Source organism: Schistocerca nitens, chromosome 7 (genome assembly GCF_023898315.1).
Source record: "Schistocerca nitens isolate TAMUIC-IGC-003100 chromosome 7, iqSchNite1.1, whole genome shotgun sequence".
NCBI classification, from domain to species: Eukaryota; Metazoa; Arthropoda; class Insecta; order Orthoptera; family Acrididae; genus Schistocerca; species Schistocerca nitens.
The window spans coordinates 522,717,952-522,790,040 of record NC_064620.1 but is presented as its reverse complement, the minus strand read 5'-3'; the positions used below and the strand labels follow the sequence as shown (position 1 = coordinate 522,790,040).

General features: G+C 38.6%; 1 protein-coding gene across 1 annotated transcript; it reads left to right on the top strand.

Moving 5' to 3' along the window:
* The first annotated feature begins 13,839 nt into the window (after nt 1-13,839).
* On the top strand, nt 13,840-66,689 carry LOC126195823 (engulfment and cell motility protein 1). The gene is made up of 7 exons (XM_049934466.1): nt 13,840-14,776; nt 18,057-18,395; nt 25,839-26,084; nt 45,922-46,200; nt 50,701-50,876; nt 65,541-65,671; nt 65,758-66,689. Exons 1-7 carry the CDS (start codon nt 13,919-13,921, stop codon nt 65,919-65,921), a joined length of 2,193 nt encoding a protein of 730 aa, XP_049790423.1. The 5' UTR covers nt 13,840-13,918; the 3' UTR covers nt 65,922-66,689.
* The last annotated feature ends 5,400 nt before the right edge of the window (nt 66,690-72,089 follow it).

Below are 72,089 nucleotides of genomic sequence, written 5' to 3'. Positions count from 1 at the left end.
CGTAGCAGATCAATGATCTTGTTTTGTATATCGTGGGACGTGCAATTATACCCCGAACGCCCTAACCAATCTTTAAACTCAGGTATGTCATTCTTTCGGACTTCCAACAATTGAAAAAATTTGAGTTTACATCTTAGTGCCCTCTAAATGCTACTCCTTGTTGGCATAGAAATTGCACAGTAATAAAAATAGTCTCAAGAGTTAAACGGCCTTTCTTCGTATCATTATTTAACTGTTCATTCAATTGGGAGGCCACATTTTGGTTAGTGACAGAATTTAGTTTCAGAACACCTTCTTCATCTGTAAACGTATTTCCTTGAAGACGGAATTTTTCCAAAGCCTTTTTCCAGTTAGAAAACCCTACGGAAGTAAATACACCTCCTTTTTTTTTGAAGAAAATTGTAGTAGATTTTTAGTATCTGCAACTTTACAGGTTTTGCAAAAAATGTTTTCGGTAGATGCTTCATATTCTAGCCATGTATATTTGATCAACCAAGACTTCTGAAATGATCTTCACTTACTGGATCATCCAGGTTTTGGCTGTGAACGGTTCTCGCCTGAAGACGACGAAGTAATTGATGACACAATAATTGTTGGAGGTTGACTTGCAGTATCATCAACTTCCAAGCGCGCCTTTTTGGTAACAAATTTATGCATTGCAAACTTAATTCACAATACACTAAGATACTAAAGTAAATGAATAAAATATAGTCATATAAAACAGGCCACTATACACTGAAGTAGGAACACTAAACACGTCTGCAGCATGCATTGAACGAAACTATTCACACTGGATGACTGTGACAGCAGGGTGGGCTTTATACAGCCTCGGCATCAAGGCGACGCGAGGCGGAGGGTTCCAGGTGCTTCTGCCCCAGTCCTTTGATGTCGCCACGGCCACAGTGCTGGCTCGCCAGCGCCAGACTTTACACAAAGGTTTGCACACCGGGACAGATTCTAAGTGTGCCTGCAGCACCTTAACACTATCGTGATTCATAGCACTTGTTTTCAGTTAATCTGCTTACTAGTGTAATAATTATTTGTTTTAACTCGTTACTGAATGTATTTTGAAAGGTAACTATCGTCAAGCAAGGAAAATAAAAAATTTCAACATAATTTTTGTTATTTTACAAAGCATAATATAACTAATAATTTTCTTAAATTTTTTCTTGGGGGGGGGGAGGGGAGGGGACCCTCCGCCCCCCACCCCTAAACCAACGTTTGAGGGGGCTCGGGACCCCTCAGGCCCATGGAGTCGGCGCCTGTGTACTGCACCCTCGCGCAGCTCAGAGATACTAGCTTTACTTCTGTGATACAGCTTACAACAACGCTGCTCGCCCACAATCGATTCAGATACCAAAACTATACATGACACCTATCAACATTTCTGCTGCAAGACAGAGTGTACCGGACTTTATTGAGTAGCAGTAAACACCACACACTTAAACCACATTCATTTCATAGCAGTAGTTGTTACAGTTAGATGTTGGAGATTACTTAAACACTCGTACATCCCGAATGCTCATGTCCCAACGTCCACATGCAGCTCCTCAGGCCAGAGAGTTGCATAGCCCTAGTTGCCGCCATTGACGCACTTCTCAGCGATTGCGCCAGGTCTGCAGCCAGACCTGCACTGCCAGAGAGGACCACCCAGCCATGGAGCGTGTCCAGGATGACCGAAATGGTAGGAATTCGGATGTTGTCAATATGTCCAGCACCAACACTTGTCAGTGATCGATACTGAATCTTCTCAAATATCCACATAAAAAAAACCAAGAATACTAGTTCGTTATTCACCTGCCCAGAGGGCGACATGTTGAAGTCAACTGCATCTCCATTTCTCACCTGACCGAGTCTGGAGGCTTGCACCTTAAGCCGGAAATGCCTATTCATTCTGGCTACTGGCTACCTTCACCACACACCCTGACTCCATGAAGAGCTGTCCCAGAAAACCAGAGAGAATGACTTAAGTTCTTAATAATGGAATGTTAAGAAAGTTGGTGAAAAATGTGTGACTTTGTAGAAAATTGTAAATGGGTTTTTACGAGGTACAGCATCAGTTATTCTGATTTTAGTGAGAGGTAACATCAGACAAGAATCATCAGAATTGCAACGGTTGAATGCTGCATCCCTCATGCCAGTAACTGGAGAACCAGAGTCCCAAACTGCTTTTAACATGTGTTTGCCAACTTGAATGGTAATAACAGGATGATAAAAATGTTTCAGAGGCTGTTCTGTTTCATGTAACAGTGAATACCTGATGTCTTCTAAGCGGATCATATGCTCTGGAATGTGTGCAGAACACGATGTATCCTGCGTTGGTGCGGCGCTGGCATCATCTGACGCCTAGTCTGCTAGTCATCATTATGTAGTGTCTGAACCATTTGGTGCATTGGCGCATGCGACTTCAATGATTTGAACAGTGTGCTGGGGTTCTGAATGATTTTCATTACCTTGATGCGGATGAAAATGTGAGTCTGGTTCATTTAAGCATGAAGACTGGTTGATATTAAAGTGCCCTTTATTTCTGAAATTATGATTAAAATTTCTTTTTCCCTCCTTATTCCCATTGTGACTTTGAAAATGCTGGGCATATGTGGCATAACACACTACTTTGCTAAAATGATGTGTTATGTGATGTCTACCTCACTTACAAAAGATGATCACCACAGCTGAACGTACTGTTTTATTAGTTAACTAGTTTAAATTCGCCAACTGTTAGAAGATTTTGTTATTGTTTGTGCATGTAAGCTTGTGTAGATGGACATGAATATCAACAAAGTGGACTACGACTGCAGTTTACTATGCATTGCAGTACATGCTGGATTTGCAGTTATTCCGTGCTGTGGTATCCTAGCTTGAAGAAATGGGGTGCACTGTTGAATAAAGGGCAATGGTACTAACATTACAGAAGGCACAGGACAATTATCGGTCAATTCCTACAGAACTGTCTTTCCTTTCAGACAGAGTTAATGAAATATCAAATCCAATGTACAGGCACTAATTGTATATGAAGTGTTGCCTTATATAATAATATTGTGACAGAGACATAAAATAACTGCGTTCAGAAGAAGAACTTTCTATTATTTACTAGAAGGCGGAAAATTTATCAAAGCTTTACGTTTCCAGCACACTGCTACAACAGAAAGTCAAGTTAATGCGATCTACATGGTTAAATTAGCATTTATTCAAGATGCAGCACTTCATAATTTTATGATAACAACACTCGCAATCTGAACATATGCATTTCTCAAGCTAGGGAACATTTCACACTAAAGACACTTGAAATTCTGTTTTTTCCTGTATTGTTATTCTCACTGTTAGGACACTTATCTTTCAAATGTCCCAGCCTTTTGTATTTATAGCACATAAATTTTTCTTGCTGTGATGTTGGTGGCCCACACGATTTGACAATATAGGGTCAGCGTTATTTCGCAATGACTATACAGGAGTACCATTTCAGTGAAAAAATTTTTGATTACCTTGCCAACTCTTCACTATAAAAGCACTGCCACTCATAGATTCTTCATCCATATTGAAAAACTTGTTTTTAATTGCATCTGTTGTAATAGGAATTCCTAAATATTCAGAGGCCATAATCATTTGAGAGTATTTTTCCTGTAACCCTGCTAACAATAATGACTGAATCTCTTCATCACTAATTGCAAAACCAATTCTACATGCTGTAGGACAAAAAGTGTGAATCTGTGTATAAATATGTCTACTCCTACTATGCTTAAAACAATGCAGATATTGCTGGAAACAACTTTCTGGTGTCATCTTAGCTTTGTAAAAATTGTAGTCACAATGTGCCTCTTTCTAATATACCTAACTACTCTTAAGAGGACCAGTAGTAACCTACATTCAAAAATAGATGTAGACTGATGAAACACCTGAACATGAGACCCCAGGGCTCAATATGCAATGTGGACTGAAATAAAAATCACGATTTTTGATTGAAAGTGGTTAGTTTTTTATTTGGCAACAGTTCTGTATGGTTTTTGACCATCATCCACTACTGATTTACGTAGCTTGTCATTTAGTCACATTGTTTTGGGTGCAATGATACTAATGTTTTCAATAATTTTTCTTGCAAAACCAGAATCATTAAACGAAGATTTCAGTTTCTGCCACAAGTATACCATGGCTTTTGCTTCTCTTATACGCACATGTAAAGGTGGATCAATAATAAGAATTATATTCGCTTTTGTCTGGGAATCTTCTGTTTGAAATACTCGCGAGACGCATTTTTCCCATACTTCGTAAAAAAGCATATTATTGATTGGAAATGCAACAGTTCTGATGTCCTTTCAGTATTTTATGGGTTTCAAATAAGAACACATGAGCCCTGATCTCTTCACCATAGTTGTTTCCATAATGCTGAGAGTTGTGTTGCATGTGGATTCCGCCTGTGATGTACTAGTACTAAGAGAACTGGCAGATATATTACTTAACTCTTCATTAGACCACTTTATGTTAAAAGAAACTAGCACTTTCTTCTGCACTCAGTGTTACACAATAAACAGATATGACACACATCACACAAGATAAGGTCAAAAGGAAGACATGCATATACAAAAAAAAGAATCACTAAAGATCATGTCTCACAGAGATCATCATCATCATCATTACCAGTGTTCTGCCAAGAGGCAGGTTTTCGCATGATATTTCTCCAGTCTGTTTGGTCGTCTGCTGTCCTCTTCAGGTGTGCATAATTACCTCTTCCCCTTATGTCATCTGCCATCTTGTATCTCCTTCTTCCTCTCAGTCTTCTCCCACAAACCAGTCCTTCCAAAGCACCTGCTAGCAAGCACTCCCTTCTCAATGAATGTCCCAACGAGTTCTTTTTCCTTTCTCTTACAACCTTCAGCAGACGTCTTCTCTCACCAACCCTTTCCAATACTCTTTCATTACTCACTCTTTCCATCCAGCTGATTCTCTCCATTTTCCTCCACATCCACATCTCGAATGCTTCTAACCTTTTTTTCATCCTCTGGTCTCAGTGTCCATGTTTCTGCCCCATATTGTGCCACACTCCAGACAAAACATTTGCCAAGCCTTTTCCTTAGACCTTTAGCTAATTTGCCTCATAAGAGTCTCCTCTTTCTGTTGAATGCCTCCTTCGCTATGACAATTCGAGTTTTCACCTCCTGGTGACACCTCAAGTCTTCAGTTATTGTGTTTCCAAGATATTTAAATGCATTCACTTGGCTAATGGTAGATTGTCCTATTTTAACACTGGACAGTCTGCGTCTTGTACTGATGACCATACTCCTTGTTTTTGATGTGTTTATTTGCATCCCATATTCCACACAAGTTTCATTCATATCTTTCATCATGTTATTCACTGTCCCCTAACGTTTTGCCACTAATACCATGTCATCAGCAAATCTTATACATTCTATTCTCTTTCTACCAATACATATTCCCCTTATCCCATCTAAGCCTATCGCAATAATCTCTTCAAGGTATGCATTAAACAACAGTGGGGAAAGGCAACAACCTTGTCTAACACCTTATCCAATGCTACTTCCTTCTGACATTTCATTTCCAATCTTTATCCTTATTTTCTGGGGTACATATAGATGCTGTATCAGTCGTCTCTCTTTCCAATCAACTCCTTTCCTCTTCAAAATATCCATCAGCTTGTTCCACTGAACTCTGTCAAAAGCCTTTTCTAAATCTATAAAAACACCAAAGATTTTTCGACCTTTTTCCACATATCTTTCCCCTGCAGTTCTTAATAGGCCATTAGCATCTCTTGTTCCTTTTCCTCTTCTAAATCCGAACTGCTCCTCTGCACTCCCTCTGTGTAGCTTGCCACATAGCCTTCTATTCAACACTCTCAGCAAGACTTTAGCTGCATGATAAATTAGACTGAGAGTCCTATGCTCTTCACATTTTTTAGTGTTTCTCTTTTTCTCTGTTGGTATCACAACTGTTGCAAGGAAGTCCTCAGGTCATTCCCCTTTCTCATATATCTCATTACAGAGGTAGATTATTTATTTTCTTGCTTGTTTCCCAGAGTCTTCAACAGTTCTACTGGCTAATCATCAATTTCATATGTCTTCCTATTCTTCTTCTCCTTCAGCTCCTTTTCTGCTTCTGATTCCAAGATGGTGAATCCGTTTCCATCTTCCGGAACATATTGCTCCTCTTTAACCTTAATTTCTCTTTGAATTTCATCCCCCTTGCACCGACATTCAATATATTCTTGCCATCTGTTCAAAACCTCCTGTAGTTCTTCTGCCAGAGTACCATCTGCTCTTTCTATTTCCATGTTATTCCTCTTTCCTTTACGTTCAAAAACTATCTCACCAGCCAGTCTACACATCAGTTCATAGTTTCCCAATTTTCTCTATTTCGTGCCATTCCTGTTTCATTCATTTTTCCCTTGCTTCTTCATTTTCTCTTCTTAATTCATTATTCAGTTTCCTGTACCTCTTTTTGCCTTCTTCAGTTTCTACATTTTTCCACTTTCTCCATTCTTCCACTTTTTTCAACATGTTTTCTGTTATCCATTCTTTCCTGGTGCTTCGGGATACTCTAATTCCTAGTATTTCTTTGGCAGCGTACATGAGTCCTTCCCTCATTTTTATCCATTTGTCATTAACACTTTCATCAACACTATCTCTTTCCCATTTTTCCATAAATCTGTTCTCTAAATCTGAGGCCTTTCCTACGTCTTTGAGTCTTTCTATGTTTCGCCTTTCCTTTACTTTACCTCTCCAGACGTTTTTCAACTTCAGTTGTGTTTCTACCACTATCAGGTTGTGGTCTGAATTTATATCCGCTCCTGGATAAGCTTTAGTATTCTTCAAACAGTTCCTAAACCTTTTTGTATCAGGATGTAGTCCAGCTGATATCTTTCCCTATTCAAATTTGATATCCTTGTGTAACGTCTCCTTTTGTGGTGTTCAAATAATGTGTTACCCACTGGTAATGAATTTTCTTTAGAGAAACTAATTCATTTCTTATTCCTAATCCAAATTTTCCTACTGTATCTTCATCTCTTCCTCCACACACCACTGCATTCCGGTCCCCCATGATGATAAAGTAGGCATTTCTGTTTTCTTTCTTGATGAGTTGTATTTTCTCTTGATGTCCCCTGAGTAAAAGAGCTTATAATCTCCACTTTCTATCTCCCCCCCTCTCTCCACATCTCATTTCACACAAACTGAGGGCATCTAATCTGTTCCTTTTCACCTCCGGTTTTGCATTCTCTAGCTTTTCTGCTTGCAGTAGTGTCCATGTTCCAATCCTTATCTTTCCTTCCTTCACTGTCCATTTCTTCCTTTCAAATATGTCTACTCTCAATGTGTTACCCTCCTGGAGATCCGAATGAGGGGAAGTTTTAACTCCGGAATCTTTCACATGGAGAGATATACCAGGAACTGCTTGGGAATGAAATGTGGTAGTTTACCATTACTTTCCACAAAGGCAGTAGGATGCCAAACCTAAAATCAGCCGCTGACTATGAGTCAGACGCTGTCTGTAGCCGCCCCTCTGGGGTACATTCGCTATTTGTACTCTTTTGTACCCAAAGAGAAAAGGTGCCTCTACTGCCAGCCCCCCATACCGAAGACCATCTTTTCCACCTTCGCTCCCGTTGAGATCTTCACTGTATCCCTGGCAAGGGCTCTCACGAGGTACTATCACCAAGGCCAGGTGAACCAAGGTTTTTTTAACGAGATGTTACTCCTCCCCCTCCTCCTTTCTCAACTGGGCTTGGGATCAGATATGGCGGAGCTCACAGAGATCACAAACATTCATTTGAATGCAATTAAACAACTTCAGCACCGACGAATCAACATTTACCACAATGAATTGTCGTCCAAGATTAGTGTTTAGGCTGAAGACACCCGTTTCTACCTTAAATATATTCGAGAGTTATCCTGCAATGACACTGTTCTATGGCAGTTTGGGGCTGGAAGTGTTTCTGTGCACTTAGGATGCTTCACAGGATAGATGTTGAACTTGATACTACACATTACACACATATAATGGGTGATGCTATAATCCCATCAGTCTTTCAACTAAAGTGATTCATTTGTTTCCAGTAGGATTAATCTCCACTACACATTCGGTTATGGTGCACCAGTGGTTTGCAGAACAGAATGATATTTACCTTCTCTAGTGCCCCATACTGCACCAAACCTCAGATCCACTGAAAACATTATGAACATCTTGGTGGAGACAAAACCAACCATCCAAGAAAACTGCCCTGACCCCACATCAAGAACCTGTGATGACATTTAGAATGATGTCCTAGCTACCTGAAAGGAAAGGGAAAATAATAAGAGATTTATTACTTACATCATAATTCCCTCCCTTGCAAGATGTGGCTGATCACTGAAGCAGAAGGATTTCCAAAAGAGAATTAACTGGTAAAGAAATCAATTGCTGTGCTTCTTTGAAGGCCGAGAAAATCTTATTAATGACCCTGAATTGTCGATTCTGTTAATTTCGTGTTTCCTTTAGATTAAAGAAATTAACACTGAAGAACAAAAAATAGTTATCTTAAGTGGAATTAGATCCAAATCCTGCATCTTGGGGTTGCTTATCATTCTGTCGTCCACACCATCAAATTATAAATATCTGTATTGTGATATTCTGCTATTTCATACAACTGTTTCATCTTTGATTACACCTCACGTCTTAAAGTGCCATTCTCATGTGTAAAATCCTAGAAATGACACTGAACACATTTTCTTGTGTTTTTTAAGGAGATGCATGTGTCGAGTTGAGTGTCAGTAAGGAGTAACTCCCTCAGTTACACTCACAATTACAAGTGTCCTTTACGTTTATGAGCTGTGCAGTGCACTATGTAATGTGGTTGGTTCCTGGCAACATACTGGGCAATTCAAATTTCAGTTACTGCCACCTTTTATGCTGCCAAGAGTCTTTCATAATGTTGTTGACAACTGTTAAAGAAGTTTTTTATTAATAACATTGCAGTACGTAATACAAGGGCTGACTGAAAGGTAATGCCTCCACCTTCGTAACTCTTCAACAGTTGGCAGCACTGGTATGTGGCAGGTACTGGCTTGTTTCGTAGCCTCTTCTCTACAGCTCCAGTTGGCGGGAAGCCTTAGCATTGAACAATTGTGTTGTTATAGTGTAAAGTATGGAACCATGCGCAGACGGTCGGTCAATGCGATTCAAGCAACGTGCAGTCATTGAATTCTTGACAGCATAAGGTGTCACCCCACAGGAGATTCATCAGAGAATGAAAGCAGTTTACCGTGATTGTGTTGTTGTGTGTGTAATGTGTGTCGTTGGGCGAGTAAGTTAAGGATGTTGAGGCGGGAACATCTGACCTGCGTGACAAACAAAGAGTTGGACGTCCTGTGACAGCAACCACCGTCTTCCAGAAGCCAAATGTTGATTCAGGACGATCGTCATATCACTCAAAAAGAAACTGCAAGCACAATCGTCATTTCACAAGAACGTGTGGGTCACATTATTGCTTTGCAGCATGACAAGCCAAACCACACACTTCATGTGCCACCACAGCAGAACTTCAGAGACTGAATCTCACCACCGTACGACATCCTTCATACAGTCCAGATTTAGCATCGTCTGACTTCCATCTGTTCCCAATAATGAAAGACGATATGCGGGGACATCATTGTGCTTCTGATGAAGGCGTTGAGAGAACTGTGAGATTGTAGTTGCGGAAACAGAGTGTCGACTTCTTCCGTGATGGCTTCAGAAAACTTGCGCATCGTTGGCAGAAATTACGTGGAAATTACGTGGAAAAGTGAATATTGGTAATTAAAGATCACATTCTCAGGATTATTTCCAGATTTGATAAATTAAATAATTCCCATCCAAATCTAATTAACGAAGGTGGAGGCATTACTTTTCATTCAACCGTTGTATTTAATTTTCTACAAATATCTTTAATCTGTTAATTCCAGAAAGAACAATTATGCCCAAAAAAGTAAAATAACTTTAATTACACTTCATTAAAATTTACTTTGGTGCAGCAAGGTCTAAATACTGTTGCTATCGGAATATTTTTCCTCTTACCCAGTCACAGAAATTACTTTTCGTGTAGCAAAACAAAGTTTATATGAAGCAACTCTTCTGTTACATAGACTACATTTTATAAGTAGATTATCTAGTCAAAAGGATTAAATAAAATCTTTTCCTCTTATAATACAAAGCCATTAGTAAACCACCAGCATGCAGCCACATTTAAGTCTATTTAAATCTAAATTGTATTAAATACCTTCTAAAAATACTCATTCCTCATATTGACAGTATAGTATGCTAACAATCTACTAAACATACAACTGTATAACCCAAGAAGAAGGAGCTCCACCACCTAGACGATGTTTTAGCCTAATCACGTCTTGTGTGTTGAGGACGCTGGAGGAAATCTGACTTGAATGAGGTGAGATATTCCCGAAAATCCTCTGAGTTCCTTATTGCTGCACAGTCTATGTACATTTATTCCAACGATGCAAAATTGTACAGCATACTCTGTAAGATAATTTTCAGACGTTGTAGCAAGGAAAGGCAGTGGTATTCCGCTAGGTACCTTGCAATATGTACATCTGGGAGTGGTGATTGTTATGCATTATTTTCCACGAAACATAGCAGTACCTTAAGTAACAATGGCTTACAAGGTGAGAGCATGGTGGCCCTTTGTTTAAGTGTGGTATGATAGAACAAATCTAAGGAGAATTTTAGAATTTTATCGATTGCCATTGTTCTCTCACAAAAGATTAGCGAGAAACTGTGAAGGTGTTGCAAAGCAGTTAATTCATCCAGAATGTTGCATGATCATTCACCTACATAAATATCTGCATACAGCTTTTTGCTTTAATTTGAAATTATCATTTGTTTATCAAATCAAATGGCTCTGAGCACTATGGGACTTAACAGCTATGGTCATCAGTCCCCTAGAACTTAGAACTACTTAAACCTAACTAACCTAAGGACATCACATAACACCCAGTCATCACGAGGCAGAGAAAATCCCTGACCCCTCCGGGAATCGAACCCGGGACATTTGTTTATGATATGAAATTAATGTATATTTGTAAAAATACAGTATGTTAACATTTTCTTGAATAATAGCAGAGGCGTTGCAAGAAGTGAGGACACAAGCTCTGCCCACAATGAACACTGTCTTTCACACAAATGAGTGATAATGAGAATTTTTTTATATCAGTGAATTCAAAGAGAAAGCAGAGCTACTAGGATTACCAAATGTACCTATGTTTTGCGAAATGTACCTATGAGATTGCATTGACATGGGTCGAAAGTAGTCCCACCACATCGACTTGAGGAAAACTGGTGCCGCCGACCTGATGAACAACAAACAGCTGAAACAATAACACTCCCTGCCTAATTCTTGTCTTTACACAACACTTGATACTGTGTGCCTGCTGTCTTCTCATTATAGGCGCTGTTCCTCTGTGGTAGTGATGGTGATAGTGGTGTGGTGGTGGTGATGATGGAGGATCGGTCATGACCACCCATCCCTCCAAAAAAACAGAAGCACAGCATTAACTACCTACAAAATATTATATTAGAGCATTTTATACACTTCATTGTCATTGTTATGACACTAGACACCAAAGAAACTGGTACAGGCATACATATTCAAATAGAGAGATATGTAAACAGGCAGAAAACGGCGCTGCGGTCGGCAACGCCTGTATAAGACAACAAGTATCTAGTGCAGATGTTAGATAGGTTAGTGCTGCTACAATGGCAGGTTATAAAGATTTCAGTGAGTCTGAACGTGGTGTTATAGTCGGCACATGAGCGGTGGGACACAGCATCTCCAATGTAGCGATGAGGTGAGGATTTTCCTATACGCCATCTCACGAGTGTACCGTGAATATCAGGAATCCGGTAAAACATGAAATCTCTGACACAGCTGCGGCCAGAAAAAGATCCTGCAAGAATCGGATCAATGACGACTGAAGAGAATCGTTCAACGTGTCGGAAGTGCAACCCTTTCCCAAATTGCTGCAGATTTCAGTGCTGGGCATCAACAAGTGTTAGCATGTATGGGTATGCCGACAACCTCATGAATCCATGGACCCTGCAATTCAGCAGGTGACTGTTCAAGCTGGTGGAGGCTCTGTAATGGTATGGGGCATGTGGAGTTGGAGTGACGTGTGACCCGTGATACATCTAGATATTGCTCTGACAGGTGACAAGTACATAAGCATCCTGTCTGATCATCTGCATCTGTTCACGTTCATTGTGTACTCTGACGGACTGGACAATTCCAGCAGGACAATGTAACACCCCACACGTCCTGAATTGCTACAGAGTGGTTCCAAGAACACGTTCCAGAGTTTAAACACTTCTGCTGGCCACCAAACTCCCCAGACACGAACATTATTAAGCGTATCTGGGATGCCTCACTACGTGATGTTCAGAAGAGGTCTCCAACCCCCCCCCCTCTCCCTCTTATTTATGGACTGCCCAACAGGATTCCTGGTGCCAGTTACCTCCAGAACTACTTCAGACTTTAGTCGAGTCAATGCCACATTGTGTATGGCACTGCTGCTTGCTTGCAGGGTCCCTACATGATATTAGGCAGGTGTATCAGTTTCTTGGCTCTTCAGTGTATAATACTAGGCATCTGTGCCACATGACATGTGAGTAATTTCTTCCGTTGGGGGGGGGGGAGGGAGAAGTTGGAGAGAGAACAAAATTTTGACTCACGACAGCCCTGAATCGCAGCCTGGGATCCCTGCTTGCTTTTCAAAACATAAAATAATTGTAATCATCAATTTCCTTATATTTTTGTGATTGTTCATAGTATCATCATGATACCTCCTCAGCAGGTGATTTTAAAATTTCAGAAAAATAATTAAATCTCCTTAGTGGAACAGCATTTACATTATTTCTTTTAGTTTATACTATTTTATTGGATAACAATGAAGTTGCACGTGTTTTGAACATTCATCACTGATTTTCTGAACTGATTTGGTCGGTGGAGCTATTCCTGAGAGTGTATCACTTACATACAGTATTTTAAACAGTTTGCTTCTAGTTCTCAAAAGAAAAATGGGGTAACATTTGTGGTTCCATGGCTGCACGTGCTTTGCCATTTTAAAAGTAGGCGCTAAGGTGTGTGCTACGCTTGTCTCCCATATAGCTTGCTTACTCTCATTTCGCTTATTTAAAGTAATCCCCAGCGTGCCAGCAGAGTGTGGTACTGTCTTGTTGTATTAATTTTGCGAGAAAATCTTCAATATCGTAACAAATTTCTCAATATTTAACGCACAATGATAATTAGGTTGAACGCATAGTTACAACAGATGTTGACTTCTGTTAACTCTTGAGTCTACTTCTGCAATGGGATCTCACACGTGTTACAAAAAACGCAGTCACACACTGTCTTTCTATCGGGATATTTTTAAGCACAAATTAAATTAATTAGCACCGTACTTTTCCCTTTAATAGCAGTCAGCCGTTTTCTTATGCTCGTAAATTTGTTTAGTGCATTTAGATAACTGAGGGATCAAAATGAGGAAAAGTACACGAATTTTACAGCTACGTATATACAGTCATATTCCATTCGAGCATAGAGTTCCGCCTCTGCAGGCAGTCACATGATGCCGGTTTCTGGTCCGAAACGTCAACTCAACAAGATGTTTTACTGGCGCAAGACACCCTGGGTTCCATAGCTTTGTGCAGAATACCATGTGAAGTCCTGGTTAGGTGCAAATCATCTGACGAATCTGGTGGACTGTATTTAATAAATAAATTCATAAAAAATTATTGTATGTAAGATTTTGTTGTCACTGCACGGTACGACCATCTTTGGTTGCTACTTGCTAGTTGAGTCAGTGATGCATGAAGACGCTGTGACGGCAAGTGGTAATTGTGGGGTGCGGTGTTTTGCTCCCGTAGATTGTTTATGTGAGAAAGCACGTCAATGAATACTAAGGTTCTGAAAACCTCTGCCATCAAAGATGCGAACATTGTCAAGATTGCTGTGGAAATGGTACATCAGGTACCTCAGTTAATAGAGTTCAATCAGAAGCAGCCGCTTGCAGCAATAATACAGGAACTATGCAATGGGTGGGGACTTTCGGAGCCTGACCAGTATGCACTGCAGTTTTCTGAAAACAACAACCAGAACTATATAACGGAGAAAAATAGAAATGAGATTAAAAACGGATCAGTTCTGAGATTGACACATTCACCATCTACCACTGCTCAGGAGATATTGCAGAAACTGAACACAGGAACAAATGACGAAAAACTTGCAGCGTTACAGAGACTTGCTAAATTAAGTACAGATATGACATTTGCTTTGGAATTCATAAATAAACAAGGACTTGCGTTAATAATAAATATGATTGAGGGGGGAAAGTGTAAGATCAACATGTTAGCTTATTGCTTGGCGTCCTTTGTGGAACTAATGGACCACGGAATAGTTTCATGGGATATATTAGAAATACCATTCATAAATAAGGTTGCCAGTTACGTGAACAATCAGTCAGTCACACAAGATGCAAAGGTGATACAGGCTTCTTTGTCTATACTCGAGAATATAGTATTGAATAGTTCGGGAAAATATGGACAAGTAGAAAAAGAAGTCACTTTTCCGAACTTGATCATGCACCTGCAAAGTCCACATCCTGTGATTCAACAGAATGCCATTGCGCTCATTAACGCACTGTTTCTTAAAGCCGACCATGTTAAAAGAAAAGCTGTTGCTGCCACATTGTGTTCAAAGCAAGTCCGGAATGTTATATTAAGCAACGTCATACAAACTGTGTCAGGACAGGTAAGTTTAGAAAGTTAATAGTTGCATGGGAACAGTACATAACATTAAAATAAAACTGCTTGTAGGTAAACTCTCGGTGTTCTCAGATGTGTGAAGCTGGAAAATTGTGTATGGATATGTGAAGAGGTAAATTTTTGGAGTATTAGAATATATTTCTCAGAATGAAAACAAAAATTGTAGAATAAATCTCTCTCGCAATATCCTTTCATTCATATTACGGAGTCGTGACAGCCAGATTTGAATGCACCAATGACACTGATTCTATGACATTTAAATAATGTGGTATACAGCACTTCATTAAAGGTGTTTCTTGATGGGTGGAGTGAGGTTTAAAGCAGTCTGTTAACAAAGTCCCAGTCATTAATTAATACTACTGTGACTTCTAAAGAAAAACCACGAATACTTTGCCCTGCACTTTTTATGTAAGTCAACCGATTCACAGTATCATATGAACCACAGACTTATGGAACATTATAAAGTAGAAAATTTATCATCATGATGTTGAAACACGCAGATACAGTACATGCAAGGCCGAAATGCCATTTTCAACTTTTGTTATAGGTTGTAGGGTAGAAGAACAGTGGGAAATATGCTGCTCAAAGGTCATTACAACCAACCAACCAACGAAGAGGTGGATTACAAATTTTATGATTTTGGAAATTGTGTGTTTCTTCTGTAGGAGTCACGGAAAAAAGTGAGACAAAGTACTTGGGGTGACCGGGAGCTGAGTGTGTTGCAATAAGTACGGTAGATCTCTATCCAAAGGGCAGGAATTGTGGTTTAGAATGTTATAAATGCAAAGGTAAAGCTAACAAAAACCTACACAGGTTTCACAGGACATTGTTATGGTTTGGGCTGGTTTTCAATGCTACTAATGTGTGTTCAGCTGAGCTGCAGGCAGCGAGTCTAATGACTTGGCAGGTGTAGTAGTTCGTACTAGCATGTAATTGTTATTTTGACAGCCCTCTGCTTGATAGCGAATGACAGTGTCTTATGGAATGAACAAGATGTGACACTGAAATGAATATATTGTCAGCAGATTGTTGATGGTAAATTACATAGGGCATGCCACCTGTGGACTTGGGCTGGACAGGGCTTGTCATTGGTCCTGACAACATGAAAATTCTTTGAACACTTAATTTCTGGAAAAGAAAAAAAATTAAATTCTTCCACAGAGCCACAGCATGACTAATGAGTAAACTACTATGATTTTCTCTGGTGTTTTAAAGCTATTTATGTAGGTGATCTGATGGTCAGTGGTTGTGCGAAGTTATTAGTTCCAGTGCACTTTCAACAGGTAATTTTGTCTAAACACTATCTCATGTTGTGACAACTTCTGTCCATGGCTTTAATTTATTCTCAACTGAGATAAGTACAAAATACATATTGTATGTGATTTACTTTCCTTTTGGACAAACTCTGTTTTGTCCCAAAGCTGCTGCTGTTGAATTCAGGTTTAAACTGTCATACAATATGTGTTAATATGTTATCTTCCTGCAGTCGTGTGGAATTGGATTAGAGATACTTTATTAACACAGTATAGCACTGGCTAAAGTGCACATCGTCGGGAGCTCTTGCATTGCGTGCTGATGTTGGAAAGTTGTTGTTGTTGCTCGTAGCCAGTTGGGTGATAGTAGGCCTATATGGTAGCTAGTTAGAATCTCTAACTCAGAATCACATTGTTGTACTTCAGAAGTTATTCAGGCTGTGGCATTGTGTTGCAAATGTTTAGCCAGTTGATTGCTAAATAATACCTTCTGGCTTGAGCTGTCAGAAGAATTAGTCTGTTGTTGGGGTTCTCTGTCATAAGGTTATATGGACTGGATAGAGATTTCTGTATGCTGTAAGATTCCAATCTCGTATTCCTACTTGTTTTAAAAGGCAAGCCCTTTTTTTGTTGTTAGTACGTTTACAGTTAATGTAATTTTAGTTCATGTTGTGTCAAAAAAATGCAAACCATCTGACCAATTTATTTTTGTGATTGGTGACCCAGCAAAATTCATAGTTATGTTATTCTCATATATCACTTTTTATGAAAAACTCCAGTCTATTACCACCCTAACAAATGGATAAATACAATTTTGACTTTCTCACCAGAATTCGCCAATTTCTTAAACTTTGAGATTAAGGCATGTCACTGATACCAACTCCAACTCTTATTCTTCTAATTAAACCTGTAGCTCTTATCTGTGTGAGTGGTATAACACATTCATTCAGCTGCATCTGTCTTCTGTGATTGCCAACACGTGACTAGACCCCTACCCCTTTTTTAACTCAGAGATGTTATGTGTAACATCTGCTCCTAATTATGTATACATCTGTGCCCCACAAGCCACATTGCAGTTTGTGGCATGGTGCCTTTCCTGCTCCTTTTGCGAATATAATGTGTGGAAACAATGACTGTTGGTAAATTTATCTGTAAGTTTAGCTGTCTTAGATTTTCCTTTTTCGGTTATTTCATGAAATGGAATTTGAAGCTTTGTGGCACAGTGGTCAAGTACTCGACTGTGGATACATAGGTCTTGAGTTTGATCCCTGGTGAGTCTTTGGTTTTTTATTTGTAACTTATCATTTCTTTCACCTCAGGGAAGGTTTGTTAATGTGAAAAGTGCTTCATCATACTGATGTTTGCAGAGTCTCCATTAAACTGTAAGGCTCACTATAACTGGCTGGATAAGTGAGTTCAAAGGTTGGAGGCAACAGCTTACTACTTACAACAGGAGCATGCCTAGTAAAGAACAGTGGCACTCAAACCAATCTTCTGATTGATGTGAGCATTAACTTCTTTTTAGGATGATGTGATGTTTCTGAAATCATCTTGTGTCATAAACTCTTAGACATTTAATGGTAATCCTTTCTTTGGTGCAGAAAGTATCTCTTATGGTGACTTCCACTGAAGTCTGATGAGTATCTCCTTGATGTTCTCACATTTTCTAAATGAACCCGCGCTGAAACACACGGCTCTTCTTTGGTGCTTCTCTGTTTATGTTACCTGGTACAGTTTGTATATAGTCATGAAAAACAAAAGTAATTAAATATATGATTTATCAAATGTGTAGCCTGCACAAGAAAATTTTAAAAATATTGTCAAGGAAGATCAGTACAAAAGCCCCAAGCAACCTCCCCCCCCCCCCTCCCCCACATACACACACAAAACATTTCAAATTTGTTACTCTATCAAGAAGGAACATACATTTTTGCTAACACATACATATTGACATGCCTGTTGCTGTAAAGTCACAGGATCATTGAATAAATCACCTTTAAAATTCTGTTTCAGGTAGGAACAGAAATGGCACATCAGTTGTACGTTCTCCAAACATTAACTTTGGGCCTGCTGGAGCATCGTATGAACACTCGCATGGATTCTCAGGATCAGGATGCACATGACAAAATTAAAGAATTGCGTCGAATTGCATTTGATACAGATATTGGAAATTCTGGAGGTGGCGATTTGGCATCAAGGCGTCAACTTGGAGTTTTTGCAAAGGACTACAAGAAACTTGGCTTCAAGCATGACATTAATCCAGCTTTGGATTTTATGGAAACTCCTCCTGGAATGCTGGCATTGGATTGCATGGTTTATTTTGCTCGGAACCATACAGAGAGTTATACTAAGGTACAGTCAGCTACTGTACAATATTATGTTTTTTAGATCTATGTGAAAGTAATTTCTCTTTATTGTATGTATGGGTCATTGGAACCGACCGATTCCATCTGTCTGCTTTGTCCTGTGATGTAATGGTTTTGTTGTGTGTGGCGTCACTATGGCGCGGTGTTGGTGGATGTTTGTGTGTTGAGTTTAACATTGGGTTCATTTGAGTCTTGGTTATGACTGTGGTGATGTGGGTTTGTTTGTCTGGGTAATCAGTGTTGTAACACGGTTTGGAAGTGTTTGCTTTGTTTTCAATGAATTATTATGTTTTTTTCCTTTTGTTTATGTGTTTGGTGTTTTTGTTAGGTCTGATTAGTTTGGTGTACATTGTCGTGTGTGTGTGTGTGTGTGTGTGTGTGTTTTGCGGTAATTGTGATGTTTTGTGTGTTTTATATTTATGGCATTTTGGTTGTACTTTAATTGATGTTGTGAACATGGGGGTTTTTGGGTTTTCGAATTGTTGGGGTTTTTTGTTTCGTTGGTGTTTTGTGAGTTATGTAGATGTGAGAAGTTTATGGCTGTTATATAGGTCAAGGAAAATGTTCAATTCTGCTTTTCAAATTGGAGATGATGGTTTTTTTGGTATCGTGGACTTTGAGAGATATAGGTCAAGTCAAGTGTACAGTTACTGTTGGTTGTGTGGCTGTAGCATTTTGTTGTGAGTTGAGTTTTTTAAATAATATTTTCGGATGGTGTGGTGTTTTGTATTGTTATATATTTAGCTTCTCCTAAATCCTCTGTTTCCTGCACTTGTCCTATTAGTTTCCTTTTATTGTTGGATTGACAAGTTCTTGTGTCATTTTTGTTCTTGTTTGCATTTGTTGGCATGTATATGTAGTGACATCGTAACTATTTTGTATACACTAGATGTAGTTGTTTCCACCATATTGATGATGTCAGGGGTCAATCTAAGACGGTGGAATCAGTCACTTCCCTAATACCATGCTAGAGTTGCGTCACTATTACTGTCTTTCTTTCTGTACGATAGAATTTCATTCGTACCTGGTTTCTTGTGGTGTTTAGTCTTGACTGTCAGTTGGTTGCACGTAATTATTGAAAAACCTGGAATTTGATTCTTGTTACGTACATTATTTTTTGATTCAGACAACATATTTGCATTGTGAGTGTCTCCCTTAAGCTAGTGCACTACTTATAAATCTTCCCAAACCACAACTTGTGAATATTCTTCTTTTTGTGCTTGTTGGTCCTGCTACAATTGACTCACTTTCTGTGATTATATATTAGGAATTCTATTTTATCTATTGTAGATTTTAATTTTTGAGTGAGTTAAATCACCACCACCATTGTCCATTCTTTTCTCTCTAGCAAGCTTGATGCAGTTGTACATGAAGATCTCCCAGACAGTTCGATCCTTCTTCTCATGTGATATTATTACTATTTGAGTGTCTCTTGTCTTTGAAGATTTGTATGTCCCAGGTATCACAATGTCCTCCTCCAGATTTTTTCAAATATTGTTTGAGGATTTATGTAAAACCATTCTTTCCATATGACCGTGTCACTGCCGTCTTGAAATATATCAACTAGGCCCCTTTCTAAATGAAACTGCTGTTTTATTTCCTCATTTTTCTTCTAGTGTTTTTGATTCAAAACCAGAGTAATTTCATGTAACATGTCTGTAGACAATTTCTGGTGGGTAAAGTCAGTGTAGCTGTTTGCAAAACCATTCACATTTGGATCAAGTTATGGTTTGTGAAATGTGATGTTTATAGATAGCAAATTTGTGTTCTAAAATAACTGATAAATAGAGTGGTACAATTTGGAATTGTAACAAAAGTGAGCTCTGCAGTTGTCTCATAATTTGGTCACTCTCCCTTCTATCTAGGTAACTGGAAAAATATATTTTTAGAACTAGTCAGCATACAGTTCAGTGCTGTGTATTGTTTGTTTTCATATTTTGTAATCACTGTTGAAATTTAACATTACTGTGCTGTTTGGATGGTACAAACTTAAGTGTTCTGTGTGTTTTCTTCAACAAGTATTTAGATTTTTCAGTTTTAATGTTTGTAGATTACTTGTTTGAATTGTCATGTGTACACCTGATGGGCCTGGTGTCAGCTGGTGCTTTTTATATAGTAAGCACCAGCTGACACCATATATATATGAGTGAATAGGTTGGTTGGTTGGTTGGTTTGGGGAAGGAGACCAGACTGCGTGGTCATCGGTCTCATCGGATTAGGGAAGGATGGGGAAGGAAGTCGGCCGTGCCCTTTCGGAGGAACCATCCCGGCATTTGCCTGGACTGATTTAGGGAAATCACGGAAAACCTAAATCAGGATGGCCGGACGCGGGATTGAACCGTCGTCCTCCCGAATGCGAGTCCAGTGTCTAACCACTGCGCCACCTCGCTCAGTAGTGAATAGGTGAATGCATACTTTATAAGGCATATTTGAGACTTGTTTGGCAGCTGCATATATGGCAATGTGCGCATGACTGTCCATGGATGTAGTATGGAAAGCCATATTGTGTGTTTCACACACACGTGGCTTTAGTAGGTGCCATCAGAACAGTACATAGCAGCCATGGAACACAATGCACTCTCATAGCAGTGGACGGCTGCCGTACCAGTAGCATTATTAAATGAGGCATTGTGGGGGCTCAGTAAACATTAGTGTCTTCCCATCTTTCAGGCACGTTGCAGTCTGACAGGCAACAGTAGCTTGTACATCAGTTCCTACTTTCTGCTGTCACCTTTCTTTTTGTTTTTGTAACTTTTTCTCATAAACCTACACATGGCTTGGGAAATAGACATTAAGAAATTCATTTTGTTAGTGATCTAGAGGTAGTGTCTTTGATTAGCAATCAAAATGTCATACGTCCTGGGTTTAAACTCCACCATCATTTAAATTTGAATAATAAACGACATTGGTGGCCAAAGACTTCCTGCATAAGAAGTCACCCTCATTCTGCCAATGGCCTTGTTAGAGGGGCCAGAGGAGTGGACAGAGTTTCAGGGCACTCTCTCGTCTTTGGGGTGGGAAATTGCCCCTAAAAGGTGGAAGAATCAGGAATGATCAACAGCATGAGGATGAAGAAGGCAATGGAAACTGCTGCATTAAAGAGAAATAATGTGTATCCACATGATACCTGTAATTGAAAAGGGTTGTTGCGATCTCTCCATTGTCAAAAGATTCTGGAATAGTCCCCCATTTGGATCTCTGGGACAGGACTGCGAAGGGGGAGTTGACCATGAGAAAAAGATTGAATAATCAGCAAGATGGTAACATTCTACAAGATAAGATTCTAGGGGTCGAGGCATGGAATGTCAGAAGCTTGAACGTGCTAGGGAAGCTTGAAAATCTGAAAAGGGAAATGCAAATGCTCAGTCCAGATATATTGGGGGTCAGTGAAGTGAAATGGAAAGACGACAAGGATTTCTGGTCAGATGAGTATAGGATACTACAAACAGCAGCAGAAAATGGTATAAGAGGAGTAGGATTCATTGTGAATAGGTAGATAGAGCAGAGACTGTGAAAAGTTCAGTGATAGGGTGTTCTCATTGGAATCGACAGCAAACTGACACCAACAACAAGTATACATCCTTATGTTGCAAGCTAAACACAAAGATATAGATTAAGTATATGAGGATATTGAAAGGGTAATGCGATATGTAAAGGAAGATGAAAATCTGATAGGCATGGAGGACTGATATGTGAGTGTAGGGGAAGAGCAGGAGAAAGTGTTACAGGAGTGTGTAGGCTTGGTACTAGGAATGAGAGGGAAGAAAGACTAATTGAGTTCTGTAATAAATTTCAGCTAATAATCGTGAATACTCTGTTCAAGAAACAAAGAGGAGGAGACATCTACATCTACATCCATACTCCGCAAGCCACCTGACGGTGTGTGGCGGAGGGTACCCTGAGTACCTCTATCGGTTCTCCCTTCTATTCCAGTCTCGCATTGTTCGTGGAAAGAAGGATTGTCTGTATGCTTCTGTGTGGGCTCTAATCTCTGTGATTTTATCCTCATGGTCTCTTCGCGAGATATACGTAGGAGGGAGCAATATACTGCTGGACTCTTCGGTGAAGGTATGTTCTCGAAACTTTAACAAAAGCCTGTACCGAGTACTGAGCATCTCTCCTGCAGAGTCTTCCACTGGAGTTTATCTATCATCTCCGTAACGCTTTCGTGATTACTAAATGATCCTGTAACGAAGCGCGCTGCTCTCCGTTGGATCTTCTCTCTCTTCCTTTGTTTTCGGATTGCATTTCCTTAGGATTCTTCCAATGAATCTCAGTCTGGCATCTCCTTTACCGACGATCAACTTTATATGATCATTCCATTTTAAATCACTCCTAATGCATACTCCCAGATAATTTATGGAATTAACTGCTTCCAGTTGCTGACCTGCTATTTTGTAGCTAAATGATAAGGGATCTATCTTTCTATGTATTCGCAGCACATTACACTTGTCTACATTGAGATTCAATTGCCATTCCCTGCACCATGCGTCAATTCGCTGCAGATCCTCCTGTATTTCAGTACAATTTTCCATTGTTACAACCTCTCGATACACCACAGCATCATCTGCAAAAAGCCTCAGTGAACTTCCGATGTCATCCGCCAGGTAATTTATGTATATTGTGAACAGCAACACTTTGAAAAGGTCCGGATCTACAGGAAGATTGCAGTTATATTACATCATGGTTAGACAGAGATCCTGAAATAAGATACTGGATTGTAATGTGTACCCAGGAGCAGATATAGACTCAGATCACAATGCAGTAGTGATGAAGAGTAGGATGAGGTATAAGAGATTACCGAGGAAGAAACAGTACACAAAGAAGTGGGATGCAGATGTACTAATGTTCTCTTAGGTTATAGATACTGCAATAAAGAACTGCTCAGTAGGCAGTACGGTTGAAGAGGAATGGACATTGCTCTAAAGAGCAATCACAGAAGTTGGAAAGAAAAACATAGGTACAAGGAAGACAACATTGAAAAAACCATGGTTAATGGAAGAAATGCTTCAGGTGATTGATGAAAGAAGAAAGTACAAAAATGTTCAAGGAAATTCAGGAATACAGAAATACAAGATGCTGAGGAATGAAATAAATAGGAAGTGCAGGGAAGCTAAGACAAAATGACTGCATGAAAAATGTGAAGAAATCAAAAAGAAATGATTGTTGGAAGGACTGACTCAGAATATAGGAAAGTCAAAACAGCCTTCAGTGAAATTAAAAGCAAGGGTGGTAACATTAAGAGTGCAACAGGAACTCCATTGTTAAATGCAGAGGAGAGAGCAGATAGGTAGAAAGAGTACACTGAAGGTCTCTGTGAGGAGGAAGATTTGTCTGATGTAATTGAAGAAGAAGCAGGGGTCGATTTAGAAGAGATAAGGGAGATGGTATTAGAATTAGAATATAACAGAGCTTTGGAAGATTTAAGATCAAATAAGGTGGAAAGTATAGATAACATTCCATTAGAATGTCTAAAATCATTGGGGGAAGCGACGACTGTTCATGTTGTTGTTAGAACATATGAGTCTGGCTATATAACATGCGAATTTCGGAAAAATATCATCCACAAAATTCTGAAGACTGCAAAAGCAGACAAGTGTTGAATTATGGCACAATTGGCTTAGCAGCTGGTGCATCCATGTTGCCGAGAAGAATAACATACGGAAGAATAGAAAAGAAAATTGAGGATGTGTTAGATGACGATCAGTTTGGCTTTAGGAAAAGTAAAAGCACCAGAGAGGCAATTCTCACGCTGTGGTTTGTAACGGAAGGAAGACTAAAGAAAAATCAAGACTCTTCATAGGATTTGTTGACCTGGAAAAAGCATTTGACAATGTCAAATAAATGTTGCAAGATGTTTGAAATTCTGAGGAAAAATCTATACATCGAAGAAACAATGATGGATATAAAAGGAACGTTCAGGAGTGGAATTAGAATCCAAGGTGAAAGGATACCAATGATACAATTTGCTGACAACATTGCTGTCCTCAGTGAAAGTGAAGAACAATTATATGATCTGCCGAATGGAATGAACAGTCTAATGAGTGCAGAATATGGTTTGAGAGTAAATTGAAGAAAGACGAAAGTAATCAGAAGTAGCAGAAATGAGAACAGCGAGAAATTTAACATCTCACGAAGCAGATTAAGTTAAGGAATTTTACTACATAGGCAGAAAATAATCAATGACAGACGGAACAAGGAGAACATCAAAATCAGACTAGCACTAGCAAAAAGGGCATTTCTGGCCAAGAGAAGTCTACTGGTATTACACGTAGATCTTAATTTGAGGAAGAAATTTATGAGAATGTGAGTTTGGAGCACAACATTATATGATAGTGTAATACGGATTGTGGGGAAAAAAAAGGAACAGAAAAGGTTCGAAGCATTTGAGGTGCTGCGCTACAGACGAGTGTTGAAAATTAGGTGGACTGATAAGATAAGGAATGAGGAAGTTCTGTGCAGAATTGGAGCGGAGAGGAATATGTGAAAAACACTGACAAGACATCAGGGAATAACTTCCATGGTACTACAGAGTGCTGTAGAGGGTAAAAACTATAGAGGAAGACAGAGATTGGAATACATCTGTCAAATAATTGAGCAAATAATAAGTTACAAGTGATACTCTGAGATGAAGAGGTTGACACAGGAGAGGAATTCGGGACAGGGTTCATACAAAAAAGTTGTGGACTGTTGTATTCAAGGAATACAGCATATCGTTTCAAAACATGAACAAGAAAGAACTTGAATATGGTAAAGAAGTTGTTTAATCATTTACAGATGTTTTAGTGTACCATTTTCAAAAATGTATTTACAGTGAATGGAGTAATAACAATCTCAACAAAAATTATATGTTAGAAAACTGCCAGTTTACAGACAAAGCTGAAGTAAGAGTAATCCATCATTATGTTCCTTACATTATTTGCTGAAATTCCTCCACTAAAACCCGTGCTAGCATTTGTTCATGTTGGTTTTCTCTGGGACTGTGCTGAGAGGCTGGGAAGGTATAACATGATGGGCTTTATCATGCCATGCCATTCTGTGTGCAACAGCAGCCACGTAAATGTGAAACAGACATGGCAGCATGCCATTTAGATGTCTGCTTGATGTTGGTGGAATGGGTCTAAGAGTCTTAGATGTTCGCTTGGGTCACTGGTTTACAGCTAGGCTGTACATGTTTCAAAGGTGGTGGTGTTAAAGATTACTTTTCAAAATGATCTATAGAAGTAAGAAACAGATAATAGGGAAAACAATGAACTATAAATTGTGGCAATGTTATGTGCAAAGTTCTTTTTTTACAGACGTGTTACTCGGATAGCACAACATTGACTTTACATTTAATTTCATGTTACTGCTCTGCATTTCACTTGCAATTAAATGTTTCTGTATCAAGCATCTGAGATGTTTTGTGTTAATTTCTTACTCTCACCAGGTGGTTTTAGAGAACTCATGTCGAGCAGATGAACACGAGTGCCCATTTGGTCGTACAAGTGTGGAACTGTGCAAGTTGCTGTGTGAAGTTCTACGAATAGGAGAACCACCTAGTGAACAGGGGCAAAATTTTCATCCAATGTTCTTCACGCATGATCATCCCTTTGAAGAATTTTTCTGTGTTTGTATTGTGCTGTTAAACAAGACATGGAAAGAGATGCGTGCAACAACAGAAGATTTTGTTAAGGTACTAATGCTTCTCTGTTCTCCAGTTACTCTGTGTTTGTGCTGCCATTTTGTTTCCTAATTCAGTATGTTCAGAGAATTTTATAGTTCTTGTTTTATGAAATGATATTTATTGTGCAATATGCCTGATACTATGTTGGTCTGTTCAGTATAGTGCATATCTCTCTTTCTTGCTTTATATGTTGTCATAATGGTTATATACAGGCTGTAACGAAAGGTATGTCCAAACTTCCAGGAAACATTCCTCGCATATAGAGAAAGAAAGTATGATATGGGCATGGGTCTGAAAATGTTTTATCTCCATGTTAGAGCTCACTTTCTACCTCTTTTCATAACCAGATTAATAATTGGAAATGCACAAAAACAGAAAGTACCAGTGTTACACGAAGTGGTTCCTTATGTGACATGTTCAACATACTCTCTTGGTTACTGCATGAAACACCTTCCTAAATGGAATGTTCAAAATACCCTCTGTCTCTGTTAGCAGAGACACATGCATAAACCCACCATCAGATTGAATCTCTGATATGCTGATGTATCCCTGGGGGAATGTGTATTGTTTCACAGCTGTCCACACTGCAGGCGCAAAGACTGTACACCTTATTCCTGGGTTTCATACACAAGGGCTTTCAAATGCCCGCACAAATAAAATTCTATTTGGTTCTAGTAGACTAATCTCTAAGAAAGCATGAAAAGTTTCTCCGTTGAGCCTGGGTGGAACAACATGACGGCATAAAAGTCACCAATGCCAGCCCAAATGCTGGCAGAAAAGCTTTGTTGGTGATGTGATTCTCAGGGATACATTAGTGATTCAACGTGATGGCAGGTCGATGCATGCATCACTGCAAATGGAGGGCATTTTGAACATTACAATTAGGAAAGTTTTTCAGTCTGTAACCAAGAGAATATTTTGAACATTTCATGTAAGAAAACATTTCATGTAATGTCAGTACATTCTGTTTCTGTGTGTTTTGCATGGTTAATGTGATTATGAAGAAAAGTAGAAAATGAGGTCTGACATGTAAATAAAATATTTCCAGACCCATGTCCAAATAACAAATTTTCCCCTTCTATGTGTCAGGAATGTTTCCTGAAAGTTGGACATATCTTTTTGTTATACCCTTATAGGAAAACAAAATAAATGGCCTGGTTCCTGTAAATGTAATTAAAGTTTAATCTCTATTGTTGACTGTATCTTAGCAAGCTAAAGCATTCCAACTATTCAACATTTAGAACAGAGATGTTCACTTATCTTAAAGACAGCTGAAATCCCAGTAGAACTTGCAACAGCAAATAGATAATCATTTTGAAATAAAGCTTATTTGCATAGAAGGCACAACATTAGTAATACTTGTGAATGCCTGATGGCTTAATGCATGTCTCTTTCCTAATAACACCCTTTGTTTCCTGCCAGAGATATAAGATTTGAACCATTCTGCAGCATTTCCTGTTACACCATAATATTCGAATTTACTTAAGAGGATATTGTGATTTACACAGTCAAATGCTTGCAATTTTTTGTCTAATGAATTAAGTACATTTTCACTGTGCGTGTAGATAGCCTTCTCAATATCAGAACCCTTTAGAAATTTGAACTGCGACATTGACAGTATGTTATATGTGATAAGATGGTTATAAAGCCGACTGTACATACCTTTTCTAAAATTTTTGAGAATGCTGTCAAAAGTGAAATTGGACGGAAATTTGATGCTATTTCTTTATCTTCCTTCTTAAACAGTGGCTTAACTTCAGCATAATTCAACCATTCAGGAAATATTCCACTGACAAAAGACTGGTTAACTCAAAATCGCATTTTTAATTAACTTTGTTGATATTTCACCATAGCCACTAGAAAGTTTTTGATTTTAAAGATTTTATGATAGACATTACTTCTGCTGGGGTAGTGAGGGTCCAATTCACATTATGGAAGTTACTTGAAATGTCTGGTCTGAGGTATCCCATGGCAGCATCCACAGAACCTGACAACCCCCACCTTTTCAGTAACAGTTATAAAATGTTTGTTAAAAAGTTCTGCAACACTATACACATCTGTCACCACTGTATCATTTACTCTTAATGCTATTTGCCCCTCTTCATGTCTGGATCTACTGGTCTCCTCCTTCACTACATCCCATATTGTCTTTATTTTGTTATCTGATATGACTATCTTTTCCTGCAATATATTTGCTTTGATGTCCGTATTACAGTCTTTAATATTTTTCAGTATTTCTTGTAATGTACTATTGCATAAACATCAGAACTGTTTTGGATTGACAGATACAGTTTTCTTTTTGTTTTACAATATACCTCTATTCTTTGAGTAATCCATGGCTTCTTTGTAAACTTTGCTCTAACCTTGGTTAGTTTTGGGGGAAAACTGTGTTCAAATAAGATAAGCACTTTATTAGCAAAAGTGTTACATTTTTCATTCATGCCATGAGAACTGTAAACATCACTCCAGTGAACGTCTCTGAGGAGTGTCCTAAAATAATCAATGTTTGGCTTATTGATTACCCTCTTGAGCTCAGATTTAACAGATTTTATATCCTGTTCAGTATTAACATTTAACAGAAGGAACTGCATGTCATGGTCTGAGAGGCCATTGACTATTGCTTTTGTAATATAATTTTGTTCATTGGACTTTATAGAAGATATTATCAATGGCTCTTTCTGAGCACTTGGCTACCCTAGTGGGGAACTTTACAGTGGGAATTAAGTTGAATGATAGTGTTACTAACTCAAATAAGTTCTTATTGGGGAGAGTCTTTAAGGAAATCTACGTTGAAGTCACCAGCAACCACTATTTCTTTGTTTTTGGTTGTTAAATGGGCCAGTACACCTTCAGGATGGTTTATGAACAGATTAAAGTTACCTGAAGGTGCTCGATATACATTTAATATTATGAAGGATTTTTTATGAAATTCTGCTTCTTTTGCACATGCATCCATATGCTGTTTTAGGCAAAATTTATGAATGCCTATTTTCTTAAATTTATGACAGTTCCTGATGAATGTGGCAACTCTACCTTTCTCCATTTCTGCTCTACAAAAGTGAGATGCTAACCTAAATCCTGTAACACTTAACAGTTCTATACCAGTGGTCACATGATGTTCAGAGAGACTGATTATGTCAGCTGGATTTGAGGACTCAGATTCATCTGTGCAGATAATTAATTCATTAATTTTATTTCTCAGTCCTCGAATATTTTGATGCAATAAAGATAGCTGACATTTCACATTGACTGAGTTAAAATTGGGTAGAGTTGAAATTTCTGCTGATTGTTGAAAATTGTTAATCAACAGCTGTTTATGCTGATGTAATGAGCTAGAACTATGTTTTTTTGGGTTCTTCAATGTTTTGCATTCCTAAGCAAGCAAGAAATATTTTCCGTTATGTTTATGTTCTATGAAAAGGGAGTATATCAGCACAATAACAGATATCATCCAGTAGGTAATACAATGTACAGAAATAGTATCTTAACAGCTACTTCTCTCTGTTGATGTATACCCTGATGGTTTTTACACCTTACATTGTTCTTCTTCATAATATTACCTCAAGAATGTGATAGTTTGATGAATTGAGAAGTGTTATTATTAAACAAAGATGATCTGCTGCCCATTTTTTAGTCCCAAATTTAGATCGCAAAAGTCATTTACGAACACTTAGTTGATTACACTGAAACACAAAAAAGTGACACATAGATCATAAGAGTTACCAGTCTTGTGAATTATCTAAGACTACAATGGAAACAGTCGGATTTAATACCACTTGAATTGTGTTGGTGGAAGCGACTTGAGTTGAGCCTGGAATCAGTCACTTGATCGAATGATATCAGAGTCTGCCTAATTAGAATTTAGTAGTGGTAGGAAGACTGCTGGAAAGCAGTGCATTTATTTTCGAACAAAAGTGAGAGTGAGCCTGCAGCCCCTTGGCCTTAAATTGGCTGGCTAAGACACTGTTGTGACCTCCTAACTGGAGATGCTGTTTATTCACTGCTTGCAGCGATCCCTTTGAATGAGGTCATTCTAAATGGTGAGCATTCACTCAGGAAGTACAGCATTTATTTGCTGGTATGGGCTTGCCAATCCTGGCTGTCAAGAACAGGGGACTGGTGAGTGTTGCCAGTCATCTATTACTGGAAGCCCTAGTATGCTTCACTGAGCATTTCACAGAGAAACACTTGGAGGTCCTCACATATTTGAGACCTGGCATATTTTTGATTGCCTCAACATAGTCCCCTCTTTAATATGGACATCTTCTAGGTAGAAGATTGAATAAATTAACATTTAGAAAAATCACACAGACCCTACCAGACAGAGCCACAAAAACCTGATGTAAATTTCCTAAATGTTCCTTGTTTATATGATTTGTAATCATGAGGTCATCAGGATAATTGACACATTGGGAATATCTGCTATCAGTTGTTATAAAAACCTTTGGAAACTAGCAGATTCACTTGTGACCCCAGATGGCAATCTATTAATTTGATGATAAGGATTGACAGGTGTACTTAATATCAAGAGTTTCTTCAATTTTTTGGCTTATGCAAGCTGTAAATAGCCTGTGCCAGGCCAGTTGTTATAAATAACGGATCATTTGCTAATTTGTAAAAAAGTTCATCAACCTCTATTTGGTCACAGACAGTAAGTTAAAAGTTGACATACATGAGTGGAATGTCCCAGGCTTATATACACCCACTAAGGGAGAGGCCCATTGTCTAAAGGAAATAGACAAAAGAATTCACTGTTGTTCCAGCCTGTCTAATTTCAGTTTCACTTCATCCAGAAGGGCCAACGGAATATGGTGAGCTTCAAAAAATGTGGTCTGAAATTCATGGCTGTCATAGACCAGTCTCAAATAATGTCACAAATTGGGAACATAAAGTGTGGATTTCTTCACATAGCACTGAAAGCTAAATGATATTAACAGTGTGGTGCTGAATAGGAAAACCTTAAGCTGAATAAGTATTGTCAAGTAAAAAAATATTTTCTTCTTATGGTGATCACAATAAATGGCAATGTCCTTGTCACTTGTTTATACTTGTTAGAGAGCTCTGTTTGGTCTAACAACAGAATTTTATGACACCTGGAAGTCCAAAAATTTGAAATGCATACTGTCCAAAGGTGGAACACCAATACTTAAGTAATTAGATTGATTTATCACAGAGGAAGACTCTATATTGGCATTCCTGATTTCTTTGTGTAACAGCATTTGTTGTGGAACCACTGTACAATCCCTTCATGTAATGTTGTTGATCTGGATTGTGGGAAAACAATGGCTGGGTGCAAGTTGAACTTCCACTACGTGTCCCTTATGAAAACACTTTTAGCTTTTGGTATCATAATAATGGATGTAAACTGAAGTAGTCAGGCTAATTATGCATGAATTGTAAACATTACATCCTATACCTCTGAACAACATGAGGTGGAGTAGAACAGGGCTGGTTGGCTGCCACTGGGCGAGACATAAATGTTACCTTTTTTGTTTTTAACCTGCTTTTTTCTGCAATCACTGTTACACCAGTAATATTTTCTGCGTTAAAATTGAAAGGAAAGTTTTGTTGCACTTTGTCAGTTGTTCCTGCAGCTATTGTAGGTACTTTAAAGTCAGTGGAAAACATTTAGTGGTTGGTTAGGGAAATTTAAAAAGTACAACTGACATGCTTCACCTCTGATAACAACACATCAGACTGGTGTAAGGCCTGTTTGCATTCATCTGTATTCAGAGGCAAGATGAATGAGTGTCTGTTTTTAGATTAGATTAGATTTACTTTCATTTCAATTGATCCATAGTGATGAGGTCCTCCAGGATTTAGACCACCTCAGGAAAACAATAATACATGGCAAATATTTACAACTAAAATTAAACTTTCTGTGAATGATAGGCACAAGTACTTGTAAGGTTACATTTCCTACTAAATCCTTGAAGATTTACAGACCATGAATTGATGCTTCCTGTGTTTGGTTTAGGTTTACAATGTTGCAGAAATTCTAACCATGCTGTGACCACAAACATTTTAGTAGGAAACCAGTAAATGCCCAGTTCTTTAAAGAATCAAACTCTCTTGCATAAAACAGCTTCAAACATCTGATTACTTTACAGATGTGTTAGTATATTTGATGTCAAGCATCTAAGTAGAAAAATTTAAAAAAGGTTTGAAATTGTGCTTAAAGTTTGTTGAAAGTCACTAAGTGCGCTCATGAAACACTGAATGAATATAGTCTTCATGATTATCATTCCATATTAAGCAAATGCAAGTTTTTCACATATCTCAATGTTTATGATATTATATCTCCTGAACTGTGTGTTGTACAATGATATACTTTTGTTGGTACATCAAGTGATATACATAGATACTGTCTGCAAAGTATGTTGCAAATAGAGTGGGTAGTAAAGAAGTAATAAATTAAAAGTCATGTCAGATGCTGAAGTTTCCCTTTAAACACATTTAGTGGTGGTGGTTTTTTTTTTGGGGGGGGGGGGGTTTCCAGTGTGAAAAAGTTTCATAAATGTTTGAAATTATGTGTAAAGTTTGTTGAAAGTTGCTAAGTGCTCTCATTCTCAAGTACAGGATGAATAAAATTGGGTATTTGTGCACTGTCAGTTGTGCTTCCTCAAGACAAACACACAGTTTCTAGCTGTAACATTGTCTTGTTTGTTAAAGTTTTAACATAAGATTATACCTCTTAATGAGTAAATTATCACAGCATTTTAAATATGACCAGTAATTACATGAAGTATCGAAAATCAAATTTTTGTGCCTTCTGGAAACCATTAGATAAGCAACTTGCAAGTGGGACCAGGTTGTGGGACAGTTGCTTAACATAATAGATCATTCTGTCAACAAAGTATAAATGTCTGAAAGAGGTAACTCTGAGGATTCTACCAGCAGGTCGAATTTTTACACGAGATAATACAACTAGGGGTTGCTGGATAGCAAAAAAGCCCACTACCGCTGTCAGCACTGAATATCACTTGTTCGGAAATCTAATGCTATCTCAGTCCTCTTGTGCATTGTTAAAACTGGAGTAGCTGGGAGGAAATGTAGCTGCTGAGGAGCAAGCTGATCAAATGTTTTGGTATCTCATGTTGATGTACCTGCTGCTACCACAATTTCAGAAATTTGCATCCATCGTAGCTGTGCTATCCAATGGAAGTGGAACTTACTTTGGCACAAGTTTTACATTCCCAAAGTTAGACGATAAAAATCATGTGTTCACTCTTTGTTCAATACACTCATGACACACAGTTCATAAGATATACTGACATTGTTAATTTCCCATAACTACACTGAAAAATCTCAGAATTAACAACACTTGAACTGCAGTGGTAGAAATCACATGTGGGCGAGGCTGAAATTAGTCAGATGGTCAAATGGTATCACAGCTTGTCAGAGTAAGAGGGATGTTCATTAAGTAATACAACACGTTTTTCCCCTGAGAGTAGGTTGGTTTTTGTTCAGGATTCCACAGCACCATGTTATTTCTCACACTTTTGGCTACAAAACCATATTTTTCAACATTACATCCATTCAATGTGACAGCCTTATGCCACCTTACTGGGAGGGCCTGTATGCTTGTGTGGTACCACTCTACTGGTCGATGTCAGAACTAACGTCTTGCCGCGTCGATAACCTTCTGCTTTCCATGGAGTGCATTCTTCATTGGCCCAAACAGTTAGAAGTCAGAAATTGGGAGATGCACGCTGTAGAGTGAGGAACCCAGTGGGCACACTTCTTTGAGTACCCAACTGTGGACAAGTGTGTCAGTACTACCAACAGAGATGTCCAGTTATGTATTAATATGTTTGAGTGTGAGCCATTGATCACCTCAAATGAAAGTGTTGCACGTTCCAACATTGCAGGAGCCACAGCTGTCTTCTGGGTGGCACACTGGAGATCAGACAGGTTTACGCGACCTTACTGCGATGATGACAGATGCTTCGCCCAACAACTCGCTGTGCTTTTGTTCACTGCCAGGGCTCTGTAACATTCTGCAAACACCTATGAATATCTGCAGTACTCTGGCTTTCCACCAAAAGAAACTCAATGACAGCTCTCTGTTAGGAACGCTCCTCCATTACAGATACCATTTTGAAGGCTACGTACAGCGCAGCTACATATTTGAACTTCATGAAAGTAGAGAAGCTGGAGCAGGAATAATCCATGACATCCCACAAAAAATTCCACATTGTCCAACCAAAATTGGTGGAGAAAAAAAAGTGTTGTATCACTTATGAAACGTCTCCCATAGACCTTATAACGGTAGGCAGAATGTCACTATAATTACATCTCAATTACAGATACATGAAGAGTCCAAAGTCTAGTACGGAGTAATCAACCATAATTCAGTGCACTTTGAAAAGAAACACATTAGCTTTAGAATAGAAGTGTGAATGAGCCTACAGCCGCTGACCTTAAATCAGCTGGACACAGGCGTAAGAGATGGGGGGCAGCATTACAAATATTTCCTTATTAACTTCTGAACTAAAGAAAAAAACATATGATATTGTCAGCTCAGATTTACCCCATTATGACCAAATTTTGGGTTGTAGCATAAGTTCATAGTGTTTTTCCATAAGTTTAATAAATGTAATGGATACACACAACAGAGACTTCACTCGTCAGTAATATATACTCCTTCACTGTTTACAATGGTCTGCCAACACTGGGGTAACTTTTCGATTCCGTGATTGTAGAAATCACATGGTTTTGTGGCGAAGAACTCGTTGAGCCATGTTCAAAGTGCATTTTCATCCAGGAAGAAAGTTCCTTGAAGGTCATAAGATAGAGAACATAAAAGGTGAAAATCTGAGGGCGAAAATCAGATGAATAAGGTGGGTGCTGAATCACTTCCTAACCCAACTCCTGTATAGTGTTTTTTGTCAATGCAGCAGAATGTGAGCGGGCTTTATTGTGGAGTAGCATCAATTCACGCAGTCTTCCTGGTCTTTGTTCTTGGATTGCATCTCCAAGACATCTCAGTTGTTCACAATAAATGTCAGCAGTGATGTTACACCTCAGGGAAGCAATTCATAGTGTATCACACCGTCACTGTTCCGCCAGATGAATAACGTTATCTTTTGTGGATGTGTGCAGATATTTATACGGGCAGTTGCTGCTTTGTTTGGGCTCAACCATTCCCTTCTTTTCCTTATATTAGCATAAAGACACAATTTCTCGTCACCAGTAATGACACTGATAGGAATGGTCAGTGTTGTTCATGAGCCAATTGATCACGAGCAAGCAGAGATGCACATATGGCTGCTCAATGATTTTTGTGATTTTGGCTTAAAGCATGTGGTACACATACACTCAATTTTTGAATCTTTCCCATTGCATGTAAATGTCCCATATCAGTGGAATAATCACAGTTCATCACATTTGCCAGTTCTTCAGTACAGTGACATGGATCATTGTGTATTAATGCATTTTAACGATCTTCATCAAACTCCAAATGTCTTCCAGAATGTGGAGTCACTAATGTCAAAACGATCCTCCTTAAGATGAGAAAACCATTTTGTTGCGATGGTCTGTCCAGTGGCATTATCCTCATATGTGGCACTAATGCTTCCAGCTGTCTCCACTGCATTCAGCCCTGTATTGAACTCAAAGAGAAGAGTATATTGAATATGTTCTGATTTTTACTCTTTGTAATCCATTCTCTAGCATCCACAGCTCCACTCACTATTTCCAAATGACACTATATGAACTCAAATAACAATACTAAACTACAAATAAAAATTAACAGTTGACAAATAAAACCACACCAACTGAAATACCACCATCCAATATTAAAACACTACAAACTTATGCATCATTTTAATACTTGTCTTAATATTTGCAGGATATTTAAATAAAAAGGAGGATATGTACTTTATCTTCGTTCAGAAACTCTTTAGTTCATCTCTACTCTCATCCTCCTTATGTGATCAGAACTCTCTTATCTCTTTTGCCCATCATTTTTAGGGTTCCATGGCTCGATTTGTAAAAATTGGCCCCTTTTTGTTGCTGTTGTGGTCTATAGTCCAAAGACTGTTTTGATGCAGCTCTCCATGCTACTCTATCCTGTGTGAGGCTTTTCGTCTCCAAATAACTACTGCAACCTAAATCTTTCTGGACGTACGTACTGTATTCATCTCTTGGTCACCCTCTATGATTTTTGCTGCCCATGCTTCCCTCCAGTGCTAAATTGGTGATCCCTTGATGTCTCAGAATGTGTCCTACCAAGCAATCCTTTCTTTGTGTCAAGTTGTGCCACAAATTTATTACCGCCTCAGTTCTGTTCATTACTTCTTTGTTAGTTACATGATCAACCCATCTAATCTTCAACATTCTTCTGTAGCACCACATTTCGAAAGCTTCTAGTCTCTCTCTTTATTTAAACTGTTTATCAGCCATGTTTCAGTTCCATACATGGCTACACTCCAGACAGATATCTTCAGACAGATATCTTCAGAAACGACTTCCTAACACTTAAAACTATATTTGATGTCAACAAATTACTCTTCTTCAGAAATGATTTTATTTCCGTTGCCGGTCTGCATTTTATATCTTCTCTACTTCAGCCATCACAATTATTTTGCTGCCCAAATAGCAAAACTCATCTACTACTTTAAGTGTCTCATTTCCTAATCTGATTCACTTGGCATCATCTGATTTGACTTCATTCCATTGTCCTTGTTTTGCTTTTGTTGATGTTCATCTTATATCCTGCTTTCAAGACACTGGCCATTCCATTCAACTGCTCTTCAAAGTCCTTTACTGTCTCTAACAGAATTACAGTGTCATCAACAAACCTCAAAGTTTTTATTTCTTCCAAATTTGCTTTGGTTTCTTTTACTGCTTGCTCAAAGTACATACTGAATAACATTGGGGATGTGCTACAACCCTGTCTCACTCCTTTTGCAACCACTACTTCCCTTTCATGCCCATTGACTGTTATAACTGCCATCTTGTTTCTGTACAAATTGTAAATAGCCTTTTGCTCCCTGTATTGTACCCTGCTACCTTCAGATTTTCAAAGAGAGTATTCCACTCATTGTCCTCTAAGCCTACAAATGCTGAAAATGTAGGTTGTTTTTAGTTTTGCCTTTCCTTAACCTATCGTCTAGGATAAGTCATAGGGTTAGTATAGCCTCATGTGTTCCTACATTTCTCCAAAATCCAAACTGGTATTCCCTGAGATTGGCTTCTCCCAGTTTTTCCATTCTTCTGTAAAGAATTTAGGTTAATATTCTGTGACAATGACTTATTAAACTCATAGTTCACTAATTTTCACACCTTTCAATAACTGCTTTCTTTGGAATTGGAATTACTACGTTCTTCTTGAAGTTGGAGGGTATTTTGTCTGTCTCATACATCTTGCACACCAGATGGAAGAGTTTTGTCAAGGCTGGCTCTCCCAAGGCTATCCGTAGTTGTGACAGAATATCTTCTGCTCCCAGAGTCTTGTTTCAACTTAGATCTTTCAGAACTTTGTCATATTCTTCTTGCAGTATCATATCTCTCATTTCATCTTCATCCACATCCAGTTCCCTTCCTGTAGTATCACTTTCAAGGCCATCTCCCTTGTGTGGACACACTATATACTCCTTCCACATTCCAGCTTTCTCTTCTTTTCATTGGGTTGGTTTACTATCTGAGCTCTTGGTGTTCATACAGCTGCTTCTCTTTTCTCTAACAGGCTCTTTAATTTTCCTGTGGGCAAAATGTCTTTCCCTATGTCCTCTAGCCATTCATGCTTAGCAATTTTGCACTTCCCACCAGTCTCATTTTTAAAATCTCTATATTCCCTTTCACCTGATTCATTTTTAAATTTTCTCCTTTCAACAATTAAATTCAATATCTCTTGTGTTGTCCAAGGATTTCTAGGAGGCCTTGGTTTTTTACCTATTTGGTCCTCTGCTGCCTTCACTATTTCATCTCTTAACGGTTCCCATTCAGCTTTTGCTGTATTTCTTTCCCCTGTTCTTGTCAGCCATTGCCTAATGCTCGCTCTGAAACTCTCAACAACTTCTGGTTCTTTCAACTTATGCAGGTCCTATCTCCATAATTTCCTACCTTTTTCATGTTTCTTCAGTTTTAATCTACAGTTTATAACCACTAAATTGTGGTAGAGTCCACATCCCTCCCCCTGGAAATGTCTTACAATTTAAAATCTGGTTCCTAAATCTCTGTCTATTATATAATCAGTCTGAAATCTTCCAATGTATCCAGGCCTCTTCAACGTATACAACCTTCTTTTATGACTTGTAAACCAAGTGTTAGCGATGATTAAATTATGCTGTGTGCATAATTCTACCATATGGCTTCCTTTGTCATTCATTCCCCCTAGTCTGTATTCAAATACTATTTTTCCTTCTCTTCCTTTTCTTACTACCAAATTCCAGTCACCCATCACAGTTAAACTTTTGTCTCCTTTAACTATCTGATTAATTTCTTTCATCTCATCATATGTTTTTCAACCTAGTGGCACTAGTTGCACGTAAATTTGTTCTACTGTGGTAGGTGTCGGCTTTGTGTCTAACTTGGGTATGATAATGCATTCACTATTCATAGTAGCATTCATAGTAGCTTACTCGCATTCCTGTTTTCTTATTCATTATTAAACCCACTCCTTCATTACTCCTATTTGACTTTGTATTTATAACTCTGTATTCACCTGACCAGAAGTCCTGTTCCTCCTGTCACCGAACTTCACTAACTCCCACTTAAACTGATCCATTTCTATGTTTAAATTTTCTTGTTTACATGGCCGATTTAGGGCTCTAACGTTCCAATCACCGATCTGTAGAATGCCAGTTTTGTTTCTCCTTATGACGAAATCCTCCTGCGTAGTCCTTACAAGGAGATCTGAGTAGGGGACTATTTTATCTCTGGAATATTTTACCCAACAGGATGGCATCTTCACACAACCATACAGTAGAGCTGTGTATTCATGGGAAAAATTACTGCTGTAGTTTCTCCTTGCCTTCAGCCATTTGCTGTACCAGCACAGCAACACTATCTTGGTTGGTGTTAGAAGGACAGATCAGTCAGTAATCCAGACTGTTGCCCCTTCAGCTACTGAAAAGGCTGCTGCCCCTCCTCAGGAGCAATATGTTTGTGTGGCCTCTCAAGAGATCCATTCCATTGTGGTTGTCCCTACAGTACGGAACCCGTATATGGTCACTTTGTTGTCCATCTGTCTGTCTGTTAAGAAATATTTTTCTCAGGAACAGGGATACTTATCAAGTTGCAATTTATGTCGCATATTAAGGTCTGTGGTCCCTTGATTGTGTAAATATTGTAAGCTTCTAAGACAGTGCAATCAAAAATTTCAGCCATTTATGTCACATTTTTTGATGCTCAGAAAGTCACTCCTCAAAATCTATAGGGTGCTTCTCGTTGATCTAGAATCGTGTAATTTGGCAAGAAGCAAGAGTTCACAGTACAAGTAAAGGAAAAAAAAATATGAAAAATTGTTAAACTGTATTTATATCACATGAAAATATGTTTTGCCATTTGAACATACATTGCATTCACCATCCATCAAAAGTATAATAGGTGAACATTACTGCATGCGAATATAAAATGTAAGTTGTAGTCATGTTTTAGTAAATAAATAAAAATGTTTTATTAAATTTTCTCCCTCTACATGTATATACTGAAGTCCCCAACTTCGTACTTTTTGTATATCCGAACTACTTTACTACAGATATTGATATGGCCTCGGAATTCCTGGCACCAATATCTTGTAACTATTGATATTGATAACAGGCAAAAATCATTGAGATTTTCAATTCCCAGGATGGATGAACTATGTAAACACGTAATTAAGTTTGTATGGGACCCTCAGTGTGAGTCCTATTAGTAATTGGCCGATTTTTGCATGGGGCAAGCTATCTCCTTGTTGCCTCTTTTTAGAGACTTACACATACCTATTGTACCTCAAACATTTCCTTCTCTGTCTAAGCATATACATACAAGTTCTACTTAATATGAAATCTAGTTAAATTACAGGTCTGATGGTATTGGCTTCATCAGCAGTAGTAAAAGATTCCTGTACACATTACTTTTTAGTTTGTAGAATTTTTCGTTCCCTGTTACCAGTAAGGCAATTCAGAGAACTTGGTTTTATGTATGTAGGACATTTACTGCTGTTTAAAACTGATCATTTTTGGACCTTGTTATTCAATTCTGTTAACTATTTGCTACTGGGCCTGCTACATGAGAGACAGTTTCTTCTTGCTTGGCTGCACTAAATATAGTGAAGCCCAACCTTCTTATTTCTCCAGCACTGCTGGTAGATATGACTGTACCTTCCAAAAAAAATAAGTCATTGTACTTAAACTGCCAGTTAGATAATTTCTCTAAGCTCCTGTTTGTACTGACAATGATGTCAGAGTCCACTAATCCTAAACTTGGAAATGGCTTCAAGAAATTTAACAACTCACAGCTAAACGTGAAAGTTGATGTTGTAGAAAAGTCACACAGAAGCATTGTGTACTCACTTGATTGTGATTGAGGTCCTCTTCCTGAATGAATGCAGAAGTGTGGGCTTCATATATGGAATGCATGTGAAAAGAAAGGAACATTACTTAAGTATCACTTAGAACTGTATATGAAGAGAAATTGGTATTAAGTCCTTCAAAAGGAAGGTTTATTATTAGCACAAGTTTTGACTTGTGACAGTGTTTCATGAACTTGTCATAATTATTAGGAGATACAAGAAAATAACTTCATCAGAGAACAGACAGGAGTGGAGGATGTAATTATGATTGTAATGAAAGTGAGGTGGAGGCAGGTGGGACAGGTAGCTAAGTGAATAGAGTGATAAGTGGAGCAATGCTGTTTTTTACTGGATTCGAAGGAATGAATTAACTCTGAGATGATGACCTAACAGAAGATGTGTGGATGTCAGTAGGAAACCTGCAAAAGCGGCACTAATGTATACCACTGTAGGCTCTAATGCATAGAAGTAGACCTAGAGAAGACTTATACAGGGTGTTACAAAAAGGTACGGCCAAACTTTCAGGAAACTTTCCTCACACACAAATAAAGAAAAGATGTTACGTGGACATGTGTCTGGAAATGCTTAATTTCCTTGTTAGAGCTCATTTTAGTTTCGTCCACCTATGCTCAATGGAGCACGTTATCATGATTTCATACGGGATACTCTACCTGTGCTGCTAGAACATGTGCCTTTATAAGTATGACACAACATGTGGTTCATGCGCGATGGAGCTCCTGCAGTCCCCAGTCGAAGTGTTCATACGCTTCTCAACAACAGATTCGGTGACCGATGGATTGGTAGAGGCGGACCAATTCCATGGCCTCCACACTCTCCTGACCTCAACCCTCTTGATTTTCATTTATGGTGGCATTTGAAAGCTCTTGTCTACGCAACCCCGGTACCAAATGTAGAGACTCTTCGTGCTCGTATTGTGGACGGCTGTGATACAATATGCCATTCTCCAGGGCTGCATCAGCGCATCAGGGATTCCATGCGACGGAGGGTGGATGCATGTATCCTCGCTAACGGAGGACATTTTGAACATTTCCTGTAACAAAGTGTTTGAAGTCACGCTGGTACATTCTGTTGCTGTGTGTTTCCATTCCATGATTAATGTGTTTTGAAGAGAAGTAATAAAATGAGCTCTAACATGGAAAGTAAGCGTTTCCGGACACATGTCCACATAACATATTTTCTTTCTTTGTATGTGAGGAATGTTTCCTGAAAGTTTGGCCGTACCTTTTTGTAACACCCTGTATACACCAATAGGTCTTAATTGGTGGCTGATGATGATGATGATGATGATGATGATGATGATGATGATGATGATAACAACGTGAAGAGATGGAGACATATTGAGAGCAATAGAAACTGTTTTTTGCCAGTAAACTAAGAAAGTGATCTGTCAACACTGACAAATTCTATGCACATCAGTAATGTAATCTTCTTTATTATTGTAATTATGTTGCAAATGCAGTATGTTGATGATTACTTTTAAGTTCGAATATCCAACCGCAAACACTGTTGTTACTTAAATCTAAATTTTTGTTCCAGTCAGACTCAAAGCTTTAAACCAGTTAGATGATTTGAAAGCCTAGCTAATTGCCACAACAGACTTTAGTTACGTTGAGTGTAGTGCAACCAGTAATGAGTGAAAAAAAAAAGTTGTTTCTTAAGAACATACACTTGCCAGTAAAATTGTAAGAGTAACAGCTCATTTCATTATCCACTGTGTTTAATAACATGATGAATGTTAACACAATTTGTGATGAATGTAACACAATTTGTTCGTCAGACACAAGCTCTCCGAAGTGATGCAGAAATTTGTAATATATTTATTTAAACTTGTAAAATGCTACATTGTACAGAAATCAGTCAGAATTCTTAGAAAATGGAAGAGGAAATTGAGTAAAGACTGAATGAATACCTAACATGTTCTTTTAAATATAGTGGGGGACATGGGGGGGGGGGGGGGCAGTTGCAACTGGAAAGAGTTTACATGTGCAACTCTGGGCTTCATCACATATAGCTTGACAGAAATGTAAGAAGCAAAGGAAACATATTTACTAAATGAATTTCTTGAATGAAGAAACCTTTGTTGTAGTGAGCATGACAGACTTTATCTGCAGATCAAAATTTAAAATGTGGCTTCGATACTACTTATCAGTCTATAAAATTCATTTATGATGTACAAACAGTAAATTGTATCAACAAGTTGGAAGAGCATTTTTATTAGGTTTACTTGTTAGATGCTGGAGCTATTGCTTTTTGTTTATGATGACCTATAATCTTATGCTGTGGACGCTGCACAGTCTTAAACTTTTTCTTGAGGGTTTATCCTCTGACAACCTTAGTAGTAAAACAATGCCTGGTGCAGCAGTATTGTAGTAGCTATGTTAAATTTTGCCATGCTGTACTTGACCTTTTAGCGTTTGAAAAACTGGTGAAGCAGTTTCTGGTCGGTAATGGGAACTACCAATGACTGCTTCTATGAAAAAGTTCACTGTCTACAGTGAGAATAGATGTTGAATATGAAGAACAAAGCATGGCTAAGAATGGCTACTCTGTGTGAGATGATGAGTGCTGTTGTCCCCTCTGCATATCGTCTCTGACTGAGACAGCCTATGTACTGTGAAGCACTTGCTTTGTTCAGTTCGTGAATGCCACTTTCACTAACATTCAAGAAGTCATGACTGTATCAATTACATAATTAAGTTGTTGTCCTAAATCTTTGAGAATCATTTTTGTATAACACTCTTGACTCATGTTGAGTTGATGTAGCCCTAATGTAGTGAAGAAATTAATTTTGTGTGCATACTTTAGCACCTGTTTACAGATATTTTAGTTGTTGTTTGTTTTCTTTCTTAGTTAAGAAATTGAGTGTATTTCAATGCTATTTTCATCATACTCTAATTATTGTAACTCACAGATTTCCAGTGGTTTATTTTATTTACTCAAATTGTAAGCTTACACATAGGGTTCTACAAATTTACAATTGCAGGTAAGGAAATAGAATGAATTTATGTATATATACACACACATACAAAATTGAAATGAAAAAGCCTTTGCCCAGAAATGAGCAGGTTGCAAGAGCCGGGGCAACATAAACACTGACACAGGTATTTCGTTGTCTGCACTTCTCAACATTCACATACTGTTGGCCCTTGTAAGTATATGTATTTCATTAGTTGTCCTTAGGTTTGCCAATGTCCATATGTAACCTGTTCAGTGATCTCCATGTGGTCCAGTCTGTGTCTGGCTGGTAAGCATTGTGCTGGCTTTTCTCCTGCATGTAGATGGCTTATTTTGGATGCCCTTAGATTTTCTCTGCCTTAGTTCAGATGAAAACTGTAAAAGCTCTTCTTAGACGTCAACAAAAGTCTTGTTGGAGTATGTCCATGGAGTGGGTTAATTCATTTTCTTTCTACCGGCATTAGCAACCACTTTCTGGCATGTGTCAGGAGGAGCAATGCCCGCCTTGCAGTACAATTGAACAACAGGTGTTGATTTCAGGCATCCAATAATTAGCCTTGCATTTTCAGTAAGGGCTACATCTATTTTCTCCCTGTCTTACCTGACAGGTGACCAATCCAATTTCACATGCAGTGTATCATCTCACTTTCATATTACAGTTTATTAATGAGCATTTCAGATTACAAGCAGTCATTATTGAATTTCAAATGGTGTTTGAAACTTTATAATGGATGCCTGCCATCTGAAACTGATTATTAATAAATTGATGCCCAAGTGAGACTATATACTATGTTCTATTTCCAACATCTTGTGGTTGCTCCGTGCCTTTATGATAAATATTACCAATTACCTCATCAGTCACTGTTTTACCTTATCCAGCTGCACTTCAACTTCCAGTCATTTTCCTTTACTTGTTGTCTCTACCATTTTACAGAGTGGCACACACAAAACCGGCCTGAACCAGAATGCGAAAGCGAGTGAGTAGCATTACTAGCTTGTCAGTTTCTTTGCAACCTTCCAACAGCAGTAGCATGTGAGTAGTTCATATGTAAAGTAGTTGTTATAAACCGTGTACTTCATTGTCATGCCTTACTCCATTGAAGAAGGTGTGTTCATTGCTGAAGAATATGTGTGGTCTAAATCCATTAAAGTTGTTCGTGACTCTTTTCATCAACAGTTCCCTAAAAGAAATATTCCTGCAAAATCAACGATTCAGGATCTAGTGAGAAAGTGGCGTTTGACAGGCAGTGTTGTTAATTCAAAGAGAAATAAGGCACCGACTGTACGTACACCTGAAGTTGTGGCAAATGTGACGGCACACATTGAAAGAAGTCCCTACAAGTCACCATGATGATTATCACAACAGTGTGGAATATCTCGCAGGCCATGTCAACGCATCCTTCATGGCTAAAAAATGATGGGAGTGTTGTTCAGCAAATAAAAGAAGCGAACAAGGGTAAGCGTACACATTACCGTAATTGGTTGCTGGAAAATGTCACTGGGAGACATCTTGATCTGTTCCTCCATTAGCTTGGTTTCATCTGTTGGGTTACGTTAATTCACAAGACACAGGGCTACAGAGAATCCCCATGGCATACTGCAAAAGCTGTTACATGATTTAAAAATTGGTGTATGGTGTGCTGTATCTGGTAACAGAATTATCGGGCCAGTGTTCTTCAACGAAACTGTCAACACACATGTTTACTTGCAACTCTACAGTGAATTTTCGGCTCTATAAGCTCCAAACAAAAAATGTTGTGCATATTTACAGCAAGATGGGGTAACTTCTCATACGTCAGATTTGTCCTTAGCTTGTATACATACTGATTTTACAGAAGAGAGGAGCATTGGTAAGGGCTTGTGGCCACCCAACTCTCCTGACCTGTCACCATGTGACTTTTGCCTCTGGGGATTTCTAAAGGCTAGAGTCTATCGCAACAATCCCAGAACACTTGACACATTAAAAAACAACGTATGTGAAGAAATTTCGAACATTCCTCAATGAGTACTGAAAAGTGTTTTTCTTAACATGCTTCAACGTGCACAACTTTGCTGGGATGATGGCGGAGAACATTTTGAACATAGACTTTAAATTCCTTTCTAAAATATGCTTACTAAACTAATGAAAGTAAATCTGTTACTTAAACTGTTAATTACATCGTTAATAATGAAACTGTACAATGAAAATGTAAGAAAACAATGACGTATGTTGATTTTCTTCATTCGTATTCCTTTCAGCGCAGGGTCTGGTTTTATGTGCGCCACTCTGTATCTCAGTGTTATTCCCAGTGTCAGTTTTAGGGTTAGTGACAAGAAAGGATGAGTTAATGTAATATTATTCTTCTGACATTCATATTTACTTGTTTATAGGTATTTAGTGTTGTGCGAGAACAAATTACAAGAGCACTAGCTACTCAACCCAACAATTTTGAAATGTTTCGAGCAAAGCTGCAATTGCTGACGTATTCAGAAATAACAAACCTGTGGCAACAGGAACGCATGTCTCGTGAAGAGTGGGAGTCACATGCTCGGCCAATTGTTGAGCTTCGTGAACAAATTACTCCTGAAATTATGGAACTTATCCAACAGCAACGGCTTGGGTTTCTTGTTGATGGCACACGATTTACTAAATACTCCATGCGTGGACAGGTAAATATGAAATTGAAATGCTGAGCTTACTGTTCAGTAATGACCTTCCTTTTTAAATTTTATTACAGTTTGTGTCATAATATACTTTTATGAAAAAAAATGCAGTTGTATTTTATGAATTCATGTTTGATGTGCTGTCTGTCTTAGTGTGTCAGAAATTGATGTATAGTACGTGGATGTTACAGTAGAAATAAAAAGTGTGAAGATGGTAATATTACAGAATAATATTTCATAAGTGCAGTAGGCACTGAGAATTTACATTTACTTTTGTCATAAAAATCATTGATAAATTTTTCCTGTGTAACTTACATCCCAGATATTCATAATAATTGTGACTGATAGTGGATTTTATTCAATACCACCATTCTTAATAATCTTTGAATTTCATCTTTTATCAGTATTTAGTATGTTACCTAACTATGGGAAAAATTGTAATCGTTTTGTTTGAGTTTGAAATATCAGAACTACATGAAACAACAAAACAAGATATCACTAAATTTATTTAAAAGAATTGATTTAAAAGTGTTTTCACACACACACACACACACACACACACACACACACACACACTTGGGTACACTATACATATGAAGTGACAAAAATATAAAATTCCATTATCCTTGTGGAAAAAGAGCAGTACTTCTATTAGTTGTAGGATATGAAATCTGTGTAACGACCTGTGACTGAACTTTAACAAATTGAGCTAAATGCAATATCATATTGTTTCACAAAACTGACAGTTTGTTACTGTTTGTGATATATGGGGTTGGGTTGAATTATACACTGATGGAAAAAAAATCGCAACACCAAAAAATAATTAATGTAGTGAAATTAAATTTTGGGAATACGTTTGTCTAGATAAGATATTTAAGTGATTGAAATTGTAAGACCACAGGTTAATGTAAGTGAGAGGTAAGCCATCACAAATTTGAAATGCTGGTACTTTAATAACTGGTATAACTGCCAGACCGTGGAATGCACGCAAGCGAACGTGCATGCATTGTGTTGCACAGGTGCTGGATATCAGTTTGTGAGGTGGAGTTCCATGCCTGTTGCACTTGGTCAAAACTGGGGTGATAAATGCTGTTTTTTGATGACACTGGAGTTGTCATCAATGATGTCCCATATGTGCTCAATTGGAGACAGATTTGATGATCAAGCGGACCAAGGCAAGACGCCGACACACTATAGAGCAAGTTGCATTACAACAGTGGTATGTGGATAAGCATTACCCTGTTGCAAAACACCCTCTGGATTGCTGTTCATGAATGAAAGCACAACAAATCAAATCACCAGATTGACATACAGTTTTGCAATCAGGGGGCTTGGGATAACCGCAAAAGTGCTCCTGCTGTCATAAGAAATCACACCCTAGACGATAACTCCAGGTGTAGGTCGCAACAAGCAGACCTGTGGGTTGCAAGCCCTCCTCCTGACCAACATGTGGCCATGACTGGCAGCGAGGCAGTATCAGCTTTCATCAAAAACACAACAGAGCTCCACCCTGCCTTCCATTGAGCTCTCGATTGACACCACTGAAGTCGCGAATGGCGGTGATCTGAGATCAGTGGAATGCACACTAAAGGGTGTGTGCAGAATGAGGTTTTCACTCTGCAGCGGAGTGTGCACTGATACGAAACTTCCTGGCAGATTAAAACTGTGTGCCGGACCGAGACTCGAACTCGAGACCTTTGCATTTCGCTGGCAAGTGCTCTACCGAGAGGTCCCGAGTTCGAGTCTCGGTCTGGCACACAGTTTTAAACTGCCAGGAAATTTTAAAGGGTGTGTGGTTTGGAGCTGCCCTTGAAGTAACCAATTTGTAATAATTTACTGTGTCACTGTAGTGTCAACTGTTGCTCAAATTGATGCTACAGATGCAGTATGATGTGCCAGAACCATACACTGAACACAGTGGTCTTCCCTCTCGGTAATGCCACATACCCATCCGGAGCCCAGTCTTCTTGCAACTGTACATGCTCGTGACTACTGCTGCCAACAATTGTACAGTGGCTACATTTCTGCCAAGTCTTTCTGCAATATCGCAGAAAGAACATACAGCTTCTCCTAAGGTATTACATGACCTTGTTCAAACTCAGTGAGGTATTGATAATGCTTATTTGTTGCCTTAAAGGCATTTTTTTTACTAACATCAACTCATCACGTCCAATCTCAAAGGTAACTAACACTCCTGACTGTTACAGCATGAATTTAAAGCAAACCTGATTGGCATCCTCATAGTGATGGAACTAGTGCCACTGTTATGTGGCTGATGCAAAATTTGAATAGACATCATCTTTCAGATGTAGAAGCGCGCCTACCAACTTTTGTTTGTCACACAGCTCCTTTTTCGTGTTCCAGTTTTTTTTTCCATCAGTGTATTTCTATTCACTGACTGATTTACATCATATACATTTGATACAGCTGGTATCATCAGTACTTGTTTATAAACATAAACTACACCCTCTGGGAATTTAATAGCTGAATCTTGTAATTATATAAAAGAAAAAAATCAAATATTTTCTTTGATTTCTCAGTCAAAATTGTACACATTTCGTTCTGTAAAGATATGACATTTCTCATTACTCACTGAAGGGGAGTTTTCTGCCATTATCAAAGATGATTCTCTGTAGGTATTGTGAGACGTGTGTTAACTACTACAGTATTGTCCGCCACCGTAGCTGAGTGGACAGCATGCCGGCTTGTCATGCGGGGGGCCTGGGTTCAGTTCCTGGCTGGGTTGGAGATTTTCTCCGCTCAGGGACTGGGTGTTTGTGTAGTCTTCATCATCATCATCATCATTTCATCCTCATCGACGCACAAGTTGCTGAAGTGGCCTCACCTCAAATGACTTGCACCAGGCAATCAGGTCTGTCTGCCGGGAGGCCCTTGCCACATGACATTTCATTTCGTTGGCAAACCATCCAGCTTAAAACATATCCATTTGCTTGGGGGTGTGAGTTGGAAGGTGCTATATTATATAGTGCAGTGGGATTATCGCTAACATATTGGGCAAGGCATACCACCAACAAGCAATTAGTAAAATTTGTGACATGATCTCCTGTTAATCCTGGATGACTGCTGCTGAAAGGCAAGATTATGTTTGCCGAGCTATTATAGACAATGAAGTTATTTCAGCCACAACTGTCTTCGCACTGTCTTAAGATGTTACAGGAGGACAGTACCAGAACACTATATTTGTGACTGTATACTTCAAAATATTAAATGTTTATGCCACAAGTAGGAGGCATGAACAAAGTGTCTCACACTGCAAAACTGGGTTTAAACTAAAACTGAAGCTTCCATATGACATAGATTAATGCAGATGGATGAAACTGAAACACTGTCAAAACATGAGAGATTGTTTTATATATTTTAATATAAAATACTGATTGATACGCAATATACCCATGGTTTCAAACAATATAACTTCTAGAAAAGAGAATACAATGTTTGCTCTGAGAGCTTCCAGAATGTGTCACCACCACCATCACTGACAGACCGAGATACTGCATTATCCATTTGTAATGAAATGGAGTTTGTCCACATTTACCTCTTGCTTGTACTGTAGTTTTCTCCAACTCCACTTCTATCCCCTTTTCACACTGTCTTCCACAGCACTTCTGTCACTCTCTCTTCAGCTATTTATTGAACACAACTTTTCTCCCATCCTCCTCATCTCCTTGTTATTACAGTATATCCACTGTTCATTGCCTTAATATTGGAATCTCTGGTATTGAATTCTGATGCGCTACGATTAGTTGTTATCTGTATCTTTTTCAGGCATGCTGACGGTATGAGAGAGTAAAGTGTAATGTTCATGACCAGCTATTGCATATTACTGGGCACAGTAATGAATCCATAACTAGTGAAGAAAACACTTTTCTCAAAAGAAAATCAAGTTACTTCTTTCATCACTTCCTATCTATTTTAATTTTATGTTGAAGGTGTACTTGTGTACATTCATACCACAAATGTGATTTAAATTTTTGAATCTTACTTCTGTCATTCTTGTGCACTTGGCAGTTTTGATTGCAGTGCTTCACATTGTCGACCAATGTCAATTTATAACCGTACAAAAGTGAACAATTACTTTTCTTAATACTTCCATTAGATATTCATTTTATTGGTTTCTTAGTTTCTTCATATATGGGTGGTGCATGTCATAAGACTGGTAAATATTTCTCATTTGTTTATGCTGAGTGTTAACACGCTTGTATTGTACCATCCCACAGTTGTCAACTCTGTTATGCAGTACGATATATCTGAATAAACTTCAAACAGTTATTATTTAGTGTTTAATGCTGTAATGATGTTTGTTTATTTGTTATCATTTTTTCTCTGACAACTGCTTCATGACTGGTCATTTTAGTATATAGGATGGCATAACATACTGTTTAGCAATTTCTATTGAGAATAAAATGAAGAAATTTCGATCTATATGCTACAAAACTTAATAAAATAAAAATTTAATTTCACTTTCATTTGCCTCTTCTTTTGCAGCGAATTAAGGACAAATTTTGGTATGTGAGACTGTCTCCAAATCATAAAGTGTTTCATTATGGAGACTGTGATGAAAAGAGTGTACCATCTCTAGAAGAACTTCCAAATAAACTAGCTGTTGTAGACATCAAAGCATTGGTTACAGGAAAAGAATGCCCCCATATGAAGGATGTGAGGTATGTCTGCTTGATGATATCTTGTCAGCAATTTATTATGCTGATAACCACATTTCATATTGCACAAAGGGTTTGGAATTTAAATGGATCGTACTTCAGTCTTTTTTCATGCTTTTTGGTCATTCCAAGTTGATGCATGTAATCTCAATACATTCAATCTAATGGGACTATGTTGTGAAAGAGTTGCAAGCGGTTTAGTAAATAGACAAACAATGGAAAACCCAGGATGGAATGTAACATTATGGAAAGGATACTTGTTACTCATCATATAGCGGAGATACTGAGTTCCAAATAGAGCAACAACAAAAAGACTGTCACAAAATAAGCTTTCTGCCAACAAGGCTTTGTCAAGAACACACACACACACACACACACACACACACACACACACACACACACACAAACAAACGCTGAATTGTGTGGGTGTGAGATCTATTTTTGACAAAGGCCTTGTTGGCCAGAAGCTTATTTTGTGACAGTCGTTTTGTTGTGCCTATCTGGAATTCAGTATCTCCACTGTATGGTGAGTAGCAACTATCCTTTTCATAATATTGTTAGTACATAGACACTGTGATTACACATGAGCAAAACATGATAGTGTAGTTAAACCCAATTCAAAGCACAAAGTAAGTGACTGTCGCCAAGTATGGATAAAGTCGTGGCTGGTGTATTATTTGCTGTAGGTCAGACAGCAGCACTGGGTATATTCGTTTAGAGGTGGAGGTATAATGGCTGCGCAGTAGTGTGATTGCTTTTCTTTCTTTTCTCAATCTCAAGATATGAATAAAACTTTTGGGAAACTATAAAAACAATATGTGTAGCACAAATTAATGACATATAACTGACTGCCTGGCCAGTGGTTGTTTCACCAGGAAATCAATTATCTTTTACACAGCAGCAGAAGCAGACCAACTCATGGCGGCGGCGTGTGTTGATATCCGCGATTTTACTCCAAAAATAAGTTACAGTGGAGCCGTTAAAAATTCGTGTGTAAGGTGCAAAAGTGAATTATTAAAGTATAATGAGCGTATTGCTAGTTTACAATGTGTAATCAGCAGTCTAAGAATAGAAATCGACAGCCTGAAGTCCGAAAATATGGAACTGAAGTCGAAGCGAAACATGGATCCATTGCTTCAAGAGAGACAGAAGGACAAAAACTTTCGCCAGAACATGGCTACATCGGTGCAAAATGACGCTGATAAATCATCAGAATGGAAGGTAGTACACAACAAGCGTCAAACAATCGGCACTAAAACTTCGTCTACGGCAAATGTTTCGAGGTTCGAGAATGTAAACAATTTTGATGTACTTTGTTCTAGTAATAGTCTCACTGAAAGTGAAAACAATCGTAAGAAGAGTGTACCGATAAACTATCGGAAAAAGGTTAGGTTTGATCTTCCAAAGCCACAACGTTCAGTTAACAGCAATGAAAGAGGCAGTGGTGTGATCCAGTCTGCTGTGAGTGAAACATCAACAAATCGTTTTCACATTTTCGCTGATAGTCATGGTAGAGGCATGGCTGATCTAGTGAAAAGCAGTTTTAATGCTGCCGATGTTTGTGGAATTGTGAAGCCAGGTGCTAAACTTCAAGAAGTTGTAGCGGGGTGTGATCCTGAAGAAGTAAAAAACGAGTGTGTGATCTTAATAGGTGGCTCAAACAACGTTGCCTGCAACGAAGGGAATGATGCCATACAGTCACTCAGGAAGAAAATATCGGCGCTTCATCAGTCTAAGGTATTTGTTGTGAACATTCCACAGAGACATGACTTAATTCCACAGTCCTGTGTAAATGAGGCTATCTCACAAACGAACTCTAAGTTAGCAAAGTTGTGTAAGCATTTTAAAAATACTTGTGTTGTAGATGTAAGCAGTTTTGGACGAGAATTATTTACAAGGCACGGTATGCACCTGAACAGATCAGGAAAAAAAGCATTGGGTACCCTCTTAAAAACAAAAATATTGGAAGAAGTCCACAAATGTACCCCAAAGTTGGAACCAATCGCACTTGAATGGCTCCAACCATCAAGTCAGACTCGGTTTCAAACTCAAATGTTACAGGAAATTGTTAGCAATGAACGTACTGTGTCTGTAGCTACAGATAATTTTTTAGGCAAAAGTTTAGATCTGTCTCTAATTCCAAAGAAATGACGATTTTTCACCAAAATGTGGGAGGACTTGGTAATAAAGTAAATGACATTACTGTTCTGTTAGAGGAACCACAAGGAATAAAAGATACTGATGTGTTATGTTTTAGTGAACATCATGTGAAAGATATTGAAAGGTTACAGCTAAGTGGTTACTGTCGGGCAGCGCATTACTCTAGAACCATCATGGAAAAAGGTGGAGTTGTAATTTATGTAAAAAACAACATATCTTACAATGCATTAGATTTAAAGAGCCATTGTATAGAGCAACAAATTGAAGTATGTGGTGTTGAGATTACTGTAAATGACTTCACGGCTGTAGTGTTAGCACTGTATAGATCTCCCTCGGGGAATTTGAATGTGTTTCTTAAGCACTTAGATTCTTTATTATCCATACTATACTCAAAGTCCAAGAACTTGATAATTACTGGTGACTTTAATGTTGATTTCCTAAATGAGAGCAATAGTAAAGCTGATTTAGTACATTTAATGGAGTCTTATAATCTGATGGCAATAGTAGATTTCCCAACTAGGGTTACTGTTAACAGTAAAAGTCTGATAGATAATATATTTATAGATAAGTCTAAATGCAATGAGATCAATGTACATCCAATCCTTGGCCTTTCTGATCATGGTGGTCAATTGCTTAGGCTCAATTACATCAGTGTGTGCAACAGTTCCAAGCATTCTTGGAAATCATTTAGGATAATAAATGAACAGGGCCTTAAAAAATTCAATGATAGCCTAAAAGAGATAGACTGGAGCCGAGTTTATAGGGAAACAGATGTAAACAAAAAGTACAATTCATTTTTAAATGAATTCATGTCTGTATTTCAGTCCATCTTTCCCAAAAAAGTAGTTAGAAATAGTCATATAGGCAATGCCAAGAAGTCTTGGATCACTACAGGGATAATAACATCTTGTAGAACAAAGAGGATGTTATACAGTTCTCTCAGGACTTGTAATGATCCAAAGAAACGACAACACTACAAACTTTACTGTAGCATTCTCAAGAAGGTTATAAATAAATCTAAAAGTATGTGCATAAAATCAGAAATTGAAAGCTCAGAAAATAAAATTAAAACTATATGGAATGTAATAAAGAGGGAAACTGGCAGGACAACAGGGAACATGTCTCAGGTAGAGATTAAAACAGGGGACAGTATCATAAAGAAACCTGAGTTGGTTGCAGAAATATTTAATAACCACTTTTTGAGAGCAGCAGAGAAGACAGGCTGTAATGGTTCTATGGAAGAATCATTGTCCCTCCTACAGAAAGCTATTAGCAACAGAATCCCACAGTTATCCTTATCTCCAGTTACTGTAAGCGAAGTCATAAGAGTAATTAGATCATTAAAAAATAAAAATTCTGCTGGTGTGGACAATATTTCTAGTAAAATAATGAAACACTGTTATAAATTTGTTAGTCCCGTCTTATGCAACATATACAATGCATCCCTACAAGATGGGATTGTCCCTGACAGACTTAAGTTGGCTGTAGTGATTCCTCTCTTTAAAAAAGGGGATAAAAGCATTGTTACAAACTATCGCCCAATATCCCTATTAACTACCTTCTCGAAAATTTTAGAAAAACTCATGCACAGGAGGATTGTAGACCATCTCAACTTCCACAGTATCTTAAGCAAAAATCAGTTTGGTTTTCGTGCCGGTCTTTGTACTGAACAGGCAATATTCTCTTTCAGCAACCAAGTTTTGGAAGCCATTAACAAAAAAATGTCTCCGGTGGGTATTTTTTGTGATCTTACGAAAGCCTTTGACTGTGTAAACCACCAAATTCTTTGGAAAAAGGCAGAACACTATGGTTTAGGTGGTACTGTTGGCTTGTGGCTACAATCATATCTACAGGATCGGAAGCGGACTGTAATGCTAAATGGCTCTTCTGGAAAACCTGCCTCCTCTGAATGGGGCACGATAACATGTGGTGTGCCTCAAGGCTCCGTTTTGGGCCCACTGCTTTTCCTCATCTTTATTAATGATCTTCCTCTTTGTTCTGAGACAAACAGCAAATTTACCCTGTTTGCCGATGATACCACAATTCTAATTGACGATTTGATTGATCATGATCTTGAAAAAACTACAAATACTGTTTTTAATGACATCTTAAATTGGTTCTCCTCAAATGGTCTCTCACTCAATGCAGATAAAACTCATTATATGAGGTTCCACACATCACAAAGTAATCCCGATGAAATTGACATAAAATGTAGAGATCAACCAATACAGAAAGTTGAAGACACAAAATTCCTGGGTGCTCACATAGACAGTAAATGTAATTGGTCAGTTCACATTCTTCATCTATGTAAAAAACTTAGCTCGGCAACATTTGCATTACGGGTAATTTCTTCAGTGGCTGAAGTTGACACTATTAAGGTTGCCTACTTTGGCTACTTCCACTCATTGATGTCATATGCTATCATATTCTGGGGGAACCAACCACTTGCAAAGAAAGTTTTCACCATCCAAAAAAAAGCAATCAGAATAATGTATGGGGTCCATCAAAGACACTCTTGCAGGCACTTGTTTCGGAAGATAGGTATCCTAACATCTGCCTCACAGTATATTTTTTCCTTGCTGACCTTTGTCTGCAAAAATTATTCCATCTACCAAGACAACAGTAAATTCCATGGTTATAACACCAGAAACAAAAACAATCTACATTTAGAAATGAAACGTCTCACTCTGGTACAAAAAGGAGTTTACTACTCCAGCATTAAGCTGTTCAATGCTCTACCACTCCATATCAAATGTGTTCATACAGACCTGCCAAAATTTAAACAAGTTCTCAAAGATTACCTGACAGAGAAATCTTATTATACTGTGGATGAATACCTGAAAGAAAATGTATACCATCACTAAACTTATTGTGTCTAGAAGTAGTTCAATTTATTTTATTGTGCATTTGGGCATTAGCACACTTTTTGTAACAACAGATTGGCTGTACATGTATTTACTCTTGTAGGCCTAATATCTGATTTAACTTTGTGCTCTTATCTTTAACCTTTATTTTAAACTCCTTTTTCTGTCAAATGGTTGTTATGTTATCTAGCTGACATTGTATCTGTTACTGTATTTATAGTATGTCTTACTTAAACTATGTACAATTTGCCATTGAATTGCCCTTGTATTTATTGTAAGTTTAAATTGAAACCTGTACAATTTGACACGTTCCATATCCTTGTGATTGACTCACTAACTGGATCTACGGAACAAGAAATAAATAAATAAATAAAAATAAATAAATAAATAAATAAATAAATAAATATGTGAAAATAAACAAAGATTTTTTCTTTTTTTCGCTAATACATTTTTTATTCCTTACTTTTAGACAAATCATTTCACAAAATTTTGGACAGTTCTGTTTTCATTTTTTTTTTTTTTTAATTTTCAAGTTTTGTTTAGAAAGAATGAAATTTAATATATTTAAATATCAGTATGTATCAATTTTATATTTTTATTTATTTATTTTTAACAGGAAAGAAGTAATTTCACAATTCCTACACCAATGTAACATTTAAATGTACAAAATAGGTAGGCCTTTTTAACACTTCATTTACATAGCTAGGAGCAGCCATGTATTAAATATTTTAATTTTCCCTCAAATCAAACTTTTCTTAGTTACCGTGATTATTTTCAAGCAATTAAATGTCTTAATGCAAAAATAGACATCACGATGATTACTTTGATACTCCATTTGTCCATTTCCCACTCTTTGTTTGGCTATGAAAATTTGGACAAAAATGTGTTGTGTGTTGTTTTTGATCCATTCAAACATTTGACCAATAACTCCCAAATGCAGGCGACATCTTTCAGTATGTCAGGATACCTTCCAATGTCAGCACAATGTTATTAAGTAATTTCTATGATTTCGTGTGGCTGGACGCACAAGAAGCATTGAGTGAAGTACGGTAAAGGGGAAGAAAAAGCACTTGGAGGGATGTCAGGGTTTCCTTTCTGTGTTCATTCCTGAAATATATTGCTCTCTTCTGGTGTTTCTTTTCAGTGATGGAAGACTATCCTGCTTTCAAAATTGTAAGATTTGTCTTCCTTTTATTTCTGTATATGCAGCTACTTCCATCTCGTATGAGTTCAGTCCATCTGTTATCTAGCTACACATGGTTGAAATTGTATTTTGATTTGTCCACACACTAATTGAAATGATGCTGTGATTGAAGCATTAGACGTGAAGTCAGGAGGAGCACAGAGTAGGATTCAAATCCCAGTAATGCAACTAGATATATATTTTTCATGGTTTGCCAGAATCAGGTAAGGCAAATGACAAGATGATTGATTTGAAAAGGCCAAGGCCATTTTCTTGTTCCATATATACCTTCTCTGTGCTTATACTCCAACTCTAATGACATTATCATTGAAGTGACTTTAAAACATAACTTTCCTTCCTAGAGTTTGTGATTATCTTTGATTAGTTTCTTGACCTCTGCTATTGGATGGAGAATTGTAGAGTTCATGTAAATACACTATCTGATCAAAAGTATCCAGACACCTCTGTAATGCAGAATTTACCACTAGATGTCATGGGAGGTGGACCTATCAATATAAAAGGAGGCGGGGAGTATCGCGTTTCAGTAAAGAAGCAGTAACAGCAGTATGGTTCTGTCAGGAGTGCTCAGTGACTTCCAACATGGACTAGTCATTGGGTGTCACTTGAGTAACAAATCCATCAGGAACATTTCAACCCTTCTAAACCTGCCCGAGTCGATTGTTGGTGATGTGATTGTGAAGTGGAAATACAAAGGAGCAACCACAGCTAAACCAAGACTGGGCAGACCTCTGTTACTGACAGACAGGGACCACTGAGCATCGTGGAGGGTGGTTGTAAAAAGTCTGATGAAATCCGCAGAAGGAATCACTCATCAGTTCCAAAGGTCTACCAGCAATCGAGCTAGCAGAATGACTGTGCATAGGGAGTTAAATAGAATGGGGTACAGTAGCTGAGCTCTGTAGTCAGTGCTAAGTGACAAGTGAGGCAGTGTAAATGACTGCAAATGAGTGATCCGGAGTGATGAGTCCAGCTGTACCCTGTGGCAGTCCAATGAAAGGGTTTGGGTGTGGCAAATGCCTGACAAAAGTTACCTACCATCATATGTATTGCCAACAGTTGAAATACAGAGAATGTTTTGCTATGGTATGAGGGTGTTTTTCATGGTTAGGGTTTGTCCCCTTATTGTGCATAAGAAAATGCTAAATGCAGAAGGATAGAAATACATTTTACAGCATTGTGTACTACGTACAGTAGAGGAACAGTTTGGAGATGACGATTATTCGTATCAGCAGGACAGTGCGCCCTGTCATAAAGCAGATTCTGTGACACAGTGGAGTATGGACAATAATTTTTCTGAAATGCGCTGGCCTGTCCAGAGTTCCGATCTGAACCCAGTGAATCACTGATGGGATCGACATCTTTCTAGACCCTGGCTGTCCAACTTCGACCCTTGCTGTTGAACATCACTACCTTTTCTGGTTTTGGATTCTGAGAAAGAATGGGCTGCCATTCCTCCACAAACATTTGGAGTCATTGAAAGTGTTGTCAGCAGAGTTCAAGCTCCCATAAAGATGAAGAGTGGACACACACCATAATGATGCCCACTAATAAGTGTCCAGATTGATCAGAGTGTGTAGATTTAGCTTGCACAACAGACAGGAAGTGTTTACTTGTATGAGAGAGTACATGAAGTATGCATATGCAAATTTTTAAATGGAGGAGAACATTCATCCGTGCAGATCTGAAAGAGAAAATGTCAGTTAACTGCAGAAGTGCCCATAGTAATGTCCCAGCATTAGTATCTATTATTAATGATAATGTCCACACAGGACTACTAAAATAGAAGTAACTGGCAGCAAAATCTTGAATTGTAACTGGACTATATACGTGATAAGGGTACCTCAGATACTAGTTCTGGTAGGGCATTTGTTACTGTAAAGCACTCAGTCATATCCAGTGAGGTTATTACAGACTGAGAAATAATTTCAGTAAGATAAGCATCAAAGATTGATAACATGGTAGACCACCTCAAAATTCTAATCAACACAATCTGGAACCACAACACCCTAATTCGGTAGTTAATCTTTCCTCCAAACCTCTCTCCCAATCCGAAACCTCTGTCCTATCCAAAGGCCTCACCTTCAGCCCTACTCCCAGATTCAACCAAACAGCCCTCGTCAAAGATTTACTGTCCTACACTCGTACTCTCTGCTGGAAATATCACTTTTCCACGAAGAAAAATAATCCTAATCCTACTCCTAATGATCCAACTCCCCAAGACACTATCCAAATTGAACCCTGCCTGGAACAGTTCCGTCCTCCGTCACAGTGGGACCCACCTCCTCTTCCTCAAAATCACCCTCTCCAAACCTTTCAGGAATTTCTCACTTCCAGCCTTGCCTCTCAATCCTTCTTGAAAAACCTTAATCCTACTCCCAACATCACCACTGATGAAGCCCAGGCTATCCGTGATCTGAAGGCTGACCGATCCATTGTCATTCTTCCGGCGGACAAGGGTTCCACGACTGTGGTACTTGATTGTCGGGAGTATGTGGCTGAGGGACTGCGTCACCTTTCAGACAACACTACATACAAAGTTTGCCAAGGTAATCCCATTCTTGATGTCTAGGCGGAGCTTCAAGGAATCCTCAGAACCTTAGGCCCCCAACAAAACCTTTCACCTGACACCATCAACCTCCTGACCCCACCGACACCCTGCACTCCTACCTTCTACCTACTTCCTAAAATTCACAAACCCAATCATCCTGGCCGCCCCATTGTAGCTGGTTACCAAGCCCCCACAGAACGTATCTCTGCCTACGTAGATCAACACCTTCAACCCATTACATGCAGTCTCCCATCCTTCATCAAAGACACCAACCACTTTCTCGAACGCCTGGAATCCTTACTCAATCTCTTACCCCCGGAAACCATCCTTGTAATCATTGAGGCCACTTCCTTATACACAAATATTCCACACGTCCAGGGCCTCGCTGCGATGGAGCACTTCCTTTCACGCCAATCACCTGCCACCCTACCTAAAACCTCTTTCCTCATTACCTTAGCCAGCTTCATCCTGACTCACAACTTCTTCACTTTCGAAGGCCAGACATACCAACAATTAAAGGGAACAGCCATGGGTAACAGGATGGCCCCCTTGTATGCCAACCTATTTATGGGTCGCTTAGAGGAAGCCTTCTTGGTTACCCAGGCCTGCCAACCCAAAGTTTGGTACAGATTTATTGATGACATCTTCATGATATAGACTCACAGTGAAGAAGAACTTCAGAATTTCCTCTCCAACCTCAACTCCTTTGGTTCCATCAGATTCACCAGGTCCTACTACAAATCCCATGCCACTTTCCTTGACGTTGACCTCCATCTGTCCAATGGCCAGCTTCACACATCCGTCCACATCAAACCCACCAACAAGCAACAGTACCTCCATTATGACAGCTGCCACCCATTCCATATCAAATGGTCCCTTCGCTACAGCCTAGGTCTTCATGGCAAACGAATCTGCTCCAGTCCGGAATCCCTGAACCGTTACACCAACAACCTGAAAACAGCTTTCGCATCCCACAACTACCCCCCCCCCCCCCCCCGACCTGGTGCAGAAGCAAATAACCAGAGCCACTTCCTCATCCCCTCAAACCCAGAACCTCCCACAGAAGAACCCCAAAAGTGCCCCACTTGTGACAGGATACTTTCCGGGACTGGATCAGACTCTGAATTTGGCTCTCCAGCAGGGATACGACTTCCTCAAATCCTGCCCTGAAATGAGATCCATCCTTCATGAAATCCTCCCCACTCCACCAAGTGTGTCTTTCCGCCGTCCACCTAACCTTCATAACCTCTTGGTTCATCCCTATGAAATCCCCAAACCACCTTCCCTACCCTCTAGCTCCTACCCTTGTAACTGCCCCCGGTGTAAAACCAGTCCCATGCACCCTCCCACCACCACCTACTCCAGTCCTGTAACCCGGAAGGTGTACACGATCAAAGGCGGAGCCACGTGTTAAAGCACCCACGTGATTTACCAACTGACCTGCCTACACTGTAAAGCTTTCTATGTGGGAATGACCAGCAACAAACTGTCCATTCGCGTGAATGGACACAGGCAGACAGTGTTTGTTGGTAATGAGGATCACCCTGTGGCTAAACATGCCTTGGTGCACGACCAGCTCGTCTTGGCACAGTGTTACACCGTCTGGGTTATCTGGATACTTCCCACTAACACCAACCTATCAGAACTCCGGAGATGGGAACTTGCCCTTCAGTATATCCTCTCTTCCCGTTACCCACCAGGCCTCAACCTCCGCTAATTTCTAGTTGTCGCCACTCATACCTCACCTGTCATTCAACATCATCTTTGCCTCTGTACTTCCACCTCGACTGACATCTCTGCCCAAACTCTTTGCCTTTACAAATGTCTGCTTGTGTCTGTATATGTGCGGATGGATATGCGTATGTGTGCGAGTGTATACCTGCCCTTTTTTCTCCCTAAGGTAAGTCTTTCCGCTTCTGGGATTGGAATGACTCCTTACCCTCTCCCTTAAAACCCACATCCTTTTGTCTTTCCCTCTCCTTCCCTCTTCCCTCTTTCCTGATGAAGCAACCGTGGGTTGCGAAAGCTTGAATTTTGTGAGTGTTTGTGTTTATTTGTGTGTCTATCAACATACCAACGCTTTTGTTTGGTTATTTACATCATCTTTGTTTTTAGAATGTTAAGGAAAGTATGATGAGGAAATGGGACAAGAAACAAATTGCCATTTACCTGAGCTGTTGACAGACTTTCATTTCTGGGGCAGGAGAGAAGTATCAACAGATAAAATTCACGTGTATGATACAGTTTACTCTAGTTGCCAAGCAACATTGTGAGGAATGAGAAAGACATACTATGGTTAAATATCGATCCTAGAAAGTTTCAACAAAAGCAGAGAGAATTTTATCACCCCAGCAAAATCTGAACAAAGGTAAAATGAGCTTAAGGAGAGTAATATGAGAAGCATTCAGTGAATTCAAAAGTAAAATTGTAGCTACTGATCAGAAAAAAAACCTAGTGAGTAAATGAATCCTGAGTCTACTGTACAGTTGCTTGCTGATTACAATGGCACAAAAATAAGAACCTGAAGCACTGGCTCAAGTCATCTGAAATTATTTTTGTGATGGATGTTGGACTATTGGTCCTCATTTCATCGAACACATCAATGCAGTAACGACAAATATTAGCATAAGTAGCAGTGGAAAAGAGAATCAACTTAAATTGCTCAGAAGAGGAAAAATGCCTGAACATCATGGTATACCTGCACCATTTTATATAGATTATGGGAAAGATTTGTTCCTCTTCTAGCAGAAGTTTAAATAAATACCTGGAGCAGAGAAGCTTTCCCACTTTCAAGTATAGTCATTAGAGACAGTGTAAATATCTAGAAGAATTGTTTACTTAATTGATCTAATGAAACTCAGCTTCTCATTTTATTCACAATACAGAGGTCAGTAGTTTGTGGTTGGCTGATGTTTCGTTCATTGTCTCTAAAAATCTGCACTGTCACCTGGGAAATAAAATATGTACTTAACAAATGTTGAATCACTTTTATTGATAGTATTGGATGCTTTCTAGTAAATAGGACACATCATGTTCTTAACAGGGAGAAACTGTCAGATGGGATGTGGATGAGTCTGTTGTATATAGGGATGTCACAAGTGCCAGAAAATGATAGTGTATTGCTGGAAGATCTAAAGAGGGATAACCCTTGGTGAAGGACTTGACAGTTGACTCTCAGCATAAAGAGATGTTGTGTATTACACACATGTAGGCAGAAAATATTGATACTGATTACACAGCTGGTGGACAGTCACTAGAATCTGGCAAAACTGTTTCTAGAGGTGTATGTCAGGAAAGTTTAAGATGGAATAACCACATAAAATAGTTGATGGAAAAGGAGATGCCATTCTGTGACTTACTAGAAGAATCCTAATGAAATTTAATTCATCCATGAAGGTGCTTACAAAACACTTGCTTTACTGATTCTCAGGTATTATAGATCTGTTTGGAATGATTACCAGGTAAGCTAGAGAGAGGAGATTGAGAAGATTCATAGATTGATTGTTTACTAGGCATGAGGATGTCACAGAGTGATATATTCGTATTGCTCACAGATCAGTTAAGTACTGAGTGAAATATTGTGAACAGTCTGTATAATTAATCTTTTTAATTTGGAAATTTTAGTGACAACAAGAGAGATGTTCTCTTTGATGATTGCGCATTTTTGAGACTTGTATGATTCAGTCAATTAAAGGTGTTTGTCACTTTAATGTTCTTCCTTGAAAATTCAGGAGAAATAGTACTTGATGCTCACTGGATTTACAGTTGACGTTTTCTGTTGAAATCTCGTAGTTTACCTGGTGACATTTTGCAACCTCTTTCAGAAACTGTCAGCTGGTCCTAGAAGAGTCATAAAACCATTACTTGCACCTTCATAGGCCATCTGGAGTCCATTCATGTGCTAATACGGACTGTCAATGGAAAGTGAATGATAATTGTATGCACAGAGATTAAAAATGTTTTCAAAATTAACATGACCATGTGTGCAATTTCTAACTATCCATCCATTCTTCATCAACCAGCACGATCTATAAATTGCTGAGATATCTGGGATACATAAAGTTTGATCCAAAAATGAGAATTCCAACATACCTTTTGGAATAATTAACAAAGTATATTCTCGAAAACATCAAACCAGTCTCAGGACTGAAGACCACAACAACAATAATTCTTGAAAAAGCAGTATGCTTTTGTCCTTAACATTAGAGTTGATCTAATTTATCCTGTCATTTGTGGCTTTTTTCAAGGTTGATAGTTTTTGTACCATATAGGTTCACAGTGTTTGCAGTGTTTTGCTCTACTGTTGCACAATTCAGATAATAAGGATGGTATGTGGGTGACACATATACGACAGATATTTGCTGGATTTTGAATTATTATTCAAGGGACACCACAGCTAGTTGTTTTGGGATGGCGACTAATTAAAGCTTCAGACTTCTCTGTGTCTATCTTTTAACCAGCCATAATAGGACAAGAAGCAGAGAGAGGTTATGGAGTTCCACGCAAAGTAAAAGATGGCTGTACAGGGGTTTACCATAGATTCAGGGAACATATTTTGAGAGAAATCAAATGATTTTATGTTTTATTGGAAGCCACATTTCACGTATGTTTGTTTATATTTATACCAGGTATTCTGCATTCTATTATCATAATATTGCAGTCTAATGAAATCATTTTGAGATGCATTTTTACACCTAGATATGTATCTATTCAGTGTCACATGTAACTAGTTACAAAAATAAAACTATGGTGTTCTAAATGAGCCTGCACTACCAGGACATTTTTATTTATGATGATTTCCACAGTGTCTTTGTAAAAGTATAGTACTATTTCATTATTCACACTCAAATCATTGAGTGTTTTGAATTAGATAGTAGTACTCATTGCAGTCATAGCTCCATTGTTCCTGTTTAATGTGTAAGCAGTCATTAAGGATTATCTCATAACTTCATTCTGATACGGTGAGTGTTCCTTTGAAATGCTGTCTGAAACAATTATTTCAGTGAAATGGTTTGTTATTTTTCGTTTTGAATTCTCAGTCTCTTTCAAAAGAACACAAAGGTATTGCATGAGCTTCATAATTTGTGTAAGAAAATGTGATACAAGTGATTATAGCAAGAAAAGGAACAACTGAAGGAAAACTGGTGCTGTGAGAGTTGATGACAGAAGGAATGCAGCTAACACTAATGTTTTACACTCATTCCTTGTTTCTTATATGGTTAAAAGCATGATAATAATCAGATATTCAAAATATCTGAATGATGTGGAATAATATGAGTTTCCGTATATACATATAACAGAGAAGGAAAGTTGCTACTGACCATATAGCGGAGATGCTGAGTCGCAATAGGCACACCAAAAAGATTCACACAATTAAAGCTTTCAGCCATTAAGGCCTCTGTCAACAGTACACACACACACACACACACACACACACACACACACACACACATGCGTAAACGCAACTTGCACACACATCTGCAATCTCAGAGAGCTGAAACCACATTGCCAGCTGTACTGTTAATGTACGTGTATCTCATTTTACTACACACATTATGTCAAGGTGTGAATTAACAGTACAGCTGAATATAACAATTATGAACCTCATACAATACCTTTGTGTTCTTTTGAAAGAGAAGTGTGGTTTCAGGTGTGTGTGTGTGTGTGGGCGCGAGTGCGTGTGTGTGTGTGTGTGTGTGTGTGTGTACCTTTTTGTTATGCCAGTCGCGACTCAGCATCTCCGCTATATGGTGAGTAGCAACTTTCCTTCTCTGGTATTTTTACATTCCATCCTGGATTTTCCATTCTCTCTCTCTCTCTCTCTCTCTCTCTCTCTCTCTCTCTCAAATGTACAATGGAATCTAGATTTTAATACTACTGTCTTAATGCAGGAGTCGGAAGACGACACATCAGTTGGCGTTTTCACTTACTTTAGACTCAGTGGAACTGTCGTCACTAGATTTTGTTGCGCCTGATGAGCAAGTATTTGATTACTGGACTGATGGAATCAATGCACTTTTAGGTGAGTTTTTACAGTTTTTTCTGTTATGATAGTGTTTTCGTACTGGTGTGACAGAAATGTTGATGCACATGCACATTCTTTTTTAGGAAGTAAAATGACAAGTAAGGAAACAGTAAGTGATTTGGAAACACTCCTATCAATGGACATAAAACTGCGACTCTTGGATGCAGAAGGGATTGACATTCCACAGGATCCTCCTCCAATACCTGCTGACCCACCAAACTATGATTTTTGTTATGATTTGAAATGATAGTAACTTTTTAGAATATATTGATTTTATGTAACGTTCTTTAGTGATATTCTTACATATACCAAAGATTAATCTTATGTCATGATTTTGCAGCACACTCATTTTTAAAATTTTTATTTATTATTGTTTTTAAGCATGTATTTATTCTCATTTTTATTGAGTATGGATCACCATGAATGTTATTAATAAATTAAGAATATTGTCATTCCAGTCAAGTGCTCTTCAGTCACGTAAAGCTATAACATATATTGTGAATGGATTACCTTTGTAGTAGGGACTAGTTATTGTTTGTCAGTTACAAATTTTATGAACAGTTTCCACAGAGATTTATTTTTTAAAGACTGATATATGAATTGCAACATGTAGAAAATGTCATTTCACTGCAACCATTTCTGTGAACGGAGAGTGGAAAGACCAACAAGTTAATTATTTCAGAAGAAAACATCAAATACCACATCTTTTTATAAGAGGATGCAATCTCATTTGTTTATATTTCCATCAAAATAAGAGCTGTTGTTTTACCTAGATAAATGTGCTGTGCTGTACTTTGCTAGTGATACAGCAAAAAATATGGTGCTCAATCTCCTTATGAGCCTTATTGCAGCCACTGGCACTGCCATCTCATTGTACATGATCTGTTTTGTGCAGTACCATTCGTGTTCAAGAATAATTGTGATTTTTGGATATGTTTGTATTGAACATTTGTACAAAGACTTTTTACCAAAACATTCATATCTCATGTATTCCAGTATTATACTGTACGTATTGACTGCTGAAATATAAAATTGTTTGAAACAAAAATGTTTTTCTCATTGTTGACTGCTGATCCACACAGTCTTTTTATGTTGAAAGTGAATTTCATATGCTGTATAAACTAAAACACAAATGCAGAGCAGACCACAGTGTTAACTGTTGGAATGTATGTAGGCTGATTTTAATTTATTGGAAGTGAAAGATATCCATTCTGTGTCCAGTTGTTGGGTGTGGACCTCAGGTTTCATCAAATTAGTGCTACGTGCTTGTCACTGTGCTCGAATTTTGGCAACCTTTATGCATGAATTCCTGTGTTGAAAGTTGAAATTGGCATAACATTCTTACTGTAGAAATGCCATTAGCAAAAAATAGCAACATTATAAGTAAAGGGAAAAGTTACAATTTGGAACTGTGTATGTTGTTAAATGTCACTACATTGAACTGCATCCAGTAGACATTATTGCTGTTATCAATATTAACGTCACTCAGTTGATTTGCTGAGACATGGATGGGTAGAAAGGTTTTAGAGTCCTGTAGATCCACCTAGTGTAACAGTAAGCAAACATTTTCTTGCAGTAAAGCAACTTTAATGTATTGCATGGGTGAAAGTGGTAGTGTTGTGATCAGGTTGATTTTTAGTCATTGTTCAGTATCAGCTGTAAGTGCTCACCAGAGCAAGCCAGTACAATTGTTCTTGTGCCTTAGGGTAATGTTGGCACTGGGAGGACACCCCATCCACGTTCCTCCTCAACTACAGCACCATATCCCCCATGCTCTTCACCTGCTCATCCTCAGTGCAACAACCTGCCTTGCTTGTTGTCAGCATCCACATTACAGATGCCTCCATCAGCACCGTCACCCATATCAAAACCACCAAGCATAAACAATACCTCCATTTTTACAGTTGCCACTCAAGCCACACCAAGAAGTCCTTCCCACATAGCCGAGCCACACGTGGGTATCTTATCTGCAATGGTTATCAGTCTCTTTCCAAATATGCCGAGAATCTCGCAGGTCTTTACAGACTGAATTTAAACTCTCCATTTTGTATAGAAACAGAAGTCCCTCACTTTGTCTCTCCAGATACCTACCTACCCCAGCCCCCTTTCCCCCATATGTGGTCTGCCAGAGACCAACCAATTGCCGAGCATACTGCACAACAGCATGCTTGACTTTGCTTCACAGTCTGTATCATCTGGATTGTTCCCATCAACATAAGCTTTTATAAATTGCATGAGTGGGGACTCTCCCTAAAAGATGTTTGTTCCTGTAATTCCCCTGGTCTCAACTTTTGCTAGTCCCTTTCCCCTCCTGCCATTATCCCCTTTGCTGCTTACTCTTCAGTTTCACACAGGCCTGCAAACCCCCCCCCCCCCCCCCCCTCCACACACAAACCAGTGCACATGTGTAGTTCTTTCCCCTTTTCTGTTCTCTCCTCTCTTTCTCCTCAAATACAGCCTCCTGATGCTTTCAAGTACAGCTTCCTGATGCTGCATCTAACAGCCCACCATCCTGCCCCCATAGGCAGCACTACAGCATCCATCCCTACCCCTACTATGCTGTCTTTCTCCCTCACCAAACCGCACCCCTTCTTTATCCTTCCTACCTCTTCCAGCTCAGATCATTACATTTGTGCCTCAGAACCTGAAGACAATATTAGCTGTGTGTGTGTGTGTGTGTGTGTGGAGGGGGGAGGGGGATATGTAAGTCTGAGGTGGAATGTTTCCAGTAGCTCAATTGCTTTTAAATGTGCCTCTCTCATCTCATACAGTGGCAGTTCTATGTGGTGAATAGCAGTTTACGTTATTTCACTATTGTGTGCACATGTTTCACATAAATAATTTCAAGTAAATAGAACAGCTGACATAATTATTTATTGTAGATAGACATTTAAAAGTGAAAAACTATTCCTACCATTCAGAACTGGTAAGAGAGATAGGTTTGTGAAGATCAGGAAAGAGGGCCAGATATCCCATATATTTCATGAATGATCAACCACTTGTTCAATTCCCAATGAAATTGTATTAGAGATGTGCTGTAATAACACAACAGATGAGCATGTAGTGAACTCAGCACTTATCAAACAGGGTAAACTACTGATTTGCCATACCAAGAGGGTGCCTGTAGCAGCAGTCTTGTGTACGGAATCATTTGGTTTAATATGGGATGACGTGATGAGCCAGCTAAGGTATAAATGTGGGTGTCTCAACTGGTGAAATTGGAACAAATCATGTGGAGTAACATGCTGTTCTTTTGTGCAGCCCTCGATGTTCTGTTGGGACAGTCACTCAGAGTGTAATAGTATTGGCTCACTAATGTTGACAGGTGATGGTGAGTAGACCAGTTCTAGATTATCACAACAGCATTTCCCACATTCTGTTTCAGTTGCTAAAACTACCTGTCAGACTAAGGCTTATAGATTTGTACTTAGTTTTGTTTTACAGGGGATTATCGTATTGCATGTGGCATGCAAATTATTTCCTCTGATCTGTGAACTAAATTGCTTGACTTGTTATCAGGTGACTTGCAGTATAAAGTATTTTATGAGTTGTGTTGGGCATATGCAAAGTTTTGTAAGATCTGTAAGCTGCCAGGAGTAATGCTATAGCCGTCTAGGCATTAAAATTCAAATGACGCACAAAAATTCCAGCATTCAGACCGTGAGCTAGTTTATCAGGGTGTATACAACCCGGGACAACCGGGAGATCTGGGAAAAACCCGGGAATTTTTTCATCCGGGAGAAAACCGGGAAAAACCCGGGAATTTTTTAGAATTCCGGGAAACCGGGTCTCTACACCGGGCGGCAGTTTCAAGGGGGGGGGGGGCAAATTCATATTATTGAGGAAAAATACCTAGTTTCACAAAGCTCCTAGCATCCAGCGCACGTTGTTGTATCGATTACTCATATGATTTTCAACACATCCCTGTTGGCTTTTTTAACATTTTTCATCAAATTTTAAGTTGGTTTCTGAATGTATCGTAAGTTGATTTTTGAATGCGTGCATAGTGTACGTGATGTCCCCGCAGGGGAATCCCCGCCACATCTAGAAATAAACTTTCCTGCAGACAGAAGAGGATGGGGCTATACGAGCTGAGCGAATAGAGCCGAACAGGTGAATGCCAATCACTGTTGATGTCGTTCAGTGGGTTTACAAATGATCAGCATTGTTATAATTTCTAGCGAATTCCCTAGATTCAGACTACCAGAGTGGAAATAAATGACTGACAGGAATAACAGGCAACATTTGGCCAGACCGCTACACTACAAAGGGCCAGTTATACAGTCCCCAGGTAGCAGCAGCTAAAGTTCTATTCTGGGAATCGCGCGGAAAACGCGTTGTACGAACACGTAATAACGCCTGACCGGAGAATAAATGTGGGATAACTAAACCGGTGAGTGTGGCAGGGTTAGTGAATTTAACCAGAGAACAAGTTTTGACACTGGCAGGGATAGTTACAGAGTTAGTGATGACAAGATTGTTTGTTAGAACATGTATATAAAGATTTCGTACTACTACTTTTCGATCTCATGCTTCAGAAGCATTGTTCAAATGTATGGTTCAAATGGCTCTGAGCACTATGGGACTTAACTTATTTGGTCATCAGTCCCCTAGAACTTAGAAATACTTAAACCTAACTAACCTAAGGACATCACACACATCCATGCCCGAGGCAGGATTCGAACCTGCGAGCGTAGCAGTCGCGCGGTACCAGACTGTAGCGCCTAGAACCGCTCAGCCACTTCGGCCTGCAGAGAGTATGAATAAAGCGTGAAACTATTTCCTAACATAAAACTTTTTGCTTGTAGTATGCCTAATAGGCATTTTATATTGGTACTTCGTGAATTATATTCTGTCGTGGTATAAAAATGACCATTTATGTCAAAACAGTCTCGTTTATTTGCTGTGTGTAACAATTGCTGCAATATTAGCCAGGCCTATTTCGTTTTACCTAGCAGACAGTGGCAAAATACACGTAATCAGATTGAGAAACCACAGCAGTCTTGGGTACTATTTGTATTAACAGAGTTTCTAGTATTAGACAACGACATTTTGTTTTTTCATGTAGCAAAATGTTGACGAACTTTGATGAGGTAATAGATTCTTTCCCAGAAAGGAAAGTACGCCATATAAAGTTGTGGCAAGATTAGAGAGAAAAAAACGCTAGGACTTAAGGATTGAAGAAATGTGTGCTGTTTTGCTTGTCTCTTGTTTTTACTTGTTTTATGTATCCTACATTTAATTTTATGTCACAAAACAGCAAGTTGTTAGCTAACAGGCAGCAAAGACTGCAAATTTTCTGAAAAGTTCTTGTTCTTCCGGTTACAAATAATCCCATCCAGTATTAATTGCGATATTTTTTTTAAGAGGGGCAGGATGTCAAACCGGCCGACTGGGAGCAGGAGAGGCACCACAGGACATTTTAATTTCCACTTGCCTGAATATAGTTTGATGGCTCCTTTACAAAATTTTGCACGTTTGAATTCCACAGAGCGAAATACAGAGGCGTGTGATGGAAGAATGCTGCGTGAAGAGGCGTGGCACTGCACTTCGGCACACTTAAGACCAAATAACATGTATTACGTTCCCTTGAACATATATGTTTTATGTATCAGACTCTTCAGAAAGATGTGAGCTACAAAATGAAGATATTTTTGAAAAGTCAATTTTTTTAATTTTTGGCTCCCTACCTCAAACGCTCGAGGGAGGGGAGTGCAACTATCTAATATTGCCGCGGTTCGGAAATATTGTAGACCTGGACATGATGCACAGAGCAATCTGAGTTGTAGTGGTGAGGTGGTAGTCTCCACGTGATCCGTGTTTACGATAAGTGATTTTGCTGTTTCCTCTTCGTTTATTGCTCTCACATCAAATGAAAACAAAACGTATTTCTGTGGGCGGGAGCTATCAAGTGAATTAACACACATTCACATAACTACGGAAGGGTAAACTATGTTATTAGTTTCAGATCATATTTTGTTTCCACCTTTCTGACAGTCAAGCGTTAATCACCTTGCAGAACAGTGAAGTTATTTATGTCGGTTTGTTAAAGAAATTTGAGTTTTATTAATCTTTTCTCCTGAGGCAGTCAATTTATTTTAAACGAAGTGTTTAATTCAGCACTATTGGCTAGTTTCAACTGTTCGCTGCATTTCAAGTTCACCTTTTCATCTTGTAGCACGTATTGCGTTATGCCCTAATAAAGAACCAAGCATGAGATAATACAGTACTGGTACTCCAAGAAAATTTACATCTAATCTATTTCTAACAGATCGCGGGAAAATATTCCGAATAGTTGTTTGAAGAGTGTTACTTTCAAATTAAATTTCCTATTTCGCAAGATGAACTCTGCTCAAATGTCCGATGAATTTCTAAAATCACAGAGCGTTTGACTCTCATTCAAAAATCAGATCTT

Excerpts from the sequence above, each read along its gene's own strand:
- LOC126195823 (XM_049934466.1), top strand. The coding sequence starts at position 13,919 with ATGAATACTAAGGTTCTGAAAACCTCTGCCATCAAAGATGCGAACATT. Across the intron at positions 14,777-18,056 it reads TACAAACTGTGTCAGGACAG|GTAGGAACAGAAATGGCACA; the intron begins GTAAGTTTAGAA and ends ATTCTGTTTCAG. Across the intron at positions 26,085-45,921 it reads CAACAGAAGATTTTGTTAAG|GTATTTAGTGTTGTGCGAGA; the intron begins GTACTAATGCTT and ends ACTTGTTTATAG.